This window comes from Podarcis tiliguerta (assembly GCF_965153285.1).
Source record: "Podarcis tiliguerta genome assembly, chromosome: 3".
NCBI lineage: Eukaryota > Metazoa > Chordata > Lepidosauria > Squamata > Lacertidae > Podarcis > Podarcis tiliguerta.
This window is the reverse complement of record NC_139536.1, coordinates 16,921,312-16,993,111: the sequence shown is the minus strand read 5'-3', so window position 1 is coordinate 16,993,111 and position 71,800 is coordinate 16,921,312. Positions and strand designations below refer to the sequence as shown.

The 71,800-nt window shown below is 45.9% G+C and overlaps 2 protein-coding genes across 2 annotated transcripts; one reads left to right on the top strand and one right to left on the bottom strand.

Annotated features, from left to right (window-relative positions):
* Nucleotides 1-15,583: 15,583 nt before the first annotated feature.
* Nucleotides 15,584-68,569, bottom strand: MRPS5 (mitochondrial ribosomal protein S5). Its single transcript, XM_083433122.1, has 11 exons — nt 68,413-68,569; nt 60,452-60,589; nt 51,260-51,385; nt 50,018-50,251; nt 46,622-46,656; nt 27,972-28,062; nt 26,772-26,818; nt 25,386-25,443; nt 24,078-24,140; nt 17,502-17,638; nt 15,584-16,148 (listed from the first exon to the last, which is right to left on the bottom strand). The coding sequence occupies exons 1-11, from the start codon at nt 68,480-68,482 to the stop codon at nt 15,924-15,926; spliced, it is 1,224 nt and encodes a 407-aa protein (XP_083289248.1). The 5' UTR covers nt 68,483-68,569; the 3' UTR covers nt 15,584-15,923.
* LOC310674212 (uncharacterized protein) lies at nt 36,559-37,400 on the top strand (the record flags this gene model as incomplete). The annotated part of the gene is made up of 2 exons (XM_083433259.1): nt 36,559-36,954; nt 37,323-37,400. The coding sequence occupies exons 1-2, from the start codon at nt 36,574-36,576 to the stop codon at nt 37,398-37,400; spliced, it is 459 nt and encodes a 152-aa protein (XP_083289385.1). The 5' UTR covers nt 36,559-36,573.
* Nucleotides 68,570-71,800: the final 3,231 nt, after the last annotated feature.

Sequence of the window (71,800 nt, the reverse complement as noted above, 5' to 3'; positions counted from 1 at the left end):
TTTAAGTTGTATGATAAACGGCATTTATGCCGTTGTTTATGTCGAATGATTGATCGATTCTCTGGTTTTCTGATTCTCTGTCATGAAAAGTGGTCTATTGCTTATAGGAAGAAAGAACAAGAAAATTCAGCGTTTCAGGGGTCTTTCGCTAAGTAAAAATCTAAGCCAAAAACCCTAAGTGTGAACACGCAGCCCTGGGCAAAATCGAAAGGCCTTTTGATCCTGTATCTGTGAGGTTAGAATCTATAAGCGGAAACCTGCTGAACCAGCCAAATGAGTTCTTAAGGCCTTAGCCGCCCAGCTAACTATAAAAGAATTGAATATGCCCATCAGCATATTAAAGAATGAACTCTGTTGCCATAGTGAACAAATGGATGGTCTCTCCCCCCCACAACTCATCTGACTGAATGCCACATCAACCTAGGATGGAGTAGAATTGGCCCTACTAAACATCTTCCAAGACAACAATGCCCATTTACACCACAAAGAACTCATAACCTACCTACTCTCAGCAGCCAGAAGCATCATAACCAGACACTGGAGAGACCTGTCAGGAGTAAGCATGGACCAATGGTACCAAATAGTATGGGAAACAGCCCTACTAGAAAAATTAACTAATAAACTGAAACTGACACAGGGACAAACAGAAGAAGACGCCTTCACCCCGGTATGGCTCCCCTTTATCACATACACAGCCCAACAAGACAATGACAATAATCCACCAACAGCATACAAATCAATATGGCTAACCTGATCCAAAACACCCACCCACCTCACTCACACACGAAAACAAAGATCACCACAGCCAATCACACCCTAGGCCAACCCCAACCTCTCTCACCACCAAAGGAACACAAGAGAACAACACAAGCAACGCTGACACCAAACTCTACATACATTAAACATAATAGAAACACCGCCACCCGACCCCACCCCCATCCATCTTCCCTCTCTCCACCCCCCTTTCTTTTTTCCTTTTTTTTCCCTTCTCCCCCTAATGCCTCAACAAATGAAACGGATTTGTAAAAATGTTACATGGAAAAAAACAAAACGAGGCATTACGCTTACTTCTGTAAAACAAGAAAATCCTTAATAAAATATCAAGATTAAAACAAAACAAACAAAAAAAAAAAACCTAGGATGGAGAGCAATAGGCCCAGGGGGTATTGTGTGTGAGAGTGAGAGAGAGGGCAGGGGGATTTGGAGAGAGTTTTGACTGATGCCGGAAGCTGGAGACACAGAAACTTGTCTTGTTCTGTGCTGGACCCCAAAGCTATGGATTGTGAATGCCCCTGGGAACCTAACAGGGAGGCACGATCTGCTGGAGTGTTAATTCTGTAAGCCCCTCCATCCCATGCTCTGTAAAAGGTAAAGGTAACCCTGACTGTTAGGTCCAGTCGCAGACGACTCTGGGGTTGCAGCTTTACTGGCCGAGGGAGCTGGCGTTTGTCCATAGACAGCTTCCGGGCCATGTGGCCAGCATGACTAAGCCGTTTCTGGTGAAACCAGAGCAGTGCACAGAAACGCTGTTTACCTTCCCGCCAGAGCGGTACCTATTGATCTACTTACACTTTGACGTGCTTTCGAACTGCTAGGTGGGCAGGAGCTGGGACCGAGCAATGGGAGCTCACCCTGTCGTGGGGATTCGAATCGCTGACCTTCTGATCGGCAAGTCCTAGGCTCTGTGGTTCAGACCACAGCGCCACCCGCGTCCCATGCTCTGGTTGTATATGTGTTTAAATAAAGCCACATATTGTAAAATCACCAACATCTCTATTGACTTCAATTTCAAGGAAACAGAACCCCGGGTAAACTATGGATCTTCTGGAACGAGCCCTTTGCTGCTCAGAGACTGGTGTGTGTGTATTATTATTATTATTGTTATTCCTTGCCTTTCTAATATGTTACCTGGGCAGTTTACCACAAAATATTCAAAACACCATAAAATAAATAATACATTGAAATATGCCCATTTCTCTCTTCCTCTGTGCTTTTAGATGACAATCTCAGTCCCTGAGATAACTGGCTCTGAAGCCCTGGTCCTCCTCAGTCCACTCAAGTCACGTTTTGAACATTACACCCGTGTTGATGGGAAAGGCAAAGCGCCTTCACAGCGAGTTGCCTAGGGTTTTCTGTATACCAATGCAAGCCAGCGCTTGCATTCTAGGGTACACAATAAAGGTGTGCAAACATGAATTATAGTAGTCTTATCGCTCTGTACAGCGACCATCTGTGGAAGAAGGGAACTGAGGGAAAAGATTTGGCAAGCCGCAGGGACTCTCGGCTCTCAGCTGTGTTTGAAGAATCCCCATTAAAATGTAAAACAAATATTCTTCTCTTTGTTTTGCCTCCCATATTAAGCAATGCCCTCCCCCTTTTATTACCTCAGAACAACGGTTTCTTCAGTCTGAATGAAAGAGGCACCTACGTAGCAACTACATAAACCTGATTTATCACATGAAAACAAACCGGTATCTACTGCTGGATCCTATTTACACTAAAGCGATGCTTAAAAGCCAGTGCTGTCAACTATTCTTTTTTCCAGCAGGTTCCAATACTTGCCTTAGGAGACTTGAGGGGGCTGCTGACAAAATGGACCACATCCCAGTTGGTTTACCTGGCTGTGTTAGCAGCGGCAGGTGGCAATAGCGCTGTGGTCAGAAGTGGGTGGTTTGAAGCTGCCTTTTAAATTTCCCATAATGCCCTGTGTGCTGGCTCTGGGTCTGTGCGTCTTTCATGTGTACATGACAGGGGCAAAATTTAATCGGTGAAGCTGGAAAGAGATGCTCAGATAGAAATTTCTCCCTGCTGCGCTGCAACCCTGTCAGCAGTCAAGGGGACAACCCTGTTCAAAGTGCAGTAAAATCACTGTGCGTTTAGAAAGTGTTTGAGAGTGCTCAAAGAGCTTCAGTCGTGTTGTCGCAGTGAATTCTTACAGCAGCTTTGTAAGGGAAGTCAAGATTAAAAACCCCATATTGCAGAAACAGGGCAGGCGAGGCCATGGAGGCGGAAAGTCAGTGACTTGCCTGAGGCTACCTGCCGAGTCCACCGGCAAAAGGAGAGATTTGGAAGAAGAACTTCCCGGTTGACTGCCCCTACAGCAGCGGAACTAGAAAATGTTGTAAATGGGGTTTTCCCCTGCACACTGTAAATTTGGTGGAGGAAGATGACTGGGGTTGAAGGTGGGGAGATTATGAATCTTTCTTGCAGGTATCGGCACTTTTGTGGGTTAAACCACAGAGCCTAGGGCTTGCCGATCAGAAGGTCTGTAGTTCGAATCCCCGTGACGGGATGAGCTCCCGTTGCTCAGTCCCTGCTCCTGCCAACCTACCAGTTCGAAAGCACGTCAAAGTGCAAGTAGATAAATAGGTACTGCTCCGGCGGGAAGGTAAACGGCGTTTCCGTGCGCTGCTCTGGTTCGCCAGAAGCGGCTTAGTCATGCTGGCAACATGACCCGGAAGCTGTACACTGGCTCCCTTGGCCAATAAAGCGAGATGAGCGCCGCAACCCCAGAGTCGGCCACGACTGGACCTAATGGTCAGGGGTCCCTTTACCTTTAATAAGTTGTCATTATTCAGCCAGTGTTCTGGAATAAAGTACTCAAAAACCGCTTCCTTTTCTACCACAAAAAAATCTGACTGTTGCGAAAGATCCATGGATCCTCAATATTGTTACACGCCACCTCAATTTCTGAGCGGAAAAACTGCAGGGGTTCCAGAGCTCACCCAGGGTTCGGTTTCCTTCGAATTCAGGTTGAGACTGGGGTCTTTTCAATATATGGATTTATTTGCATATATATACAACCTCTCACAGGACATCTTTGGAGGGGAGAAGCCTGGGAAGCTAGCCCATCTAGGAGAAGGAAAACTCTGATCTTAAACCTCTGCTGCCTTGCTTCAGGAAGCTTTTAATGTTTGATAAGAGTGGCGCTGTGGGTAAAAGCCTCAGCGCCTACGACTTGCCGATCGAAAGGTCGGCGGTTCGAATCCCCGCGGCGGGGTGCGCTCCCGTCGTTCGGTCCCAGCACCTGCCAACCTAGCAGTTCGAAAGCACGTCAAAGTGCAAGTAGATAAATAGGGACCGCTTACCGGCGGGAAGGTAAATGGCGTTTCCGTGTGCGGCTCTGGCTCGCCAGAGCAGCGATGTCACGCTGGCCACGTGACCCGGAAGTGTCTTAGGACAGCGCTGGCCCCCGGCCTCTTTGAGTGAGATGGGCGCACAACCCTAGAGTCTGTCAAGACTGGCCCGTACGGGCAGGGGTACCTTTACCTTTACCTTTTTATTAATTACAATTACAGTGGTACCTCATGTTAAGTATTTAAATAATTCCAGAGGTCTGTTCTTAACCCAAAACTCTTCTTAACCTGAAGCACTACTTTAGCTAATGGGGCCTCCTGCTGCCGCTGCGCTGCAGGAGCACAATTTCTGTTCTCATCCTGAAGCAAAGTTCTTAACCCGAGGTACTATTTCTGGGTTAGCAGAGTCTGTAACCTGAAGCGTCTGTAACCCGAGGTACCACTGTTATTTGTGCAAATTCAGGATGTGTTTTGCATATTGCTTGCTAAGGTGTGAATATCAAAAGACTCCATATATGTCTTGATTTCCAGGCTAACACTTTAAGCTTATGAAATTCAGGCCACATGCATTTCTTCGGATAGAAGCAAACATTTAATTCAAATATATTGGAGATGTGAGGTGCTTTTGGAATGGGATTCAGTGTTATTCAGTTTCTGAAGATGCCAGATGAATCAATCCCATCAGTGCCTTTCAAACCCTGCAGTTCAACACCCCCCTGTTTTATGTCAGTCTGGGGTCCCTCCTGCCCCATACGTCAGTGGTGTTGACTGTCCCTGGAGCGAAACTTGAATTGGCTGCTGTCTAGCAGATGCACAGAGCCAGAGAGCATGGAAGATGCTTGTCTCTGTGCGCTTCTCTGACAACATATTTGACACAGGCCCTTATTTGACTAAGAGAAACAGACTTTGTTCCTGTAGGGGGGTTTGTTCTGGCACTTAACTGACAAGCAGACGTATACCTCCCCCCAGCCCAAAAGCCTGCAGAGCACTTGAGTTATATCGGTGGAGCCCAAGGGACATAACAGAACAGCTCAGTAAACTTTTTAAGAAGACCCATTGACAAGGCTCAGGGCGGGTCTGAAATAGCAAATCCTCCTCATTCTTTAGGCCCTGCAGCAAGGAGGAAGATTTCCAGGCAGATGGCTGAAGCCAGAATATAATGCATATGTCTTCCAACAGTGAGCCATGAATTCTTGTGGAACTAATGAAGAAAACACGCTCCAAAGCTGTGTGGATGCCCTCCAAAGAGCTTCCTTGGTGGACCAGACCAAAGATTTACTAGTCAAACACCCTGCTTTCCACAGCAGCCAGCCAGGGGCCTCTGGGAAGACCCCCCAAGCAAGAAATGAGCCCCCTGCTGCTCGTGATCCCCAGGAACTGCTTCTGAATATGAAGTTCCTTATAGTCACCATGAATGATACTATGAACCAGTCATTTGCCTAATCACCTTTTAAGGGCAGATGTGGCCATCAGCACACCACGTGGCAATGAATTATACCAACTAATTATGCACACTTCCTTTCATCACCCCTGGATCTCACACAGGACAGCACCTTCCCGTTTCAGCTCAGGTGGAGAAATGGGATGGTCCAGTACCCTATGGCATTCCCAACCACATTTCTCCAGGGTCTAATCTATACTTGTGAGTTATAAATGTTATAAATCCTTTATAAAACTGTGGCACTAGGGGGCGCTGTATAGCAGTCAATGGAAGCTTACGTTAAGAGTTATATAACTTTTTTTTGTGTTAGCGTTTGTTGTTGTTTTTTAGAGGAGTATAGATCCAGTCCAGGTTGATGAGAAGCCGAATTCTCTTTGACTAAGGTCCATCCTACCCAAAGGCAGCATCCTCTCGCATTGTCTGGGATCCTTAAGGGAGTTTAATTGAACGCAAAATTTGAGTGTGGTTGTATAATAATAATAATAATAATAATAATAATAATTTATTATTTATACCCCGCCCATCTGGCTGAGTTTCCCCAGCCACTCTGGGCGGCTCCCAATCAAGTGTTAAAAACAATACAGCGTTAAATATTAAAAACTTCCCTGAACAGGGCTGCCTTCAGATGTCTTTTAAAGATAGGATAGCTGCTTATTTCTTTCACATCTGAAGGGAGGGTGTTCCACAGGGTGGGCGCCACTACTGAAAAGGCCCTCTGTCTGGTTCCCTGTAACCTCGCTTCTCGCAATGAGGGAACCGCCAGAAGGCCCTCAGTGCTGGATCTCAGTGTCCGGGCTGAATGATGGGGGTGGAGACGCTCCTTCAGGTATACAGGACCGAGGCCGTTTAGGGCTTTAAAGGTCAACACCAACATTTTGAATTGTGCTCGGAAACGTACTGGGAGCCAATGCAGATCTCTCAGAACCGGTGTTATGTGGTCCCGGCGGCCACTCCCAGTCACCAGTCTAGCTGCCACATTCTGGATTAATTGCAGTTTCCGGGTCACCTTCAGAGGTAGCCCCACGTAGAGCGTGTTGCAGTAGTCCAAGCAGGAGATACCTAGAGCATGCACCACTTTGGCGAAACAGTCCGCGGGCAGGCAGGGTCTCAGCCTGCGTTCCAGATGGAGCTGGTAAAGAGCTGCCCTCGACTCAGAATTGACCTGTGCCTCCATGGACAGCTGTGAGTCCAAAATGACTCCCAGGCTGCACACCTGGTCCTTCAGGGGCACAGTTACCCCATTCAGCACCAGGGAATCCCCCACATCCGCCCGCCCCTGTCCCCCCAAAACAGTGCTTCTGTCTTGTTTGGATTCAACCTCAATCTGTTAGCCGCCATCCATCCTCCAACCGCCTCCAACCGCCGTATCAGGCATAGTTTGACATTCTTGCAGCCAAATTAGCTCCATCTACATTGAGATTAGCCCTTCCTCTAGGTTCCACCTGAGGTTAAAAGATGGGAACTCAGCCTTCTTATCACTGCCCGAGCTTTTGCAGACAGGGAGAGAACATTTGGTACTTGCTTTCAGCCAGAGAAATGTGGCAAACCATTTGTCTTCTGGCCATGGACAGATGCCAGCATAGTTGTGGATTTGGAAATCCAAAACTGCCCGGCCACATGAGGCTTAAATCACCTCTGATCGCCTCTCGTACATTTATTCAGCCATTTGATCTGCATCTGCATGAGAAAGGAAAAGCACAAGAAAGGCATTTATCTTCTTTTGGCAAGGAGCATTCTCCCAAATGCAGGTTTTACATTTGCAAACTGCTCGGAGCAGGAGCTGCTTCCAGACTCGTGTCACGCTTGCAAAATGCAACCTGCTCCGAGCACTCTTCCTGCCAGCCAATACCACCATCAACCTGGCTCATCCTGACAGCTGATTTTATTATATTCTTTAAAACGTTCTATAGAGTGCAACTGAACATCATAATTCATAATTCAACGTCGAACTGCTGTGCTGTGGCAGACAGAAACAGTCCATCTAGGTTAGATTTCTGGCAGTTGAAGCCCACATGCCACAGAGCAGATGGAGATAGCTCAGTCGGAAGAGCGTGAGACCCATAATCTCAGAGTCATGGGTTCAAATCCCACACTGGCCAAAGATTGCAGGGGGTGGACTAGATGACCCTCGTGGTCCTTCCCATCTCTGCAATTCTATGATTCTATGTCATTTATCACCAGCAGCTGATAGTCAAAAGTGTATTGTCTTGGAACATGGGAGATCTCATTTCTGGCTGTTGGGGCTGGCAGGCAGCAGCAGTGGTAGAAGACTCCTCCTCCCGATACTCATATATTTTTAAAATCTGCTTTGGCAAGTACAGTAGTTGTCATTGCATGCTGTGGGAATGATTTCTTCAGGATAAGGACGTGCTGAGCTGTATAAAGAGGTGCTTCATTTCTGTTTGTTTTAAACTTTCATATCGGTCACCTCAAATATTTTAAAATACAGTGGTACCTCGGGTTAAGTACCGTATTTTTCGCCCTATAGGACGCACCGTCCCATAAGGCGCACCTAGTTTTTTGGGGGGGAAATAAAGGAAAAAAATTTCCCCCCCCAGGCCCGAGCTTCCCCCGACCCCAGCCCCCAAACAGGCAGCTCTCTGCAAGCCGTGGGAGCCCAGTGCTGGCTCCCGCTGCTTGCTGAGAGGTCCACGAAGCCTGGACGTGCTGAGCTCAGCGCGCGCAGGCTTCAGCATGCAGGCAACTCTCCGCCAGCAGCGGGAGCGCTCCCGCTGCTTACGGAGAGGTCCGCGAAGCCTGGACGCGCTGAGCTCAGCGCGCGCAGGCTTCAGCATGCAGGCAACTCTCCGCCAGCAGCGGGAGCGCTCCCGCTGCTTGCGGAGAGGTCCGCGAAGCCTGCATTCGCCCCATAGGACGCACACACATTTCCCCTTCATTTTTGGAGGGGAAAAAGTGCGTCCTATAGGGCGAAAAATACGGTACTTAATTCGTTCCGGAGGTCCATTCTTAACCCGAAACTCTTCTTAACCTGAAGCACCACTTTAGCTAATGGGGCCTCCCGCTGCTGCCATGCCGCCGCCGCACGATTTCTGTTCTCATCCTGAAGCAAAGTTCTTAACCTGAAGCACTATTTCTGGGTTAGTGGAGTGTGTTACCTGAAGCGTATGTAACCTGAGGTACCACTGTAGTAGACATAGAATTGTAGACACGCTCTAACCAGCTAAGCTACTGTATTTTTCGTTCTGTAAGATGCACTTTCCCCCTCCTAAAAAGTAAGGGGAAATGTGTGTGCGTCTTATGGAGCGCATGCAGGCGGGAGGCTCTTCTCAGAAGGCAGCCCTTCTCCCTCCTCCTTGGGGAAAAGCCCCGAAGAGCCGCACACACACTCCGCGCGCTCTTCAGAGGGAGCGTGGCTCTTGGGGGAGCCTTAGCCGCGCACAGCCTCTCCCAGGCAGGGGATGAAGGCTCCCCTTGCCCGGGAGAGGCTGCGCACAGCTATCCTATAAGCCAGGACAGCCAGCAGGATCACTGCACCGCTGGCCTTCCTGCTTAGCTGCGCGCAGCCTCCCCTTGGAAGAAGAAGAAGAAGAGTTTGGATTTGATATCCCGCTTTATCACTACCCTAAGGAGTCTCAAAGCGGCTAACAATCTCCTTTCCCTTCCTCCCCCACAACAAACACTCTGTGAGGTGAGCGGGGCTGAGAGACTTCAAAGAAGTGTGACTGGCCCAAGGTCACCCAGCAGCTGCATGTGGAGGAGTGGAGACGCGAACCCGGTTCCCCAGATTACGTGACTACCGCTCTTAACCACTACATCACACTGGCTCTCACTTGGCTTCTGGGATTCAGAATTTTTCTTCTTCTTGTTTTCCTCTTCCAAAAACTAGGTGCGCCTTATAGTCTGGTGCGTCTTATAGAGCGAAAAATATGTTGTCTCGTTTTATATGTGTTGATGGCTAGAACTCAACCTGCTTTACAGAGCTCTGCATGCCTGAATAATCAGCTACCTGCTCAGCAATGGAGAAACTCCAACGGCAAAAGGGAGCACCGTCTGCACCAATTGTTTCTTATTATTTCTTGAGATCTAATTATTTCTTCCTGTAGTGTGGGAGGACGCTGCTTGAAACCCTCAGCAACAGCAATTAAAACAAATGCAAAACTCGGTTTCCTCACTAATTTGTTTAAAGTAATTAGCTGAACATAATACGGAGTGGGTTTAAAAATTAAAAATAAAAATCTTAGGTACAATGACTCAGCATGACCTTTTGAACATCACTGATTCCGAACTGCGCCTTTCCTCCTATTCAGAGTCATTTCCACAAATTCCATGCAATGCTGCTAGAGCCATGATCTCAGTGGCAAAATCTGATAAGAGCCTCGGCAGCAGGAACAGGCTCAACGAAACATTTTATGTGAGAATGTGGCAGTGGCACACCCATTAAAAACAATTGGAATTAATTCGTCTTCTCGGTTATTTTTAAGGAATTCCCAAGGAAGGAACCAATTACTTGACGGACAATGCAACCCCAAGGTTGCGCAGGGATGCAAGGGATAGCGAAGAAAGTTTTATCCAGCGCACGCCAGGCTCAATGGCCTCTGAACTGCATCCCTTTTAATTGCAAGTTGGAGCAAATTTCAACTGTGAATGGTCTTCACACCGCTGCAGCTAGCAGACTCCACCATCTCAACCCATGGCATACTGGAGGGGGGCACAGGGACAGTTGCCCTGGGTGCAAAATTGTTAGGGGATACAAAATTTCAACACCCGGCGCTGCCTAAATACAGTGGCACGCTTCCATCGCTGGGCTCCATTAAAAATGGCTTCTTCCCGTGAACCAGGAAGTAATCTCTCTGGACAACAGAACTCTTGGTGTAGTGGTTAAGAGCGGTAGACTCGTAATCTGGGGAACCGGGTTCGCGTCTCTCTCTTTTTTTTTAATAATATTTTTATTAAGATTTTTACATAGAAAAAAAAGGAAAGAAAAATACAAAAATAAAAGAAAAAACAGATAAAACAGTTCCATTTTAATGATATTTCTTGCATTTACTTATTTCCTAGACTTCCCCACACCTCCCCTCACTGTATTCCAGTTCAGATGTTTAATCAGCAAATCCCTTCCCTCTATCTTATCTTAATCTTTATCTTAATGTATTAATGTATTAAACCTTTAATTTTGCATCTTTTAACCTTCGAATTTTCCATACTCCTTCACCGCATTATTACCAATAACCTTTTAACCTCCATCCGATGTCATTCTAACATTCATTAATTTTATAATATTTCTGTAAATAGTCTTTAAATTTCTTCCAATCTTCTTCCACCGTCTCTTCTCCCTGGTCTCTGATTCTGCCAGTCATTTTTGCCAATTCCATGTAGTCGATCACTTTCATCTGCCATTCTTCTTTTTTCTCTTGCAATATCTTGGGTGACGCAGACACCAATAGACAGCTGAATGCTCATGTGTACTCAGTCTGTTTCCCACCCTCCTCTGTGCAGCCTCGGGTGCTTGCAACCCGCGCTATGCCACTGTCTCAACCCACTGCCTTAGAGAGTTTAAAGGTTTCAGAGAAGCCAAGGATGATGGATTTTTGGCTCTGCAGATGTTGCTCAACTTTAGCTCCGCCATCCCTGATCATTGCCCACGCTGCCCTACTGTGGTGATAGGAGATGGGGTCCAACAACATCTGGGGCCCAAGGTTGAAGCATGTTGGCTTCCCATCCCTGAAGAAGCCATGTTCCTCAGTTCAGTAGCTTTTTATCTATGACCTTTGGAACAAGATCTTTTCCCTGCCTTTTGTCAAGGGGACAATGGAGTACAGAGAAGAGCGCCACCTGGTGGCTGTTGTGTGTCCTAAAGGAAACTGCAGCTCTTCTGGTCATCCGTTTACAGTATTCCTTAAACCAGTCTAATCAATGGTTTGGGCAGGGTGGTAATCCAGGAATATGTGGAGGGGCACAGGCTCCCTGTGCCTGATGAAAAAGACTTCTAAGCTGCCTTTCAAAATATATTTCCAAAATGTTGCATAAAACACACCACAAAAACGAAAACCACAATTCACAACTGAAATAGTAACATTGGCTTATCCCTTCAAACCGCCCATTCCACTGAAAGCACTAAAACCCGACTCTGCAAGCCTTTGAAAGCAAGATCCAGAAACAGAAATCTGTTGGGAGGACACAGAGGAGTGTCTCTTTCTCGCTGTTGTTCATTAGGCTGCCGGTGGAGCGGCTTCTCCATGGAAATATTACCAAAATGGGTCAATATGACACACGGTTTGTGGGCGGAAGTCTGTGGACTCTTGCAATAACACGCCCCCAAATCTCTTCAAGGCTGGGCAGTAAATTGATGCTGGTTCATGATGCCACAGAAGAATGAAGGACTAGATAGACCACAAAGAACACGTGTATTATTTTTTTTAAAAAAGTTCTGAACAGGAAAAATAAAGTACCTGTGGTTAGTGGATGGCTCAGACCTTTTAATATAAATTTTATATGGTTTTTTAAAATTTAAGTCACACATCCAACATACAACCAAGAATCCAAAGAATATCCAGGACTTCCCTCCTCCCTGTTGTGGGTCCTATTGTTAATCATTTCCTCCCGCATCTTTTATAATAATCCAAATCTTTTACCTCTCAACTGTGTCCAAAATTTACCATTAAATTACAAGTGTTATTCCAATCCTACTAATGATTTTAACTGTTCGCAATGGTTTTTAAGATAAATTATAAAAATTTTCCCCATTCCTCATTAAAATTATGGTTTTCCTGATTTCTGATTCTTCCGGTCATTTTAGACATTTCGGCATAATCCATCAACTTGATCTCTGGTAGACCTAAATACCTACCAGGCTCAGAACTTCTTTAGCCTTTCCCTCTCTGCCAGTGTGGTGTAGTGGTTAAGAGTCTCGTAATCTGGTGAACTGGGTTCGCTTCCCTGCTCCTCCACATGCAGCTGCTGGGTGACCTTGGGCCAGTCACACTTCTTTGAAGTCTCTCAGCCCCACTCACCTCACAGAGTGTTTGTTGTGGGGGAGGAAGGGAAAGGAGAATGTTAGCCGCTTTGAGACTCCTTTGGGTAGTGATAAAGCGGGATATTAAATCCAAACTCTTCTTCTTCTTCCCGGATGATGTGCCAGTCATTCAGGGTGGCTCCTGAAAGGCTGCTTTGTGCTGAAGCACAGCTGAAGTTCAAAGCGCACACATAGGCACACACTCTGCAATGGCCACACACAGACCCTAAACTGTGAAACTCCCTCCCCAAAGGGGTACATGCAGCACCTTTGTTGTTTGGTGCATTTTGAAGGTGTACCTTTTTATCCTGCCTTTGACAGTTAAAAGGTTTTTGCTTTGCGGGACCTGCCTCTTTTGCCAAATCTGTACAGTGGTACCTCGGGTTACATAAGCTTCAGGTTACAGACTCTGCTAACCCAGAAATATTACCTTGGGTTAAGAACTTTGCTTCAGGATGAGAACAGAAATCGTGCTCCGGCAGCCCACAGCAGCAGGAGGCCCCATTAGCTAAAGTGGTGCTTCAGGTTAAGAACAGTTTCAGGTTAAGAATGGACCTCCGGAACGAATTAAGTACTTAACCCGAGGTACCACTGTATTTGTCCTAAGTCCTGTGGAGGTATCATGGAGGGGCGAGTGGTGGTCTGATCCCAAGGAGAGGAGCTCAGGGAGTTGGGAGCTGGATGACCCTGGAAGAGTCAAGAAACTGTTGGTAGTGTGGTGGATGGCAAGCCAGATCTCAAGAGGGGGACCAAGTGAGTTTGCAGAGAACAAGTTGTGCTCCGGTGACAGCAGACACCCCTAGTGTCTCTTAGTTAAGGACACCCTTTCATCAGAGGGCATGGGGGGCTGGGAAGTGGCCACCCCAGCTGCACAGCCAATGAAAAGATTCCAAACCACGAAAGCATTGCCAGACTGTGTTCCTGTTCTCATACTAAGCATGTGGGTTTCTCCACCAATGCTGTCGTCTAGGCTTCTTGAGACCAATTGTCTAGTTCGTGCACCTATCCCAGGGGTCAGCAAACTTTTCCAGCAGGGGGCTGGTCCACTGTCCCTCAGACCTTGTGGGGGGCTGGATTTTCTATCATCTATCTATCTATCTATCTATCTATCTATCTATCTATCTATTTTGGGGGAAATGAATGAATTCCTATGCCCCACAAATAAAATAAAAGCACACATTCTGCTCATGTAAAAACACCAGGCAGGCCCCACAAATAACCCAGAGATGCATTTTAAATAAAAGCACACATTCTGCTCATGTAAAAACATGCTGATTCCCGGACCGTCCGTGGGCTGGATTTAGAAGGCGATTGGGCTGGATCCGGCCCCTGGGCCTTTGTTTGCCTACCCATGACCTATCCCCTCAAAAACCCACTGTTGGCTCCTCCTGCTCAGTTCTCGTTTGCTTCTCAGCATCTCCGATATCGAAAATGCCCCACTCCCTATTGGATGCCTGGTTTTGACTCCCAGCTTTCCTGCCATTCTGAACAGAGAAGAGGTGCAAGGAGCTTGTTTGGGAGCAAGGGTAGCCTCAGCTGATGGAGGTGACTTTCCCCCCTGTTAAGGGGGCATCCCATTTTGTGGTCCTCTCTCTCTCTCCCCTGCCCTAGTATCTGTTGGATGCAGCACAGCACACATTTTTGTTGTTGTTGCGGGCGCTTTATCATCGAAATTCCACCGGCCCCGAAAACGTTGGCAACCCTTGATCCCCTGCCGCTGTTGCTTTAATGGGGGAAGCCGTAAAAACAGCTATTATTCTCATTCATCTTAATCCAGAAGCACAGAGCAGCGCAGGCTGCATGCCTACAGGAACATCTGTGAAGACCTTCTGCCTCTATTGAAATTAATGAGGCTTCCACCGCGGATGGGAAAGCTCTCAATATACATGGTTCAAATCACCTGCATTTATAAGAGTTTGCTGGATCGTGGTGGATGCATTTTGGAACGACTATTACAACTGTAGCCCAATCTCTCTCTTAACAATAGGTCTTGTTTTTCGTTTGTTCGTTTGAAATGAATTCCTTCAAGAGCAGACTTTCAGGTGTTTTCTATCTCCCCCTTTCTTACACCGCTAACAGGACTGGGTAGTGCTTTTCTTGAGTACAAGGCATGAAATTTATTACGGTCAGAGACCAGCTTGAGAAACACAAATGGAACTACAATCCCAATAGCAAAACAAACATTTAAAACAATTGAGTACAAGGCATGTTTCTGGCAAGCTTGTGGATTTTATTTCTTTAAAATAGTGGTGGCTTGAAGCAAAATCTGGGTTGCCTCCAACACTGTGCAAGGAGACAATTAGTTTTTTTAGTGTGGCAGTGCCTAAACTATGGAACTCCCTGCTGATTGAAAGAGACTTTGCTTTAGTGAAGGAAGACTGGAGGAAGTTTAAAGACTATCTACAGAAACACTATAAGATAATGAATGTTTGATGACATCAGATTGAACTTAAAAGACTATTAGTATCAAAAGTTAAAGATTAAGAAAGATTAATAAGTTTTAAGATACATGGAAACGTTACTACATTAAGACACTAAGTTAATGATGAAATCAAAACATGACAGAGGGAAGGAATTTGTTGACAGAATATACGATCTGGAATACAGAGAGGGAAGGTTTGGGGAAGTCGCAGAAACAAGTTAATGTAAAGAATATAAGGAGAGAACAATTGTTTTTAATATTTTTATTATTTTTATTTTTTTTAGATTTTTTTTGCTGTGTGGTGTTTGCATGTTGTTGTATTTTCCTTTTTGTTCTGTTTACTTAGTTGTGTTGTGTTCTTTTTTCTGTTCATTTATGGTAAAACCTAATAAAATATTATATGGAAAAAAAAAAAGAGACGGGGGGCTTTGCTGTGTTTTCTTTGGTGCTGGCTTAAAACATTTTTGTTCAGTCAATTAATGTAGAATGCCGACTTGTGTTTTAACCTTTTAATGCTAACTTTTGACTTTAATTATCTTGCAAATGTCTTCAATGCCTGTCTTTAAGCATCTTTTTAGTGACAGTTTTAAATTTTGTGCGTGGCCCGCTTAGAGGTTTTATTAACAATCAGACAGTATATAAATGCTGTGAAACAAATAAGTAGGCAGGACTGGATTTTGTCACAAGTTTATTTTTGCCACGTTGTTTGACAGTTCACCCCCGCCCCAAGTTACGCATGAAAGCGACCTGTTGGTTGCAGGCTCTCTCACCCCTCCACGGCCCGGGTCAGCCGCAATAAAGCAGATGCAGTTATGAAATTGCAATCTTAGTGGATCCGTCGCTTGCACTCAACAGACAGAGAGTGCCCACTGGAGAGAGGCAGCCAAGCTGTTTTGAGCCCCTAAGTTAGAATGAAACCTTCACACAGCATTTATCTTGGAAATGAATTCTAGGACTCTGTGTTGATGGTACATCTTCCTCGGCTTTTGGGCATCTAAATACGGACCCGGTCTAAGCAGCTGTTCTTCTCACATTTGCCCAGACGTTCTTCTTCATTCCTTGCGCTGCCTTCACTTCACTGAACTCCAATTTGACATTGAGAGCTTCATCCTCAGGCTCCGGATCTTCTCTGATCGCCCCCTGGGGCTTTGCGACGACGACAGGAAGCGGGCCACGTTCTTCACAGAATTCTACGACGTAGAGGCCTTTCTTATTGGCTAGGTTTTGATGAGTTTCCTAGTTGGGGAGGGGAGAGGAAAGACAAACATTTAAGTCACAAGTAGAAGGAGAAGAAGAGTTTGGATTTGATATCCCACTTTATTACTACCCGAAGGAGTCTCAAAGCGGCTAACATTCTCCTTTCCCTTCCTCCCCCACAACAAACACTCTGTGAGGTGAGTGGGGCTGAGAGACTTCAGAGAAGTGTGACTAGCCCAAGGTCACCCAGCAGCTGCAGGTGGAGGAGCGGAGATATTACGATTACGAGTCCACCAGATTATGAGTCCACCAGATTACGAGTCCACCGCTCTTAACCACTACACCACACTGGCTGATCCATCCAATTTCAAACTGTAACCATGTAGATATTCTGCATAGTTGGATCTAAGGCTTTGGTGGCGAGATTGGCAAGTCACCTTTTTCCTCTAAACAAGAGAAGGGACGCTTTAGGATCCAGCAACTCAGAAACCGTTTTGGAAAGAAAACAGGCACCTGCTAGACACAGATAACCTCACATTTTATTATTATTTAATATATATATATATGTTGCTAGCCCTCATGGATGCAACAAATATCCAGGTGATATGAAACCAAAAACAAAGCCAAGAAACTCAAAATCATTCGGTTTTGTTTTTCAAGTCTTGTGATCAGCTCAATTAGCATGAATAAAGATTAAGGCTGATGCCCTAATACTGAAGAAATTCCAACTAAAGAATCATGGCAAGAAAAACTGATGGACTATGCAGAACTGGCAAAACTGACACGTGAGCTATGGGACAAGGATAACTGTGACTTTAAAGATGAATGGGAACCCTTTTAGAGAAACCAAAGACTGGACCTGAGGGAAGTCGGGGGTGGGGTGGGGGTGGGTGGGTTTTATGTGGGAGGGTGGGGGGAGGGAGGAAAAATGGGGGAAAATTAAGGATGATATGTTTTTGGATAATACGTTTTGTTTAAATTTTCAATAAAATTATTTTTTAAAAAGAAAAAAGGAAAAAAAAGGCTGAGGTCCTAATAAGCTTTAACTGTGAGAGTCTGTGTTCTCAGGAAGGAATGAGTGCACAATCCCTCAGACCCTGGACTGGTTTGCACACAAGACTAAGCTAAACCATGGCTTAGTGCAAACCCAGAGATACGACCTCAGCTGCTTTGCTCCCCTCTTGCCAGGCTGTTGTACTAACAGTTTATTATAGAATGACGCAATGCATGAGCCCAACCCCCAGTGCATCATCTCTTAACCACGGATAGCAAACTTTTGGGCAGAGGGCAAGTTAGAATGCAAAGTGGCAATCTTGCCTCTCCAACTGACATGCATAGGACTGTACTGTAACAAAACATGAGCCACCCTGGATAAGACCGGGCATGCCTTACCTGTTTTGCTAATCCCCTGAAGAGCGCTCGGGTGACATTGAGCAAATTCCTGGATCCATAAAGCTTGGCGTACATGTCTTGAATCCCAATAAGTTTGCACATGGTAATGATAGCTCGGTGGCAGTGAAGACCGTATCCTGGGGGAAGCAGTTAGTGAGCATTAAAGCAGCCCAGTAAAATAATTACTAAACAATTGCTTTCGGCATGGAATTACACTACAAATCACACCAGTTTGAACCATCACAATCTGCACCTGAGTCTGAGATGGGTACAGATTGGTCAGGGGCTCCAAAAACCGCCCAGTCAATCACAATTTACCTTCTCTCCACCCCTGCTGTCACTAAACACTTTCGCACAAGTGTTTAAACTGCGGGCCGGAACATCAGTTAAGTGAATCATACTTTATTTATACCTGAGTCCACACTGAACCACCGCCTGCCCAAATATAGTTTGCAGAGCTTCGGAGACTAGACCATCTTACACATCAGAGAATCAGACCCTAATCAGAGATGCACACAGCCCTGGGCTGCGATGTTGAGCAGACCCGAGACAGGGAAAGAACAAGAACCACAGGAACTGAGAAACTACGTATTCTTCCTTAAGGCCTGTTAGAGGTTTTAATTCAAGCCAGAAGGCCATGGCACGGTGCATTGTATCACCTGTGTTTTTCTGGAGGTGTAGGAAGAGAGAAAGAGAGAGCAAAGTCCTATCCAAATATTGCACAGCATGGAGATTAAGTAAGTGCACGTCTTCCCCTCATCCAAAGACATTTATACCAACTGCACAACATGAGATTTACAGCGAGGTTTTTATAGGCCTCCGATTAAGGGCACTACTTAAAGGCATCAGCCACAAGTTATGCAAAAGGAGGGCTGCCCTTCTGAAATAACTGTGCTTTGGCGGAGGAAACACTCCCATTGAGCTGATCTCGGTTACAGTCTGGGTAGCTAGAAATGAGAAGCAGAACAGCGCAAGCTGTGAGAATAGGTCTGAGGAGAAGTGAGAACTTTCAAGAAGCTTAAAATGGGAAGCTTTCTACCAAAGCGACAGGATTTTGAATGGCATTCATTTCATTCATTCATTTGGGTGGGAGGCAACGTGCTTGTTAACGGGAGCAAGGCGATTTATTATTGAAGGCGCTGGTCACTGCTCTGTTGCCAAGCAAACTCCCTGCGCTGCTTTCATTCGTCATCTGAATCTGCCACTTGCTCAAAGCTTTTTATTCTGCAAGACTGGTCCTACAGGAGGCTGAGGGAATTGCCATCAGACCCGGATCCTTTGGCAATTCATTTTCACCTTTGGGAGGGAAGGGAGCTCTAAGCCTCTCTCCCCATCACTTTGAAGCCAACTGAACTAGGTAACACAGGCCCTGTTTTGTACACTGCTGCCACTATTTCACGCTGAAGCGCTGCGGGATGTGCGTTAGGTACCATAATGCCGCTGATATGAAGACTGCTTTTCAAGGCATGATTTGGTTATGAGACAGAAGAATGCAGCACAGCTGCTGGAGGGAAGCAGGCAGATACGAGCTGGATATATTCAGCCTAAAGAAAATAAGAAATTAAAAGGGAGGGGAGAACATGACAGTGCCCTTCAAATATCTGAAGGGCTGTCATGCAGATGATGGGCTGGACTTGGTCTCTCTTGCTCCAGAAAGAAGGACTAGAACCAGTTTGGAAATTGCAGAGAAGCAGACCCCATTTCAATGCAGAAACAGAGGGAAACAGAGATCAATGGCAGAGCACACACAGGAAGTCCCAAGTCCAGGACTTAGAATCTCCTTTTGGAAGGGTCTTGGGTAGCAGAAAAACCTTTTCTGGAGACTCTCAAGAGCTGCTGCCAGCCAGGGTGGACAATACTGGGGAGGTGGACCAAGCAGCCTGGCCTGGCAGAAGAACCTATCTATTCTTCCTTGAGGATCGTAATTCTTCTTCAATTCTTCTTAGGATCCTAACTCATTTCAAAAGTAACTCTTTGCCAGGCTGTGAAAACAGCCCGGTCCTTTAAAGGACACCTGAAGGTCTCATTAAAATGATGCATCCTGGGCACAAATCCCAGCTAGGCTCTCTCCTGTGCACAACTGATCCCTACACGAGTGAAGGCTGCACTGCTCTCTTCATTTGAATAATGTTATGAATGGAAAATAGGAAATCCCTAGTGGCACACACAGAGCACGCTCAATGTAAACGGGACACCGAAGCTCCCATTCCAAGAGGGGGGAATCTGTGGCCTGGCAGATGTTCTTGAACTCTGCCATCTCCTACCAATTGACCATACTGGCTGGGGCTGGTAATGTGAGAACATCTGGAGGGCCACCCCCCATTCCTGCCACATCTGTACAAAGCGGCAAATGCACAAATTTGGGTGCGTGTCTCCGGTGCTGAATGGGACGCGGGTGGCGCTGTGGGTTAAACCACAGAGCCTAGGACTTGCCGATCAGAAGGTCGACGGTTCGAATCCCCGCCACGGGGTGAGGTCCCATTGCTCAGTCCCTGCTCCTGCCAACCTAGCAGTTCAAAAGCACGTCAAAGTGCAAGTAGATAAATAGGTACCACTCCGGCCGGAAGGTAAACGGCGTTTCCATGCACTGCTCTGGTTCGCCAGAAGCGGCTTAGTCATGCTGGCCACATGACCCAGAAGCTGTACGCTGGCTCCCTCGGCCAATGAAGCAAGATGAGCGTCGCAACCCCAGAGTCGGTCACGACTGGACCGAATGGTCATGGGTCCTTTACCTTTACCTTTAATAATAATAATAATAATAATAATAATAATTTATTTATACCCTGCCCATCTGGCTGGGTTTCCCCAGCCACTCTGGGCGGCTTCCAACAGAATATTAAAATACAATAGTCTATTAAACATTAAAAGCCTCCCTAAACAGGCCTGCCTTCAGATGTCTTCCTTCAAATCTGGTCTTCCTTTACTTGGTATTTATGCATAAAATGCACACAGCGGCTTAGTCATGCTGGCCACATGACCCGGAAGCTGTACGCTGGCTCCCTCCGCCAGTAAAGCGAGATGAGTGCCACAACCCCAGAGTCAGTCACGACTGGACCTAATGGTCAGGGGTCCCTTTACCTTTTTACCTCCGGTGCTGAGGAAAGAAAAGAATTTTTCGTAACCTCTAGCTCCACCTCTGCCTCCAGTCAGGTGCAAATATTTAGCTCCTATCGCAAAGTAACCTGGGGCAGCAGCTGACCGTTTACCGTGCAAGCCGGCCAATTCACACCCGCTAAGAAGTAACCCGCAGAAATGCAGTTTTTGAGTCCAAGGATGGAAAACGCGGCGCTTCCGAAATGGCAAATGTGGGACCGCTACCAAATGAAACTCTTGATAAATAGCCTTTCAGATATCGCTCAGACGTAATTATGTCGAAAACCTGATTCCATCTCCAAGCATGAAATTGATACTTTCTCAAAACAGCAGAGCAAATGGCTTTAGATGGCTATCGCTTGTTTTTCAATTATAGGGGTGGGGTGGGGGGTGTGGAAAGAAGGGAAAAAGAGGGAAATATTAGCACAGCAAAGCCTGTGGCCTGCTAATAGACTTCCTTTCCTCCATTTACTGAGCACCGAGCTTGCCCTGCAGACTGGAATAATCTCGAAGAGCTGTCTTAATGGCTTTTTAATAAAATGCATTAGATCACACTTGGGTTTTTTAAAAGATTTATTGGCCTGAGTCACATGAACTAGCACAACTTAAAGAGGGCTGGGTCATTCTAAGCGAAAACCCCAGCACAGAACCATGGAATTGTTGAGTTGGAAGGGACTCAAGCGATCATCTAGTCCAGCCCCCTGAATTCTCATTTAAAATGGTAACAGATTGTAAATCTGAAGGAAAATTCAATGTAATTCTTCAGAAAGGAAGGAGACTTGAGGTTTCCTCTTGCACCCAAACCCATCTAAAAACACTGATAAAAGAAAGTACTTCTTCACTTGATCCCCTCCCCCTCTTTCCTTTCTCCTCCTGTGATGAAACTCCTACTTGGGGACTTCCCTGGCTTTTTTCTGGCCCACGTAGGACCAGTCTGGATAGTTGGCCTTGGCAAAGATTTTACGTTTTCATCCCCCAAAAGTTTTTGATTTGAGTTTCTACTGCAATGGGGCTGCATTTTAATGTTGTATTTTAATCTTGTTTTTAAGTTGTATTTTAATCAATTGTTTTTATATCTGGTGTTAGCCGCCCTGAGCCTGGTCCTGGCTGGGGAGGGTGGGGTATAAATAAAACTTCTTCTTATTATTATTACGAACAGCTGAAATACGGAATTGCAGGGGGGAGTGACAGCCACCAACTTGTACGGCTTTAAGAGACGATTAGACACATTCATGTTCTCAATGGCTTCTAATCTTGGGGGTGTGCTGTAATAGTTCCACTGTTAGAGGTCATATGCCTCTGAAAACCAGGTGCTGAGAAACATGAGCGAGCCGAGTGCTGTTATGCTCAGGTCCTGCTTGCATCTGACTGGCAACCGTGTGAAAAAGGGGCTGGATCAGATGGGCCACTGCCATGATGCAGCCGGCTCGCCTTGTGTTCTTAAAGGTAAAGGTAAAGGGACCCCTGACCATTAGGTCCAGTCGTGACCGACTCTGGGGTTGCGGCGCTCATCTCGCTTTATTGGCCGAGGGAGCCGGCCTACAGCTTCCGGGTCATGTGGCCAGTATGACTGAGCCGCTTCTGGCAAACCAGAGCAGCGCACGGAAATGCCGTTTACCTTCCCGCCGGAGCGGTACCTATTTATCTACTTGCACTTTGATGTGCTTTCAAACTGCTAGGTTGGCAGGAGCAGGGACCGAGCAACGGGAGCTCACCCCATCGCGGGGATTCGAACTGCCGACCTTCTGATCAGCAAGTCCTAGGCTCTGTGGTTTAACCCACAGCGCCACCCGTGTATTCTTACACAGTGCAAATTTCCTACCCAGGCAATCCAACACCTGTGCCATGAAAACCTGAATTCTGCGGGTTAACAACAGAAAGAATTAGAGGAACCATTGGAAATGACTATGAAAAGCAGTAGAGATATGAGATGATCAGAGCCCTCCGAACTTGAAGCATGGGAAGTCCTATTAAAAAAAATTATAATTTGGAAGATTATTTGGATTATTTGATATGTATAATTTGGAATATTTAATGTGATTTGATTGGATTGTTAAAGTGGAAAATTTAATAAAAATGAATTTTAAAGAGAAAAAGAAAACCTGAATTCTGCAACTGGTGGCAATGACACAAACTGAACGTTTTACGCAATTGGTTCTTTCGCTAGTCTTGGGGGAGGCCGTAAGAACTGCCCCTCCACCCATGGCCAACTACTAGAAATCTTATTTAGCAACCTCTCTTGTATCTGAGGTTTCAGCAGGCAGTGCTCACATGCTTACGAGTCTGTTTTTTTGCAACCGTAAGGATTAGAATTTGGCTTTTTACTCCCCTGCAAAAAAAGAGAGATTCTTGGGGAAGTTGAATCCCACATCCAATTGTCACATGCTGCATTTTCCTGTGCTCCCTTACAAAATGACAACAGACACACAACCCTGAAAAGGAAAGAGGGCTGTGTTTTGCTCTGGAGTATTTTTTCGTGAGGTTAAGAGGAGGGGGGGCACTCGCTTTACAATCAGAGCTGCACTGGTGTGGTTTGTGTGACTTTCCGTTTGTATGACCCTTCACATTTTGGGAAGGCGTGAGATATATTTTTCGGTCATTTCTGAAATACCTAAATCAGTTGTGCCAGAAGAAAGACCCCAAAAGGTGAAAAATGTATTGGATCAATAAACCCTGCTTTACTGCTTTGTTCTCCATATTCTTGCATTTGGTGCCTTCCCCTCTTTCCTTCTTCCACGAGCAGAATTAACGTTCAAGAGACAGCAAGAGAAAAATCGTTTCATTGCACAGGTGAAGGAGTTCACAGTCAACAGAATGATGCCCGAGGCATCGGCAAGGATGAGCAATAAAACTTCCACTGCCACCCCGACCTTCCACATATGGGAATTCTTAATGCTTCCATTTGTCAGATGGCGACAGCACTCCTGACCTAAGTTCTGCGCATTCAGCACTGCTGCCTGCCCACTGAACTTATGGGGGGGGGGGAATTAGAAATGCTGAAAAACAGAGTGCTTGGCTTCAATCTGGACAGGGCAACTGTTTCACTTTACAGCAAAGGTTATGTTAAGAAAAGAAGACTGACCACACCGATTTGGACGAGAACACTTCTAAATTCCGCATCTACCTGAAGGAGCGACTCCACCCCCATCGTTCTGCCCGGACGCTGAGGTCCAGCACCGAGGGCCTTCTGGCGGTTCCCTCATTGCGAGAAGCAAAGCTACAGGGAACCAGGCAGAGGGCCTTCTCGGTAGTGGCGCCCGCCCTGTGGAACGTCCTCCCACCAGATGTCAAAGAGATAAACAACTACCTAATATTTAGAAGACATCTGAAGGCAGCCCTGTTCAGGGAAGTTTTTAATGTGTGACATTTTAATGTATTTTTAATCTTTGTTGGAAGCTGCCCAGAGTGGCTGGGGAAACCCAGCCAGATGGGCAGGGTACAAATAATAAATTATCATCATCATTAGTTGCAGCTTTTACTTACCCTTGTTCTGCTTCTTCATCCGGATGGTTGTTTTCTTAACAGTGCTTGCGATATCGTGATAAACTAGAAGAAAAGGTAAATGTTACAGTAAGGAGAGTGCTGTTGGGTTGGACCAAAGGCTCATCTAGCTCAGCATGGACAGAGGATCTAAGGGCAACAGCCCACTCCCCAGCAACTGGCATTCAGAGGTAAACTACCACTGATACTGGAAGCAGTTCTGCAATTCACTTTCAAGTGCCAAATGTTCAGAGTATGGTACATGAGACAGCGGCATCTGAACTGGACCAGTATTCCCACAAGGCAGGGGGTTGGACTTGATGACCCTTGGGGAGCCTCTTCCAAATCTACGCTTCTGTGATTCGCATGTTCATTCAAACTTTTGGACTTGAGCCTTAGAGACAAGCAGACTAAAGGAATGGCAAGCTACGTAGCCTGCGTCAACAGAAGTCTAGTGTCCAGATCAAGGGGAAGTCACAGTCCCGTTCTATTCTGCCTTGGTCAGACCACACCTGGAATACTGTGTCCAGTTCTGGGCGCCACGATTTAATAAGGGAGATATTGACAAACTGGAACGTGGGCAGAGGAGGGCAATCAAGAGGGTCAAGGGTCTGGAGACCAAGCCTTATGAGGAATGGTTGAGGGAGGTGGGTATGTTTAGCTGGGGAAAGAGGAGATATGATAGCCAATTTCAAATATCAAAAGGGCTTCAAATACCGTATTTTTAGCTCTATAAGACTCACTTTTTCCCTCCTAAAAAGTAAGGGGAAATGTGTGTGCGTCTTATGGAGCGACTGCAGGCTGCACAGCTATCCCAGAAGCCAGAACAGCAAGAGCGATTTCTGCTTTCACTGAGCAGTGATCCCTCTTGTTGTTCTGGCTTCTTAGATTCAGAATATTTTTTTTCTTGTTTTCCTCCTCCAAAAACTAGATGCGTCTTATGGTCTGGTGCGTCTTATAGAGCGAAAAATACGGTATCTTCTGCTCTGAACAGTAGGACATGAGACAATGGATCCAAGTTACTAGAAAGGAGATTCCAACCAAACATGGGGGGAAACTTTCTGGTGGTAAGAGCTTTTTGACAGTGCAACGGACTCCCTTGGAGGGTGATGGACTCTTTTTCATCGGAGGTTTTTAATCCGAGCTTTGATAGCTGCCTGTTAGGGATGCTTTAGCTGTGATTCCTGCATTGCAGGGGGTTGGTCTAGATGACCCGTGGGGTCCCTTCCAACTCTACAATTCTACAAGAAGAAGTAATGCAACTAGCTGGCTTTTAAAACCTTAGGTAGAGTCTAAAATCTCGCAACTTACTTGTGTGATCTTCGTATCTTTCAATATAGTGCAAATAGTGGATAGCTCTGTTCTTCGCCTAGGAGGGGGGAAAAATCCAAGAAGACACTTTTCATTAAGAAATGATTATGTCAGATGACTGTTTCCGTTTTACGGCGAGATCGAATTTAAGATAAAAATAAGAGCTATTTCTGCCAATTACGTACCGACCTGAAATGTAATTAGTTTGATAAATTAAAAGGGATCAAAATGCTTTTATAAAGTACCACAAACTATGCCCAACCAAACTTGCCAGCCTACCTGCCCACACTGGCAATGCCAGCTATTTGGGGGTCTAAAAGGAAAAATTCTGCAGTTCCAACAGGGATTCCGCTTCTTTTCCTCTCCTCAATGGCTGCCAGCACGCCCCTGAAAAGCTGCTCCCAAAGGATAGCAGATCCTCAAGCTCATTTATTATTTTTTTGTATGCATGGAGGGAGGGCAGGAACTGGAGGAGGGAGGGAATCTACAACACAGCTATGCCCTCCTCTTGCAAAAGAGAGCAACAGATCCCCAGCTAGTTTGATGCTGGCCTAAGTTTCCAGTGTTCTTCACATGGAACATAGGAATCTGCCTTCTACCGAGTCAGATCATTAGTCTATCTAGCTACAGCACCATCTACGCTGACTGGCAGGGGGCCTCTGGCAGGGAACCTTTCTCAGTGCTACCTAAAAATGATAGGGATTGAAACCTGCAAGCATTGCAGGCGCTCCCATCACTGAGCTACATTCCGTCCCCCCAGTATGTTCTCATGCCAGGACAGAACCACGGCACTGTGTGCATTTTATGCATAAATACCAAGTAAAGGAAGACCAGATTTGAAAGAAGACATCTGAAGGCAGCCCTGTTTAGGGAACCTTTTAATGTTTAATAGACTATTGTATTTTAATATTCTGTTGGAAGCCGCCCAGAGTGGCTGGGGAAACCCAGCCAGATGGGCAGGGTATAAATAATAAATTATTATTATTATTATTATTATTAGGTAAAGGACCCCGACCATTAGGTCCAGTCGTGACCGACTCTGGGGTTGCGACGCTCATCTTGCTTCATTGGCCGAGGGAGCCGGCGTACAGCTTCCGGGTCATGTGGCCAGCAGGACTAAGCCGCTTCTGGCGAACCAGAGCAGTGCATGGAAACGCCGTTTACCTTCCCACTGGAGTGGTACCTATTGATCTACTTGCACTTTGACGTGCTTTTGAACTGCTAGGTTGGCAGGAGCAGGGACCGAGCAATGGGAGCTCACCCCGTCGTGGGGATTCGAACCGCTGACCTTCTGATCGGCAAGTCCTAGGCTCTGTGGTTTAACACACAGCACCACCTGACCCCCACATCATCATCATCATTATTATTACTTTTAAAAGGACATACTTTCCTCAATGCAACCATCCTGTCCGTTGCTTTTCCCAGTGCAAAACCTGAGGGGTGCAAACAGATTGGTAGATTGGTTAGTAGACAAATGCCGCATGTGGAAATCTGCAAAGCACTTGCAAACAAGGAGGCCTCCTCATAGCTACGCACTTTGCCCCACCGAGGCAAGTGGTGGTCCTGAAGTGTTTTTGCATTTTCAGCTTGGCTTCCCCCCCAAAGGACACTAAAACTGTCCAGAAATGTGCTCAAGGAATCAGATGGCAGTTACGAAAGTCTTCACCTCTCCCTTCCGTCTGTGGAACGGCTTGCCAGCTTTCAGCAAAAGGGAGGAAAAAACCTTACTAAATGTGCCCTTGGCTCCTTGATCAATCTACTTTCCGTGCAATTAAACGGCACAAGTCTTGGCTTTCATGGAACAGAGTGCCACCGGGAACCACAGAGCGTAATTATAGAATCGTGGTGTTGGAAGGGACCTCCTGCGACGAAGGAATCCCAACTAAAGCATCCATGACACATGGCCATCCAACCTCTGCAAATTAAAAGCAAAGGACCCTGTATTAATCTACATCCCAAGAACACAGCCAGGGAGGGTGGCTTTGCTGCTGGCCTGTAATCTTGGCAACAGCATTGGATTCTTACTCTCCGGGGAAAAATAAATTGGTGTCTGATGGTGTATTTTAGAAGCTGCTGCAAGAGAAGTGTTATTTCCTTGCTAAGTTCGTATTTAACAATGTTCCAAAGAAAATTGCTGACAGTCAGGAAAAAGCCCCCTTACCAGCAGCCTTTTTAAACAGGGGCAGCCAAACGTTGTGCATTGCAAAGGCCGAAGTGTCCTTTCGAGTCAGAGGACAGGAAACAGCCTTCCACTCGGGGGCAAAACCCTCCTCTCCTGACCAGTTCCTTGGCCTTTCCACGCTTCAGGCAATACTGTGTTCTATCTCCTTCCACCCTTGCAGAAATTCTCCCCCTTCCACCCCTTGGGTGATGAAGATCGAAAATAACTTGGGCATGAGATACGGAAGATGATAGACAAAAGCACACATTCAAGGGCTGCGGCCAACACAGAGCACAAACCCTGGATGGAGATGCACACACCAAAGAAACAGAAACGCAACTGAAAAGAAGTTATAGAAAAATAGTGGGTTGCTACAGTTATGAAATGAACAAAAGCTGCCCCCTGAGAATGAAGTGCTCACTTACCAGCAATTCCATTTCCATTTCCAACCACCACCAGGGCACTGACAGATTTTCTCCTTCCTTCCTTGGCTGTCATATTAAATACATTTTTCAACTGAAAAAGAGAGAGAAAGAGAAAATGCAGGCAAAGTTTAAGATTGTTGATAAGTTAAAATAAAAAGAGGACATTTGTGGTAAGACTGTTTTGATGGATGCTGCCTCTTTGCAAATCCAGATTCATCATTTTGACAGTTCTCTTGATATGGGTGGGTTGTTGGGAGCACTGTCATTTTCTGAGGGGGTCTGGGGAGGGGGAGGACAGGCAGATGGGAGACTCCTATGCTGCCTTCCTAAAATGGTATGGAGATCTATTTGGCCTTGTGTGCATTGCATTTTATTTCCATGTTAGGCCTTGTTTCTCTCTCCTTATTGGTGTTAAATGATTGTTGTTTAGTCGTTTATTCATGTCCGACTCTTCGTGACCCCATGGACCAGAGCACGCCAGGCACTCCGGAGAGTCTTCTCTTCTCATGAGGTGGCCAAAGTATTGGAGCCTCAGCTTCAGGATCTGTCCTTCCAGTGAGCACTCAGGGCTGATTTCCTTCAGAATGGATAGGTTTGATCTTCTTGCAGTCCATGGGACTCTCAAGAGTCTCCTCCAGCACCATAATTCAAAAGGATCAATTCTTCAGCGAACAGCCTTCTTTATGGTCCAGCTCTCACTTCCATACATCACTACTGGGAAAACCATAGCTTTAACTATATGGACCTTTGTTGGCAAGGTGATGTCTCTGCTTTTTAAGAATAAATGATTAGGTTAGTTTAAACCAGGGATGCAGGAATCTGGGGCCCTCCAGTCCCCATCCGCCCCAGCCAAGGGATGATGGGACTTGAAGTCCAATGACACCAGAAAGGCCACAAGTTCCCCATCCCTGGTTTAAAACTTTTATTTGCATAGTGCTACCTGCTTACAGTGTTACCTGGGAACAGTTGTCCACTTGATGCTGTAAACGCCTTCGGATACCATTTGTGGAATGGAGGCATAAGAATAAATTATATGAATGGACATGTCTGGCTCTTTTACCATCCATGGAGAGTTTCTATGCACATCCACACACACCCTTTAACGTATCTCTGCTTCAACACACCTCTTTTCATGGTCGCCAACATATCAGTTCAGAACGAAACAAAAGCAAGGGAAAACAATCAGATCTGTTCAGCTGCACAACGTATAAGGGCTGCAGGATTCCACCTGCAGAACTGAGAGTAAATGCAACACAGAATTCTTCTTATTCTTTTTTAAAGTCATCCAGGACCCAGCATGGATGTACGGTCAGGAGAGCAGGCTGGTGGGTGCCTTTCGTTTGATTTCTGTGAGGCTGGTTCAATAGTTAGCCATAACTTCTCTTTGCTAAGGCGTCTGCTTGGTAAAGAAACCAGATGCGAGACATTTGAAGTTCTCTTCCCTGCAGTACTTCACTCAAGCTTCACACTTCATTTCTAAACAGTGTGCTAAAGAAATATCACTGCACAGGATAAAAGCAATAATGCGGCGAGACATCAAACCCTGCTCTATTTTGCTTTCTAAGTTGACATGTTCCTAGAGTGCTCTCCCAGCGACAGGTTAATGTGCTGTGTCATTTGAGGGAGGAGATCTCAATTTATTTATTTTTCAGTTGGCAGAACAGATTCTGCTTGAATCGGCAGCGGCTAAGACTTGTGTGCTAAAATGCAACTGATGGGAGTTAGAGAACTGCCACCAGATTTCCAGAACAACAAAGACAACGTATTTATTTAGATTTTATATGCCACCCTTCATCACAGATCCCAGAGCGCATGTCTGTCTGTCTGTCGTTTTGCTTAGCTCCAAGCTTTTCTGATCAAGGTTGGCTTGTTCTGAGGCCTTTTTACTAGATGAAACGATGTCTTACTTTGAACCTGTCCCTTCAAGTTCTGAAGCTGTTTGTAGCCATTCTCCTACAAGCCAGTCCTTTGGGGCTTTGACCTGTAAACAACTTGGAAGAGATTTTGGCTTCTGGCTTTTGCTTGTTGCCAGGTGAGGTTTACACTCACAATTTCAGTTTTCCAACCTTTCCCCCTTAATAAGGATTGGGCACAGGATTCCACCTGGATTACTTGTAGCATCTTGCATTCATCTCTTAGCTCTTCTCCGAACTCACAGAAATGGGTTCCTTTGAATCTTTGCTTGGGCAAGTAGCGATCATGTTGTTTGTTTTCTCTTTCCTTAATATTTAGGATAAGTTATAATATAGTTGGAACACAGCAAAGCCTTTAACTATGTTGGACTATAAAAGCAGACTTGCATAATAGTTAAAAGTTTTGCACGCCATAATTACTGTTTGTAAAAATTAAGTTGTATATTGGTTTTCTGAGCAGTGTTAATACTTTAGCTGCATATTTTGCTTCCCCATATAATGCTTCCCCATATACTGGGTGGCATTCAGCGAAGTCTTACTCAGAGTAGATCCGCTGAAATTAATGGACCTGTTATTAATGTTTATTAATGTCAATGGGCCAACCTTTGTCAAACCTAGCTGAATACCACCCACTCATTTCCCCCCTTCCCCAAGATTCATTCATGTATGAGCATAAAAATAACGAAGAGGAATCGGCAGCACAGCACATCTGCTATATATTTTGGAAAGTTGGCTGCTTGATGGCTAAGTCTTTGGACGCTTCTTGAGAATTTTGGTTCCTGAGATAAAGCAGCAGGTTTCCCCTCTATATTTAGATACAAGTGGGCCCCACTGTAAACCAAGATGGCAGGCCAAACCTTTCAAAACTGCACCGATTTTAACCACCAATTTCAGAACTGTGCTGATTTTTGTGTTTCTTTGAATTCCCAAGCAACGGTAGATATGAGGCTGCTAGTATCTTTCATGAAGCAAAATGGTCACTACCCTCTCACCAACTGAAGGAAATTAAGAACCTCACTGTTACTACCTGTCAGGGAACTGCCATCGGCTCAGGGGTGGGGAGGGGGAAAGGTGGATGGATTACAGAGAGCCCCCCAAAATCGTGGGAAACAGCACTTCCTCAGCGGAGGAAGGTAGCCATGCCTCTAGTGGGGAGGAGATGCAGGGCTCGGAGGATGCAAGGCGGTGCCAGGACACCTTGCCTGAGCAAAGCGGGAGGAGGGAGGTCCCCCTTTACCCAAGCCTTCATTGCGCAGTAGGGGAGGCGTAGGCTGGGGGTCAAGAGACTACTCTGCTGGGGAAGATTTAAGGACTGCCCACTCTCAGATTCTGCTAGCGAGTGAGCAAGACATGGAATAGAGGCGTTCTGCATTGGAAAAGTTTTTAGCACCAATAATAAAGCTTTAGAACAGACCAGTGAGGCATCTTGCCTGATTGCTCTCGAGCAACCACCCGATAGCTATAACACTATCCATCTATTTTCAAGTGTAAGACATGCTTTGCTTCCTGCAGATCTGGATGCTAGGACCTTCTCTGCTTCAGAAATGAATACTCACCAGCAATGCACAATTTCCAATACCAGCCTTTGCGCAATGGAACTGGAAGGAGCACTCGCTGAATCATTCAGATTAAATAGACACGTTTCCTAGCTGAATTAAACTAACCAAACCCCGAGCTTCATCCAGCACCCAGCAACCGTATCCATAAAGTTAACACCTTCCCCCTCAAAACACGGCACATCGGAAGCGTTCTTGATGACGATGTGTTTCTAGGATTCTGCACTGCCTAGAGATGCCGTAACAGGGCACCACGCCTAAATGTATGCACTGATATGAAGCAGGCTGCATGTGCATTTCTTTTAGCTGCTGGAGAGAGGAAAAAGGAGAGGAAAAGATCAACCCGAGGGAGGATTTCAGCAGATATTATCTGCTGAACTTTGCCAATGGGATCCATGCATCACCAGTGCCGTTTCAACAGGAGCACAGCTGAATCAACAAGTACTCCGCTACTGGAGAGTCTGCATTTGGCTCTCCCGATAAGCTATCTGGACAAACCCAGATCCATGGGAAGTCTGGGTTTTATTACTATGAAAGCTTTTCTCCTTTATTTCTTAAGTGTTTGCTGGTGGATATCTGAAGTTCACAGGCTGATTTATGGGAGGAAAACAACCCCCAAGGCAAGAAAAAGGAGCTTTTTGAAAATCCGCTCTCTGCAAACCTGGGTCGCTGCAAAAGAGTACTGCTCCCGATTTCCTAAAGCTGGCTAAGAGATTGGGAACAGCAAAAGGAGACTGGGGGCAGGACAGAGGATCACAGGCTCTCCAGCATGAAACCCGCCCCCCAACTCAAGGCACAGTCAAGGGTTACATCAATAACTCCACAATAGCAACTGCAACAAGATAAAAACTACCTAGTTCCTACAATAACACAAGCAGCCTGGTTTCTCTTTACTCCTCATCCCACCAAAAAACCTCTACCGTATTTTTCGCTCTATAAGACGCACCTAGTTTTTGGAGGTAGAATACAAGAAAAAAAATATTCTGAATCTCAGAAACCAGAACAGCAAAAGGGATTGCTGTGCAGCAAAAGAATTGCTCCATAAGATGCACACACATTTCCCCTTACTTTTTAGGAGGGAAAAAGTGAGTCTTATAGAGCAAAAAATACGGTATGTGTACAACCTAAGAATTGAAGCAGACCTGGCCAACAGCTAGATTTTTATATTTTCAAATACAGGAGTGGGGGAATCAACCTTTGACTGATCCTTGGAAACAACAGCTGTTTGTTCCTCCTGCTCAGCTTCTGCAGGTCCATTCAGAAGCCTGCACAGCACCTAACAGAACCTCATACGAACAGCGTCTATCTCTTTCCAACATTGCATTTAGTCAATCACAGCCCTTGGGATGCAAACTCCACAATTTCAACATCGGCCACTTCCCCCTTGCTTTGCTTACCATCTAGCCAAAAGAAGAACTCTGTAGAACTCAAAACCTTGCACGTTGTTCTGCAACGTTCTGGTTACGCTAATAAAAGGATTTGCCCTAATACAGATTTTGGAAGCGACACTGTCAATCACGGTTAACGCTAAGCAAGTTTTTCATGTCAACCAGCTTGAAGGTTAGGAAACCCTAGTTAAGAGGTCCAGCTGCCTGCTGTTAGCCACAGTTATGGCAGATGAGGAAGACTTTATGTCAGCTGTGAGGATCAGATTCCAAGGCTCGCTCTTGATCTCTTAACCACTGGCCAGATTTCCTCTTAAGTAGGGTTTCCTTACTTCCAAATCCAGGAAAACGAGGCTTCCTCCTTTTTTCCAGAAGGTGGCAACAGCAGCACATGGAAGTGAGTCAGGCTACTGGAGGGGAAAAACCACATACACACAAAATTACTCCTGTCAGCTGTTTCTGTGCAGCTCTGAAGGGAAATGTGCCCAGTCACCCATCACAATCAGACCCATCACATCTCTCTTAAAACTCTGTAAAGGCCTTTCAAGCTTGATAATGTGCACAGGCAGCCATGGACTGTTACTACATCAACTGTCCTGACATCAAACAATGCAATTTTTTTTTACCTACTGAGCTCCGGCAGAATTTCCTCCCCCCCTCTCGTTCTGGAGTAGAGAAAAGCAGCTAAAATGCCCCACTGCAAAGCAATATCGATTTTGCAACTTGTACAGATATATATTCTCATTCACATATATTGTCATATGAAGAATGCAAAGTTGGTGTACAGGAAAATATCAGCTGTGGGAGGCAGTCTGCATCTGAATGCCAGTTGCTGGTTGTGAAAAGTGGGGAGTGTTCTCTCGCACTCGGCTCCTGCGTGAGCTTCCCACGGGCACTGTGAGAACAGGAAGCTGGCTTATGTTCTTATGACAGCTGCCTATGTAAGTATAAGCTATGGTTTTTCTTTTTTTAAAAAAGGGGGTGAGGATAACATGCGCATTGCTTTGGTCTGTCAGCTAAAGGAAAATCAAACTGTCTCCTTTCTATATGGGTTTCATTTGGTACCTAGCTCAGCTGTTATTACAAGATTCTTAATCTCAGGGTTGTGGGTTCGAGACCCATGTTGGGCCACAGATTCCTGCATTGCAGGGAGTTGGACTAGAGGACCCTTGAGATCCCTTCCAACTCTACAAGTCAATGAATTCTAAGTATGGTGCTGTGTAACAACCTTAGTCGAGCTGTGAAAAGGGGGGTGGGCGAGGAGAAGAAACACACACACAAAAAAAATATTAAAACACATTTAATCATGCCACAACTGCTCAGCCTGCTGACCAAAAAAAGCCAGGGAGTCATTTTGGACTCACAGCTGTCCATGGAGGCACAGGTCAATTCTGTGTCCAGGGCAGCTGTTTACTAGCTCCATCTGGTACGCAGGCTGAGACCCCATCTGCCCGCAGACTGCCTCGCCAGAGTGGTGCATGCTCTAGTTTTCTCCCGCTTGGACTACTGCAATGCGCTCTACGTGGGGCTACCTTTAAAGGTGACCCGGAAACTACAACTAATCCAGAATGCAGCAGCTAGACTGGTGACTGGGAGGAGCTGCTGAGATCACATAACACCGATCTTGAAAGACCTACATTGGCTCCCAGTACGTTTCCGAGCACAATTCAAAGTGCTGGTGCTGACCTTTAAAGCCCTAAACGGCCTCGGTCCAGTATATCTGAAGGAGCGTCTCCACCCTCATCGTTCTACCTGGACACTGAGGTCCAGCGCCGAGGGCCTTCTGGCAGTTCCCTCACTGAAGAAGCCAAGTTACAGGGAACCAGGCAGAGGGCCTTCTCGGTAGTGGCGCCCGCCCTGTGGAACGCCCTCCCACCAGATGTCAAAGAGAACAACAACTACCAGACTTTTAGAAGACATCTGAAGGCAGCCCTGTTTAGGGAAGCTTTTAATGTTTGATGCATTATGGTATTTTAATATTTTGTTGGAAGCCGCCCAGAGTGGCTGGGGAAGCCCAGCCAGATGGGCGGCATATAAATTATTTATTTATTAATTAATTAATTATTATTATTATTATTATTATTATTATTATTATTATCATCCTCCTCCTCCTCCTCCTCCTTTGACAGGAGAGCCACACACCAGGAAGGCGATGCAGGCCATATGCTATTTGGCACTGTGGTTCACAGATCCTGACAGAAGGGCTCCCAGAGTCAACAGTAAATGGTGTTGGTTGGCGACTCTCTTCTTCTTCTTCTAAAGGCACCATGCTTTAAACTCAGCAAATATAGCCTAAGGGTTCTTTAATGTCTCACGGTGTGAAGATCAGAGGCAGAAGGATGGATAGCTCAGTCAGTAAAGCATGAGACTCTTAATCCCAGGGTTATGGGTCTGAGCCCCATGTTGGTTGAAAGATTCCTGCATTGCAGGAGGTTGGAATAAATGACCCTTGTGGCTCCTTCCAAGTCTACGATTGGCATGGCTGTCCTCTTATGACAAAAAACAGCTGGAGACCCAAGTTGAGAAACACTGGCAAACGGTTTAATTTACCAGCACTGCAGAAATGTGAAGGGAGAAACAAGGTTTATAAAAGGGACATCTCTGGACGGCAAAAGGTTACTTTAAGGTTACTGCTCAAACTATTTTATTCCACCTTCTGGAGAACATGGGGAGAAATCTATATTTAATTAGGGGAAGCAGGCAGGAATGATTATGAAAATGCAGGTTATAGCTTTCGCTGACACTAATAAGCAGGTTAAGTGCCGCTTCGTGTTATCACCTTCAATAAACTTTGGCATGTTCAGTCTCCCATTTCAAACAATGGAAAAGAGAAATGGAGGGATCTGAACAGAAGGTTTTATTATCATCTAATCAGAGTCTCTGGAGTTTAAGCCAGGAATGTTTAGGTCTTTTAGGAGCCACAGAGGAACCAAACAGGGTAGCAACATCAGCACCTGTGATTGGTCAGCACCTGTGACTGGTCGGCAGAATGCTTTCTTTGGATTGGGCATGTCTGGTACAACTACTGAGCATTCAGCCGACAAATCAGCACCTTCTGCACTTGAGGCTCAGCCCAAATTCTTGATTTAGCTGTGGCTCACGTATGTAGCTCTAGCAAAAGTACCAGACTCCCCCCCTCTCTCTCTCTCTCACACACACACAGAGAGAGAGAGAGAGAGAGAGAGAGAGAGAGAGAGAGCTGTTTGGAGCTGACAGTGCACCCCTTTGAAGTTGTCCATCTGCAGGCACAGTTTGGAATCAAAGCATACCCCAAAATTGATTCCCACCTCCCACCCCCATGCAGACAGCCTGCAGAGGAAAAACCTCCATTTGCGGGTTCAGCTTGGATTCATTTTTAGCATTATTCCCATTTCTCCCGTAACATGCTGTTCTGCCCTTCAGATGTTCCCACCAGCAGTAAGCCTTCAAGATTTGGCAAAATCAAAGAACACGAACACACAGACACACACCAGACCCTCAGCACAAGTTTCGTTAGAGAGAAGACCCAAAATCTCAAAATATGGCCAAGGGAGTGAACGCTTAGCTCCTCAGATAGGGGTTTTCCGGACCCATCCTATTCCCATGACTGTAATTCGTTTGAAGTGTTGTGACCTGCCCTGGGACCTGGAGGCGAAAGTGGGCTATAAACGTAATAGTAGCAGCAACTACAGCATACGAATATAAAAAGAGCCCTGCTGGATTAGGCCAAAGCCCTATCTAGTCCAGTATCCTGTTCTCACAGTGACCTATGCAAAGCCCTAAAACAAGACCTGAGTGCAACAGCATTCTCTCCATTTCTGATTCCGAGCGAGTGGTGTTCAGGGACATACAGGCATCCACCCAATTACATGTCTTCAATTCACCCGCAACTGCGCACATGCGCAGGACTTGCTCTCGGGATGGTGCAGGCCGCGCAGAAGCTGGTGACGGCCATCATCACCCAAGGGCCCAAGCTTGTCTCTGCTGCTATCACTTATTCAAAGCCTGGCCTGGCCACTTTTTGGTACTGGCTCCCTCAACTCCTGCTGAAACTCCCAAGGCTACTGATGGCATCAAAGGATTGCTGAAGAGCATGCAGTCTGGCCGCATCAAACAGCTCGCTGTCAAGGAAGCTCTAAGGAACGGCTTGGTGGCTAGGTAAAGGTTAAGGGACCCCTGACCATTAGGTCCATCGTGACCGACTCTGGGGTTGCGTCGCTTATCTTGCTTTATTGGCCAAGGCCAAGGGAGCCGGCGTACAGCTTCCAGGTCATGTGGCCAGCATGACTAAGCCGCTTCTGGCGAACCAGAGCATTGCATGGAAACACCATTTACCTTCCCGCCGGAACGGTTCCTATTTATCTACTTGCACTTTGACGTGCTTTTGAACTGCTAGTTTAGCAGGAGCAGGGATCAAGCAACGGGAGCTCACCCGTCGCGGGGATTTGAACCACCAACCTTCTGATCGGCAAGTCCTAGGCTCTGTGGTTTAACCCACAGCACCACCCGCATCCCTTGGTGGCTACTGAAGTGCTAATGTGGTTTTACATTGGTGAAATCATAGGCAAATGTGGCCTGGTTGACTATGATGTTTGAAAGTTTTTGTTTTTTTAGTCCTAACAGTGTCTTAGTATTAAATTACAGCACTGAGATGAAATTGTGGTGGTATCTACAAATATCATTCTGATTGGGGCAGAATCAGATGATGGTGATGTGAATGCTGACAAGGATCCCTAAAATACTTCTTCTCTTCCTCCTCCTGTTGGGGAGTAGGACAGGCACTATACATCACTTGGGAAGACAGGCAAACTAATGCCAGTGTACTGGAAGAAGCAAAGATCACCAGTGTTGAAGCAATGATTCTTCAACATCAACTTTGTTGGACTGGTCATGTTGTGCGGATGCCTGATGATCGTCTTCCAGAGCAACTACTCTATTCCGAACCTAAAAATGGAAAGCGTAATGCTGGTGGTCATCAAAAGAGGTTTAAAGACTGTCTCAAGGCAAATCTAAAAAAATGTAGTATAAACACTGACAACTGGGAAACACTGGCTTCTGAGCACTCCATTTGGAGAACAGCCTTTACCAAAGGTGTCATGGGCTTTGAAGACGCTCGAACTCAGGATGAAAGGGAGAAATGTGCTAAGAGGAAGGCACGCTTGGCAAATCCACACCGTGATCAACTCCCGCCAGGAAACCGATGTCCCCACTGTGGAAGGATGTGTGGGTCCAGAATTGGCCTCCACAGTCACTTACGGACTCATTGTTAAAACCGTGTTTATGGAAGACAATCTTACTCAGCTACAAGTGATCGCCAAAGAAGAAGAAGAAGAAGAAGAAGTGGTTGACTATACAAATAAATGCTATACAATGAAAAAAGTAAAAAACGAACAAAATTGTGCATATGCGTAGGAAATTGGCAGTGGGGGGAGAGACCTAAAGAGTCTCAACAAAGCTCTGTGGCACCTCTGGCGGGTGAGGAGACCCTCCCCAGAGCCCAAATGGGGAGCCACCTGTACTGCCTTCAACAGGGGAGGTAAAACATAACCATCATGGCTAGCGGTCACCAAATGCTGTTGCAGAACAGCAGATAAGCCCAGCTGCCAAGGAAATGCCAGCTTCAAAATTTGCCATTGCTAAGAGGACAGTTGCTTAATTGCTCAACACACCTCTGGATCCTTAGGATACTCTCCTTTCATTTGCCTTTGAGCAAAATCCCAAGGGACTTCTTTGTGCTTTCCTTCCACACACTGGCTCACTTACTATTCATTAAAGTTTGCTACTCTCACTCAGCTGCTGTTTAAAATCGCTAGCTCTGCAATTTTGCAAGCCACCATCAAACGCTACTTTTATGTCACGGGCACAAGGGTGGGCGAGGACGTTTCTGGCCGAGTCGTATTTTAGGGGCTCAAGGGCGAAGCCACACGCACTGGGCCGCAAATGAGAAAAGCCTGACGGTACGAATTAGAGAAGAGTTCGTGCCGCTGTTTAAAACGTAACAAGACGCCAGCGACGACAACCAACCCTGCATGCAAATATTAATATCTTCTTGCACGAGCTAGACGTGCTAATCAGTGTTTACAGAAGGATAGCATTAGGATTCTTTGTTCATAAAGCACTAGTAATGCTGCTTTGGCATCTTTGTTCACAAAGGGGTTTCTTCTACGGTATAATTAATTTTCAGGGAAACACTGATTAGCGTAGGCCAAAATTCAAGCACTCTGGTGCGCTCCCCTTCCCTTGCTAACAGAAATGGAGGCAAGCAAGTTGAGAGGGAAACCTCCTCCCTACCCCAGATAATTGTGTGCAAACTCCTACCACCTTATCATATGCATTATCCAAAACCTAGAGCACAGAGCACACATTTACTGCAGAAGTTTGGGTTACTGTAGAGGATTCTTAATTACCCGCTGCAGCCTATGGCGAATGTCTCGTTCCCAAGGCATTTTAAACATAATGCTTTGCCTGCCAATAGTGTAGGAACCCGAGGAAAATCACATGCCCCCTGCCGTTCTTAAAAGCCCTGCCGCACCTATTTAAATCTAATGAAATTGCCACTGGGGCAGGGTGGCAAGAAAGTGCAGTGCATTACAGCTCTTTATTAACTTAATATAATCTAACAGTCGTCTGCTTGGTGTGAAATTTTGAACTTAAATCTCGAAGCCGAGCTGCCCGTGAGGGTGGAGGAAGGGGTCTCGTAGGTGCACTGGAACTGCCACTTCACGACTGGGAAGGAGTCTAAACAGAACAAGAGGCTTGCATAATTTGCCACAAGGTTTCCTGGTCACATCCATCTTCCAAGGACAGGGTGCTTGCTGGAAAGAAATGTGTGCATGTTGCTCCATATCATCCTCCAAACTTCTGCTGAGAACATGTCCACATGTGTCATTTAGATACCAAGCTAGGCTAATGGCGCTGCTACAGCTTCGGACAAAAATACTGAAAGAAATGTCTCATTTATTATATTCCCAACCAACAGCTGTGCTCTGCAGGAGAGGACCTCCTGCAGATACCGCCTCATCCTTCCTTTATGATGTAGGAATTGGGTCTGTAGCGTGACAGCACCTATTCTTAAGCCCTCCTTCCCGTTTACACATCAGAGAGGCCCCCTGAAGTCCTTCTTTTTCCAACAAGCCTCTTAAGTGGAGATTTTAAAAATCTCACTCTCTACCTGCATTGGATTTGAAACTGTTTTCATATATGCAATGGCTTTAACTGTGGCAATGTTTTTTTTATATAAGAAATGGCTTTCTATCGGATTTTATTGCACCGTGAAATCGTTTTGAGGTGCTTCACGGGAAGCAATTCATAAACGAAATAAACAATCATGATGAACATAATATATGCGCCGACTAGTTTCAGAGCTGTTTAACTGCCATGGCTCCTCACCAATGGGCCCTGTAGCTCCACAAAGGGGCCGTCCTCCTCTTCATCCTACGATTCATAGGAAACTGCCTTATACAGTGGTCAACCTAGGTCAGTAGTGCCTAAACTGATTGGCAGCAACTCTGCAGAATTTCAGACCAGGGTCTCTCCTATCCCTGCTGCCAGGGAATGGCTGGACGCTGAGGAGTGGTGCCTGGGAAGGAGTGGGCACTGGGAGAAACAGGGTATGAGACTGACATGGGAGAAGTCAGAGGCAGGAGAAGCTGCAGGCCTGGAGAGCAGGTGCAGGGGGAGGGGGAGGTTGGGCTGGTGTGGAATCAAGGGCTTCCACGCCTCCTCCTCCTCCTGCTGCTGCCACCCCTCCTGTTCCACTGCCCCACAGGACCTTCTTCTTCTTCTCCTTTGGCGATCACTCGTAGCCGAGTAAGATTGTCTTTCATAAACACGGTTTTAACAGCGAGTCCGTAAGCGACTATGGAGGCAAATTCTGGATCCACATGTCCTTCCACAGTGGGGACATAGGTTTTCAGGAAGAAGTAGATCACGGTGAGAGTTTGCCAAACGTGTCTTTCTCTTAGCTCGTTTCTCCTTTTCGCCCCAAGTTCCTGCCTCTTCTTCAAAGTCCATGACACCTTTGGTAAAGGCTGTTCTCCAATTGGAACGCTCGCAGGCCAGTGTTTCCCAGTTGTCTGTGTTGATACGACATTTTTTAAAAATTAGATTAGTATTTAAATGTCTTCTGTTGACCACCAGTATTTTGCTTTCCATTTTTAAGTTCGGAATACCTCTGCTTACGTACTTAATTTGTTCTGGAGGTCCGTTCTTAACCTGAAACTGTTCTTAACCTGAAGCACCACTTTAGCTAATGGGGCCTCCCGCTGCTGCTGTGCTGCTGCCGTGCGATTTCTGTTCTCATCCTGAAGCAAAGTTCTTAACCCGAGGTATTATTTCTGGGTTAGCGGAGTCTGTAACCTGAAGCATATGTAACCTGAGGTACCATTGTAGTTGCTTTAGAAGACGATAATCGGCACCTGCACAATGTGACCCGTTCAACGAAGTTGATGTTGAAGAATCATTGCTTTGACACTTTTGAACTTTGCTTTGACAATGACGAGTTCAGTGACCGAACCTCTCTGTTGCTGCAACTGCCTCATCAGGTACACACCTAGGAGTAGCTGAGAGATGTCATAGGACTGATGGACATGCCGTTTCCTAACATGTAAGTGCGCTTTTGACAATGTTTAGTCGTTTAGTCGTGTCCGACTCTTCGTGACCCCATGGACCAGAGCACTGCCTCCCGCAGTTTGGTCAAACTCAAGGTGGTAGCTTCGAGAACACTATCCAACCATCTCGTCCTCTGTCGGCTCCTTCTCCTTGTGCCCTCCATCTTTCCCAACATCAGGGTCTTTTCCAGAGAGTCTTCTCTTCTCATGAGGTGGCCAAAGTATTGGAGCCTTAGCTTCAGGATCTGTCCTTCTAGTGAGCACTCAGGGCTGAATTCCTTCAGAATGGATAGGTTTGTTCTTCTTGCAGTCCATGGGACTCTCAAGAGTCTCCTCCAGCACCATAATTCAAAAGCATCAATTCTTTGGCGATCAGCCTTCTTTATGGTCCAGCTCTCACTTCCATACATCACTCCTGGGAAAACCATAGCTTTAACTATACGGACCTTTGTTGGCAAGGTGATGTCTCTACTTTTTAAGATGCTGTCTAGGTTTGTCATTGCTTTTCTCCCAAGAAGCAGGCATCTTTTAATTTTGTGGCTGCTGTCACCATCTGCAGTGATCATGGAGCCCAAGAAAGTAAAATCTCTCACTGCCTCCATTTCTTCCCCTTCTATTTGCCAGGAGGTGATGGGACCTGGCTTTTGACAATAAAGAGTTAATTCCTCACCCTGGACATTCCTGGGATCTTCTGCATGCAAAGCAGATGCTCTATCCCTGCCAGGCAGTGTAGACAATACTGATTTAGATGGACCGATTGCCTAAACTCGCTTCCTGTGCTGCTCCTCTCTAATCAGAAATGGATGCTCAGATACTTATTTATCATCTGCTGGCAGCAATAGATCTGACACCTCTCTAGATACAGCACTGGATTTCTTTGTGCGATTAAAACATAAAAAGAATGGCACATACAGTTGACTAGATCCCTGTATTACCGTACGCCTGCTGCTCACTCCCTTTGTATTTGGGAACCTGTCACTTTCCATTACTCACCCTTCTTTATTACTTGGAGAGAAGCACGCAGTAATCTTAAAACCGAAGTATCTCAGCCCGAGATGTCTTGTATTATTTTTTTTAGGGTGGAAAATAAAATCCAGCTTTACAGTTGCAGTAAAAATATGATTCTCTACAGGTATATAAAACAAAAAAAGGGAGGGGGAGGTTTCACTGCCCATCAGAGGCAATTAGGTCTCAAACGACTAAGCTCTCATAACGACTAAGTTAGAGCAGATCTGCAATAAAAGATCTGTGGCCCTGAGCATCTTGCACAACACAGCCCCTCTCTTTTGGAAGCGACTTGCTATTCTAAAACCTCTGGGGAGGAAAATGTAGCAGCTTGCTTAGTTGCCTGAGGGATTAAGGACTGAACATGAACTCTCCCCCCCCCCCCCGGCTTCCTCTCATCTTTCCGCTAAAGCTCCCTCCACGTCAAAATAAGTTTCTTTATAAGCTGCTCCCACCCTTAGGCTGAAGGAGGCATGACAATTTCAGCGGTTGTGGCGATCACACAGGGTCCCCGGACATCTCGCCGTCTATTGATCCCTGTGCCACCACTTTATTTCTCGCTGCCACCACCCAGGCCCTACCTGGTACAATACTGAGTCCAGTCAGGGTTAAATTGGAACATAAACTTCTGTTTATTTATTGCAGTTTAACAAGCGTGTGGTTTCATAAACAGTATCAGACAATTACAATCATGGAGTGCCTATCCAGACCTATAACTTCCGCTACCTGCTCTCACTCACTAAACCACCTCTCAGATATTTACTTGTCTTCCTAGCCCCTAACTGTTCCTGACTCAGCTTATTTCGCTACACTAACTCAACCTACCCACAGACTCTATCCCAATTCACTCCCACTCCAACCAACCTCCCAACGAACTCCCCCCTTCACCCCTCCCAGAGATGGTTTTATAGTCCCTCTGACTCCACCCCCCTGGGTTCTGATTGGGTAACCTGTTTAACTATTTCACCTCCAGCACTCTCACATGTTAACGTCACAGCGGTTTCATAGAATTGCAGAGTTGGAAGGGCCCCCCCAGGTCATCCAGCTCAACCCCCTGCAATGCAGGAATCTCAGTTAAAGCATCCATGAGAGATGCCCATCCAACCTCTGCTTAAAAAACCTGTGAGGAAGGGGAGTCCACAACTTCCAGTCTGTTTCACCTATTTGCCTGGTCAGGAAGGGATAAGTGGGCAGATAAATGAATTCAGATTTCACCAGAAATTAATAACAGGATTAATTTTTGTGAATGGATTTGTTCTTCTGAGATACACCCTCAACTAACCCCCCAAAGATGGGAATTTAATGATTATTCCTCAATTCCTTTTTGATTGACGCCTGAATTCGTTGTTTGCGATACTGTATATATATATCCCTGCATTTTTCTGTGGGTCGTTTCACCCACAGTCTTTTCAGAACTGATGTTTTGAGTTGTCCCTAAGGAAACATGCAAGTTAAAATGTTTTTACACAGAAAAAAAGAAAGGACAATTGCTTAGTGTGACTGACAAAACACTTTTGTGAGAAAGACAGTACTGAGGGTTTTAGAAATGTTACTTTTTGAGACTGTACTTGCCAACAGGTCTACGCTGAGTAAAACTTAGTTGCAATACCACCCCACAAATTGGGCCTCAGTAATGTTACACCTGCGTAACATTAAAGTCAACGCATTGCAAGAAAGAAGGTTAAGGATGTGTTGAATTGTACCCCGGACAGGAAGTTCACACACAGGGCAAGGCAACATTAACTGTTGTCTCTTTATACATTCCTGATAGCCACATGATAATGGGATGATTGATTGATTGATGGTGGTGGGGAAGAATGAGTTGATTTTCTTTTGCTTCATTGTGAATCAGGTTTTTTTTTTTTTTTAAAAAAAGGGTGAAATTTATACTTTTTATCTCATTTTCATTTTTAATTATTTTGCTTCCTGATCTTTCATGGATGCTTGGATTTAGTCCTTTACTATGGATTTTCCTTGTATTTTTTAGTAGCTGATTTTTATGTGGCAATGTTTCTTTAGTTAAGTTTCATTTAGTTAAGTAGATAAATAGGTACCGCTCTGGCGGGAAGGTAAACGGCATTTCCGTGCGCCGTTCTGGTTCTCCAGAAGCGGCTTAGTCATGCTGGCCACATGACCTGGAAGCTGTACGCCGGCTCCCTCGGCCCATAAAGTGAGATGAGCGCTGCAACCCCAGAGTTGGCCACAACTGGACCTAATGGTCAGAGGTCCCTTTACCTTTACCAGCTGCTGAAAACTGCAGGAGGGGTAAGTTCTGTTGCACTCTGGTCCTGCCTTCATGCTTCCTACAGGTTGGCCACTAAGAGAACAGGATGCTGAGCTAGACAGGCCCCTGGCCTGATCCAGTAAGCTCGTCTTATGTGAGTCTCCACCCCATGCCAGCCTACTGGTGGCAATCAGTTCTACTCACTCCACCAGCTCTAACAGGAAGCAAGTGCAGCACATTACGCTGTAGTTACAGAACTGAAAGTGCAATTAAGGTGCCAGGCCTCCTTTAGCACCCTGCATTTCACTTATTGCAATTCCTCCATCTGCCCACCCCAGAAATAATTGAAACGCTGCCGGAGGATACTCATACTGCTTTGAAATTCAAATTTCAGCCCACGTGGAATTGTGATCTGAGTTGTTGCTAGGTGCCTTCGGCGAGCACCTCGGCTTTCCTCCCAGTAACGATAAGCGAAAACTGGCACGCTATTGAAAACGCTCTAACCCTGGGTTCAACAATCTGCTGACCTCAATACAAAAGTTAATTGCGTATGGGATGCAATTTCGAGCTGCTCTCGAAAGAGAAATCGCAACACACATTCTGAAGAGGCGACAGAAAAGAAAGCAGGTTCAGAAAGGCTGCAAAATGTTTTACGAAATCTGAAATGCAGCCTATGAGTATCTTCACTAATACTAAGCTATGAGCTAGTGGCAATAGGAACACCCTCACACAGTGTACTTTTTCAGGAGTACACCTATGATGTACACGTTTGCTAACAAGTACCTCATACAGGGGGACACAGGTGGCGCTGTGGGTTAAACCACAGAACCTAGGACTTCCCAATCCGAAGGTCCGCGGTTCAAATCCCCGCGACGGGGTGAGCTCCCGTTGCTCAGTCCCTGCTCCTGCCAACCTAGCAGTTCGAAAGCACGTCAAAGTGCAAGTAGATAAATAGGTACCGCTCCGGCGGGAAGGTAAACGACGTTTCCGTGCACTGCTCTGGTTTGCCAGAAGCGGCTTAGTCATGCTGGCCACATGACCCGGAAGCTGTACGCCGGCTCCCTCGGCCAATACAGCGAGATGAGCGCCGCAACCCCAGAGTCGTCTGCGACTGGACCTAATGGTCAGGGGTCCCTTTACCCTTACATCATATAGGAGCATTAGATGCCACACTAAAAGCAATGTTTCGGCATTCGAACAGGGGCAAGTGGTCACTCACTGAAAGTTTTAAAAAAGCATTTCTGAAAGTGAAAGGAGGGTCCGTCAGGGACATATGACATACCAGGCATGGGAAATGAAAATAAAATAAAAATGTTTGTAAAAAGTCTATATATATAAACAATCACATAATTTTTCAAAGGAGGGTGTGAAGGCGTAAGAGAGGGGCATGGCTGGCAAAGAGATGTGGTTTGAAGAGAGTCCACAGAGCCAGGCAAATAGGCTTGCATGGCTGTATTTGGTTATTGGGTCTGAATTCCTCGTCCCTGGATGACATGAATGCACCAGGTAGAAGAAATCCCTAGCTAATACACCTATGCAAACAAGGCAAAGGAAAGGAAAGGTGGGATGGATTCCAAGCTACTTATTGCTTTTCCAAGAGCAGAGAGTCAAAAGTTGTTTTGTTCATGGCTTCGTTACCGGGGTAAAAGAACGTAAATTAGAAAAAACATTTGCAGAAAACCCTCAAGCTTGGACCAGATGATTATTGGGTCCCTTCCAACCCCACAATTCTATAATTCTAGTGGCTAACCTAATGGTTGACTTTGCAGCTTTGCAGCCTTTGAACTCTATCCAAGAGTCCTTTGAACTGGGCGCTGTGGCAGTGCCAAAGGAATGGCACACTTTTCTCCACAGCTGTAATAACGCTACTTCAGAATTCCCCAGCTCCCATTATTAGTGAGTTATAGTCAAAGGACGGTAAGACCAGGAGCATTTTGTGTTTAAGGTGTGAATCCCTGCAGATGTTTTGCAGCGCTTACCTCAATCACTCTGGAGTCGAAATCTTCGTATGTTTCTGTCGGTAAAGAAAATGCGAGTCAGAGATGTACAGCTCACATACACATAAATGCATCATCTCCATATAATGTAGCTGTATAAAGATGTTACCTCGCCTAGGTCTGAGTTAAGCATGATCAGGCCATGCAGAGTTCCCAGGGAAGAGGGATTGATTATTAAACCACTACGGGAAGTATAGCTCTGTGAAGGAACCAAGGGTCTCCTATCAACTCTCAGCACCTATAACAATCTACAGTTCCCAGGAATCTTTGGGGGGAAGCCATGACTGTTGAAGTGGCATAGGTAAAGGGACCCCTGACCATTAGGTCCAGTCGTGACCAACTCTGGGGTTGCGGTGCTCATCTCACTTTATTGGCCGAGGGAGTCGGCGTACAGCTTCCGGGTCATGTGGCCAGCATGACTAAACCGCTTCTGGCGAAACCACAGCAGCGCACGGAAACGCTGTTTACCTTCCCGCCGGAGCGGTACCTATTTATCTACTTGCACTTGACGTGCTTTCGAACTGCTAGGTTGGCAGGAGCTGGGACAGAGCAACGGGAGCTCACCCCTTTGCGGTGATTCGAAACACCGACATTTTGATCGGTAAGTCCTAGGCTCTGTGGTTTAACCCACAGCGCCACCCGTGTCCCTCTGAAGTGGCATAATGGTGCTTAAAAAGGTATAGAGCAGATGGGGCCCAAATTTCAACTCCGCTTGTGCGTTTGCATTTGTGGCAAAGGGAAGGAGAACGGGAGAGACAAGGAAGGCAGTTTTATGAACGTGGCGAGTCCCAATGTTACTGTGCTTCTCCTGCTGATTTTCCACTGCTAAAAGCTCTGCAAAGTGTTAAAACTAGCATGCCATGTTAGGAAGCGAACAGATTGCATACAGACAATGACATTTTCGGCTAAATTTAGAGCTGCCTCCTTGCACACGCTATCGGCCAAAGGGATACCGTAAGCTGGCTGAGCAGTCAGGCGTAGATCGCGGAGTGTTTTAAGGTCTAACAGGAGCAGCCAGGCTATAAACGGCTCACATGTACCGTGCCGACACCACAGCAGGGTATTGTTTTAGAAACGAGCACACTGAGTGACCAACTATGAAACGGTTTGCAAGGATTCAAATCAAACAAATAAACGGGCTCAGGTCTTATCCAACACATGTTGCTCGCACAGCGACAGAGGGAAGTTGTGGGGTTTTTTTTTGGGGGGGGGGGGGAGATGCACGACCACCCCAGGCACTTCAAATCAAGTCATGTCTCAGAGTTAACAGCCATCTTGCTCTGCATTTCAATTGAAAAGGCTGCCAGGGGAGCCTGTAATCAGTCGGATGCAATCACTGCAACATCTCTGAAGAGTAAAGGGAACAGCGCCGAGCCAAAGTACTTTGCACAGACCAGGCTTCTAAGTGCTGGCCGCACAGCACCCATTCCCACCCAGTTCTGCCCACTGCAGGTGTTAGGGACTTGCTCCAGGAAAGTGATGGGGCTGCAGTGGATGTGCTGGAAATGAGGACAGCATTCTGCAAGGCTGCCAACTCCCACTGGCAGGCAGGCAGAGCATGGCAAGCGGCATGTCACATCAGACACATCGCTCTAAAGCGCCAGAAACCTCTCTGAACCCAAAGCACCATAGCTCAGCAGAAGAGCGCATGATTTGCATGTAGTCGCCCCTGAGTTCCATCCCCAGCACCTCCAGCTCAAGAAGATAAATTGTCTGCCGGAGACCCTAGAAAATCACTGCCAGCCAGATAAGTAAAGGTAAAGGTACCCCTGCCCGTACGGGCCAGTCTTGCCAGACTCTAGGGTTGTGTGCCCATCTCACTCAAGAGGCCGGGGGCCAGCGCTGTCCGAAGACACTTCCGGGTCACGTGGCCAGCGTGACGAAGCTGCTCTGGCGAGCCAGAGCCGCACACGGAAACGCCGTTTACCTTCCCGCTAGTAAGCGGTCCCTATTTATCTACTTGCACCCAGGGGTGCTTTCGAACTGCTAGGTTGGCAGGCGCTGGGACCAAACAGCGGGAGCGCACCCCGCCGCGGGGATTCGAACTGCCGACCTTTCGATCGGCAAGCCCTAGACACTGAGGCTTTAACCCACAGCGCCACCCGCGCCCCTTGCCAGAGAAGTACTTCTGCGTTAAACAGATCGACTGCCCAAGTCACTGTACAGCCTTCTATGGCTCTTTAGGCTGACGAAGGAAGGACCACGGCTCTGTGGAAGAGCTTGCATGCACAAGGTCTCAGGTTCAAACCTTGGCATCTCCAGGCAGGAGTGGGGATAGCTCCTGCCTGAAAACCTGGAAAGCTGCCGGTTAGTGTATTCAGTATGGAGCTAGATGGGCCAAGTATAAGGCAGCTTCCTAGGTTCCTGTTATTATAGTTTCTTGGTGTTGTTTCATCTGTATATTTCTCAATTGTTCATTGCAAACTGCGTTAAGCAGTCAGGCAGGTTGCCCACATATTTTTTTTAAGATACAGTGGTACCTCAGGTTAAATACTTAATTCGTTCCAGAGGTCCGTTCTTAACCTGAAACTGTTCTTAACCTGAAGCACCACTTTAGCTAATGGAGCCTCCTGCTGCCGCCGCACTGCCAGAGCACGATTTCTGTTCTCATCCTGAAGCAAAGTTCTGGAGTCTGTAGCCTGAAGCGTATGTAACCTGAAGCGTATGTAACCCGAGGTACCACTGTACTCATAAGTTCAGATGACAATTGATAGTCATGCGAAAAAGAAAGTACCCCCTCTTTGAATTCTGTGATTTTACATATTGGGACATAATAACAACCACCTGTTCCTTAGAAGGCCTTAAAATTAGGTAAATGCAACCTCGGACGAACAACAACACATGACACATTACACTGTATTGTGATTTACCGTATTTTTCGCTCTATAGGACGCACCAGACCACAAGACACACCTAGTTTTTGGAGGAGGAAAACAAGAAAAAAAAATTCTGAATCTCAGAAGCCAGAACAACAAGAGGGATCGCTGCGCAGTGAAAGCAGCAATCCCTCTTGCTGTTCTGGCTTCTGGGATAGCTGCGCAGCCTGCATTCGCTCCATAAGACGCACAAACATTTCCCCTTACATTTTAGGAGGGAAAAAGTGAGTTTTATAGAGCAAAAAATATGGTATTTAACAGAAGAGAGTCTTGAGGGCTGGACAGAGATGCCTGGAGGGCCATACATAACCTCCTGAACCCGAGGTTCCCCATCCCTGATCAAACTGTAGCTTATAGAAACCTTTTCTTAAGGGAGTTATTAGCAACCCCAATAGTGCCTTAAGAAAAGCAGATGTTCTACCACTGAGCTACACAGACATGCACGGAATACGTATTATGAAATGCACAAATAAAACAACTAGAATGCACCTAGTTATCTTACCTCCAGTAGGACTTGGATCCGGGGGTCCTAGGCTGATACCTCCCCAAGATCTTCCAGTCCATCCTCTCTCCCTCTTCACCTTTATCTTTCTCTTCCTGTCAAACTCTTCCCGCAGACGGAGCTTTTCTGCTTGCACCTTCTCCTGCTCCTCTTTATCCCGCTGATCAATGGTCTGGACCGCTCCTTGTTTCAGTACCGGAGCGTTGAGGCCAGGCCAGAGGAAACCTGAGCGTCCTAAGGCAGATGGAGAGCAGAAGAACGACTTAGGGTACTTCCCAGATCACAGCCGTAACCGTGAAATGAGCTGAAGCTGTACAACAAGCATCGTCCGGTGTTGAGATTCAACTGCTTTTTAGGATGAATGGGGTGGGGAGCTAAACTCCAATTAAGGAAAACAGCGTGCACTAAGTATATTGATAATAAATACATTTTATTTCTCTGTTTGTGGATATATAACCTGCTTCAGCTGACAAAGCAGTGTGCATTGAGATAGAACACAGAAGCGGATGAACTCAGTAAACCAAAAGCAATAAGCAACATTTATTTAGCCAACTTGGGGGGGGTGTGTGTCCCATTTTGGGACTGGGGGACCGGATGCATTTCAAAACAAATAAAAATACAGCACGCACAGGTCTCGCTTTACAAACATTCGCTATGTGGAAAAAAATCACTTATACAAACATGCGGAATTACAGTGGTACCTCTGGTTACAAACTTAATTCATTCCAGAGGTCCGCTCTTAACCTGAAACCGTTCTTAACCTGAGTTACCACGTTAGCTAATGGGGCCTCCCACCGCCGCTGTGCGATTTCTGTTCTCATTCTGAGGTTCTTAACCCAAGGTACTACTTCCGGGTTAGTGGAGTCTGTAACCCAATGTGTTTGTAAACCGAGGTACCACTGTAGTACCCAAACCTCGCTGTGCACACCGCAGAATCAGATATTTGCACAGAGAGTATTTTTTACTTTCTTGTTTACACACCTCCTAGACTTAGCATTCTGTGGCTAACTATGTCCTCCCAGAGCTGGTTGGTTGTGTGTGTGTGCCCTCAATAGGGTTTCAAATTATTTATATGTATTACTTCTGCAAACTCTGGGGTCCCCCCAAGCATGAAGATACCTCCCTTTCACATCTAAGCAGCCTGGTGTTGAGTGCTGATGGGAGTGGAACTAGAGTTCACTCTTAGAGGGACCCAATATGAATGAAGAGGTTTCTGGCCTCTTGCTTATGTTGTGGATTTACCTTCGCCAATGATCTGGCCTCTATTGAGATCCTTCTTCAGCTTCTTCTTGGTCCTCTTCCCTCTTCCTTTCCTTCCACTGGCACCGCTCTCTGCCAAAACGCCTTTCCAGAGCTGATCAGCCGTCACTGAAACACATATTGCACACAACTCATCCAAATTCTTAACAGCAGCAATTCAAGGGGGTGGGGTGGGGAAAACATGCTCAGGTGTCATTTAATCTAAGGTATGCCAAGCCGGCTGTGCCTTGAGAAAGTGTTGAAGTGTCGCCGAGAGACCGTTTGCCACCTGGGACCCGGGTGGTGCTGTGGGTAAAAGCCTCAGCGCCTAGGGCTTGCCGATCGAAAGGTTGGCGGTTCGAATCCCCGCGGCGGGGTGAGCTCCCGTCTTTCGGTCCCAGCTCCTGCCCACCTAGCAGTTTGAAAGCACCCCTAAGTGCAAGTAGATAAATAGGTACCGCTTTATAGCGGGAAGGTAAACGGCTTTTCCGTGTGCTGCACTGGTGCTGGCTCACCAGAGCAGCTTCGTCACGCTGGCCACGTGACCCGGAAGTGTCTCCGGACAGCGCTGGCCCCCGGCCTCTTGAGTGAGATGGGCGCACAACCCTAGAGTCTGTCAAGACTGGCCCGTACGGGCAGGGGTACCTTTACCTTTACCTATGCCAAGCCGACTGTGCCTTGAGAAAGTGTTGAAGTGTCGCCGAGAGACCGTTTGCAGGGATCAAAAACGAGGTCACGGGCATCTTGGGTCTGTAGCCTGACCTATTAATGCTCTGGATGGATAAAGCTCACATCTTCTTCATAACCATCTTGAATCATCATCATCATGGCTTGCTGAATATGAATGCCTACCAAATCATGAGTGTGTGTCTGGAAACACGGCTATGAAGATGGGCTGCAGTTGAGCAGACGAGTGGCTACCAACTTCAATACCCGCTCATGGGAACATAGGAACCTGCCTCATACGGAGACCATTGGTCCATATAGCTCAATGCTGTCTACCCTGACCGGAAGTGTCTCTCCAGATATCAGATATCATTCACAGCCCCACCTGGAGATGCAGAGGAGCTTCTGAATGCAGAGCAGATGTTCTGCTGAATTTCCCTCCTAACTGGCTTTGCCCTCTGTCCCCCCTCCTCAAGGTTAAGATAATAATAATAATAATAATAATAATAATAATAATAATAATAATAATAATAATTTTTTATTTATACCCCGCCCTCCCCAGCCAAGGCCGGGCTCAGAGCGACTTACAAGCAATAATAAAAACAAGATGAATGATTACAACTTAAAAACAAAAGTAAAATACAACATTAAAATAATGGAATATTAAAATGTAGCCTCATCGCAGGAGGAGAAGGAAAAGAAAAAAGAAAGAGAGGGAGGGAGGGAATCAAATTGGCTCCAAGCCAAAGGCCAGGCGGAACAACTCTGTCTTACAGGCCCTGCGGAAAGAAATCAGATCCTGCAGGGCCCTGGTCTCATGAGGCAGAGCGTTCCACCAGGCCGGAGCCAGAGTTGAAAAGGCCCTGGCTCTGGTTGAAGCTAATCTAACTTCCTTAGGGCCTGGGACCACTAGGGTGTTGTTATTTATTACTATAATGAGGGAGCAGGTCCAGAAAGCTCAGGCCAGGTCCAGACAGGTCTTTCTCCATGTGGTTGCAGAGACGTATGCAGACCGAGAATGACTGCACTGAGGGTAGCCTGTGTCAAAAATTACTTGCAAATTGGTCCACAGCTTTCCTCCATCTATTCTTTGCTCAGCTTCCTTTTCAGTAACAGTTTCTTCTCAGACCCGAACCCAGACAGGGACTCTTGTTTTCTTCTCACCTCCCCTGGCATCCTGTATCTAACTTATTTTCCTCCCCTCCCATCAGCCACATGAACCATCACTTCTTAAAAGGGAGCAGCCTTGCTCCCTCCCCAACCCTGCTGCCTCTCCATCTTCCACAGTCAAGGCAGAAAGGAATGGAAACAGAAAGGAATCAATTCACAGCTTGTGGTGACAATGCCGCTAAGTGCTCCTTCCAGTCTCCTGCAACACCTCATACCGTGACAGTGCCCAGCCGGCGTCAAAGGACATTGATCACTTCGTGTGATTTCCCCCAAATTCCCAGCTCTTGAGCTCTTAACTAGCCACAGGGACACAGAAGAGGGCCTTCAAATGTGCGTCATGGAAAGCAAAGCATGCACGAGGCATTCGGCTCCTTACGGTTAAATATCACAAAGCAAAAGGGCACAGGTTGTGACAAGAGACTGATAACACGTTGTGATGGCTGGATAGCACCTCCAGGCTGGATGCTACCTCCCAAGATCTGAGGCAGCATACCTCTGAATGACAGCATGGGGCATTATAGGGGGAGAGAGCTGTGGCACTCAAGCCCTGCCTGAGGGCTTCCCATAGACATCTGGTTGCCAGGATGCTGCTTCCAGATAAGGCTTTGGTCAGATCCAGGAGGGCTTATCCAATCGATCCAAAGCATGGCCTTGGTTAGGCTGGCCTCAACCAGAGCCAGGGCTTTTTCGGACGTGGCCCCGATCTGTCACAAGAGACTAGGACCCTGCGGGGCTTGACATCTTTCCGCAGGGCCTGCAAGACAGAGCTGTTCCACCAGGCCTTTGGCCAAGGCACAGTCTGACTCCCTCCTTTGGTAATTCTCATAGAATTCTAGCCCAATGGTTGCCATTAATTTGATTCTGAATTAATTTTAGAATGAATTGATTTTAGAATGCTGTGTTACAGTGGTACCTCAGGTTACATACGCTTCAGGTTACAGACTCCGCTAACCCAGAAATAGTGCTTCAGCTTAAGAACTTTGCATCAGGATGAGAACAGAAATCGCGCTGCGGTGGCGCGGCAGCAGCGGGAGGCCCCATTAGCTAAAGTGGTGCTTCAGGTTAAGAACAGACCTCCGGAACGAATTAAGTACTTAACCCGAGGTACCACTGTACTTTTATTGTTGTTAGCCGCTCTGAGCCCAGCTTCGGCTGGGGAGGGCGGAATATAAATAAAATTTTCTTCTTCTTCTTCTCTGCCAGCTCAGCTGGGACCATCTGTTATTTTGCTCCTCCCCTCCAAGTTCAATCACATGCAAAGGTGCCTCCATGCACTTCTTTTCCTCTTCCCTTCACACTTGTGTACTGGGTGCAATAAATGTTATCTTAAACCAGATATGGGAAAATTTTGCCCCAATATAGGTTGCTTCAGGAGAACCCCTATCACCCCTGGCTATTGGCTATGCTTGCTGGGGATGATGGGAGCTGAAGTTCCAGTGGTGTAGCGTGGGCTGCTGATGCCCGGAGCGGGGAAAGTGTTGTGCCCCCTTAGTGGACTGGGCAGCTGGGGTGGAGGCGCCAGCCAGAGGATGGGGTGTGCAGAACCTGCAAGGCACATGGCTGCTGGTGACAGTGGCTGCATGCCTTTCTCATCCTTCTGGCTTGGGAAGCCCAGGAGACAGGGGGCATGGGCATTGCGCCCATCCAGAATTTTGCTCCTGGGGACACTGCCCCTCTGCCCCCCCAATGCTACACCACTGTGTAGTTCAGCAACATCTGGAGGGCCAATGATTCCCAACCCTTGTCTTGAAGTGCGAACCACGCTGAATATAAAGAATAAGCAAATAAATAAAGAGTTGGGATCATCTTACTGCATTTATATATCTTAATGACTATGTTCTCTCACCACTGTTGGAGGAAGCATTCTCTGAATACCAGTTGCTGGGAATAAAAAAAAAAAAAGGGTGTTGCGGCACAGGTCCTGCTTCTGGACTTCCCATAATCCTCTGGGTTGGCCACTGTGAGAACAGGATGCTGGACTAGCTGGGCTTTTGGCCTGATCCAACAGTACTTTTCTTGATGGTATCAAAAGCTGACTAAAGGTCGAAGAAAACCACTTCTCCGTCCGTCTCCTAATGGCTTTAACAAGCGCAACTGAGGCAGCTTTGGTACCCTATCCAGGCATGAAGCAAGACTGAAAAGGGCCCAGGTAAATGATCTAAACGTGCCTGCAGTTGGATCACCACTATCCACTTCAACACCTTGCCTAAAAGGGGGATATTGGTGACTGGATGATAGTTGCTCAGCCCTTGTGGGCCCACACAAATCTTCTTAGGGGCTTATAGCACCTCCACATTCTCTCTTTTTAATTCTTTATGTTGAACTGTTTCTTTAAATCTAAAGGTTCATCATTGTTTCACCCATTGTGTATACCTTTAAGGGGCCAGAGCAAGGGCCAGAGTAAACTAATGAGATCCAGCCGTGCAGCTGTGAGGCATAGCAGGTGCTGCTGAGTTGCATTGATTAAGCTGTGTTGGGAATTGGCCACAGTATATAAGGAGCAGCACCTAGCTCTGCCATTTACCCTGGGGGATGGGTTGGTGGTTGGGTCTGGTTTGGTTGTTGATGTAAATGGAGTTTTTGTTTTTCTTATTAAAACCTTGTGTAAGTTATTTTTGAGTCCCTTCTTTTTAATGCAAGCTCTCCCCAGCAAGCTCTCTGCGCTACTATACTGCGAAAAAGCCAACATCTTTGGTTATGGGCCCAGCTGCTGAGTGGATGACTGCATATTTTTGGACTCTGAGAAAGGTTTGAAAACTCCTTCTCCTGTTAGCGTAGTTTTTGTGGGTCTGGAAGAGTTCCAGAATGGTTGACCGGGTTCTAGAAGCTGAGAAGGCTCTGGTCTTCCCACAGCTGACAGATGAGAACTATAGTTTATGGTCTTTTCGGGTGGAGGCGCTTTTGACCTCTAGAGATGTATGGACCTATGTAACTGATGACCCTCCTGACCCTGTAACTGTTGCTTGGTCGAAAGGAGATGCGAAAGCCAGGGCGATAATTAATTTGGCAGTCAGCGACCAGCAAGTAGTTTATATAAGGAATAAGAAAACTGCCAAAGAAATGTGGGACAGTCTTGCAGGAGTGCATGTTAGAAAAGAGTCAGCGTCTGCATTGACGTACTTCAAGCAGTTGTACCAGACGAAGTTGCAGCCTGATGGTGATTTGGCAGCACACTTGAGACGTCTGGAGGCAATACGCTGCGAATTAATTCGAAGGGACATGGAGATACCTGATATTCAGTATGTTTTTATCATCCTTTGTTCCCTTAATGAGGACTTTGATGGTATAGCTAGCCAGATATCTGCCGTTCCACCAGCACAATTAACTGTGGAAGGGGTAACGGCAAGATTAATGGGTGAGCTGGACAGAAGGGAGGCTTGTGCCATAAGCACTCCTATTTCCAGAAGTAATGAGGGACGCCACATGCAAGCTGGTGGTGATACGACTGCGTTTAAAGCTGCAAAGCGTTGTTGGTTCTGCAATAAGCAGGGACATTTTGCAAAGGACTGCAGATCCAAAAGAAAGCAAGGTACTCCCAAGTCTGTTTCTGTTCGTCAGTCACGGTCGTCAGCCCAGCAGCCGACATCGTACCGTAAAGACAGAAACGACCCGCAAGCTTTTCATGCTTGGACAACAGATCGTAAAAGAATTAAAGGTGCCAAGTGGAATTCTTTTATTGTCGACTCAGGAGCTTCTCAGCATTTCTGCAACGATCGAAGCTTGTTTATTTCTTTCGAAGAGGAAATTGGTAATGTACATTTAGCCAATTCACAAGTCTTGCAGTCGCTTGGCAGGGGTACTGTTAAACTTGACTCTTTAAACATTACTATAGCAAACTGCATTTACTGCCCATCAGTGGACAATTTATTATCAGTAAGGTGTTTTGCTCATCAAGGCATAACTGTGCGTTTCTTAAATTCAATGTGTGAGTTTTTTGAGGGGAACAAACGTCTATTGTATGCCCGGGAATCTGATGGTTTATATAGACTGTATTTTCGCACCTACTCCCAATCACCTATAAATTGCAGAGCAGCACAGTCAAGCCAGGGGTTGAGGAATGTAAGGCCACATTCCGGGTGTGTCCATGAGGTGCACAGACTTCTGGGACACCTGAATTTTGCTGATGTAATTAAGACAAAGAATATTGTTAATGGCCTCAACTTAAAACCATGTAAATTCTTTATGCAATGTCTATCCTGTTGCAAAAATAAGATCAAGGTTGCACGCAAGGGTAGGTGCTCAGATAGGAAAGTAACTGAGCCATTTGAGCGTGTACATTGTGATTTAGTTGGGCCACTCCCACCATCATTAGGAGGTTCTAAGTACTGGCTTACCCTCATAGACCAGTATAGTAGATATTGTTGGACTTATGCAATAGCTGAAAAGTCCCAAGCATTTGAGAAGTACAAAGTTTTTTGCAACTGGGTAAAAACGCACTTTAACAAACCAATTAAGAACCTGTTTTCTGACCGGGGTGGGGAATTTGTTTCTGAGGATTTTAAGAAATTCCTGGAAGCGCAGGGGACTACTCATGAGTTATCTTGCCCCCAAAGTCCCTGGCAAAATGGGCTTGTTGAAGTTGTGCAGCGTGACCTGCAGGCAGGGGTTAAAACTTATCTGCATGATGCTAATCTGCCCAAAGATTTTTGGGCTGAAGCGCTCAATGCGTTTTGTTTTGTTAAAAATCGAAGTTATCATTCTGGTTTAGATGTCACCCCCTATGAGAAGTTGTTTAAAAAACGCCCTAATCTGAAATACCTACGCATTTGGGGTTCAGATGTAATTATGCATTATCCCGCTAAGCAGAAATTGGGTGAGCGTAGTGTTCAGGGAAAATTAATGGGCTAGCAGCAGGGGGCGTACAGAATTTACATACCAGCAACTGGCAAATTTCATATTACCAGAAGCATGATACAAACTGTAAATTGGGATGGAGTTGCTGTTTTCCAAGATACTGATGGTATAAATGATACTGAGGAAGAAGAGGAAGCAGGAGCAGCAGCAGCAGGAAATGGTGCTTCTGAATTAATGGGAGAAGACAAAAAGCCTGTTGAATCTGATAATTTGTTTGATGATTTAAAGTTACAGGCACCTGAGGGGAGGTTAGATTCTCTTGAGTTTTCTGACCGTGAGCTTAGCCTACAGGCATCTCTTCAGTCTGACAATGATGGTTTACAACCTGAAACTAGTAGTTCACTTAGTCCTATTAAGTCTGAGGAGTCTGACTCTCCTTCTGGACTGAGACGTTCAGATAGAAAGAGGCAGAAGCCACAACGATTTGCAGATGAACATTTTAACACTGTGTATGCCAATAAGGCGGTTTTTGAGCCAAAAAGCTACAATGATGTTCAGAATTTACCTAAGCACCAAGCTGTAAACTGGTATAAAGCTATGGACTCTGAGATAGCTTCTTTAAAAGAGCATAACACTTGGTCTCTTGTACCTCTAACCCCAGATATGAGACTTACAGATTCAAAATGGGTTTATAGAGCTAAAATGAATGACAAAAATGAAGTTGTAAGGTACAAGGCAAGATTAGTCACTAGAGGTTTTCAACAAATTCCAGGTGAAGATTATGATTTGTGTTATTCACCAAGTGTAAAATATGAAACATTATAGGTTGCAGTTTACATCAAGTATTGACAAAGGTTTTGAAATTTTCTGCGATGCATCTCATGCAGTGGAACGAAATAATTGCAGGGGTGTGTCTGGCATGGTGTTTTGTTATAACAGTTGTCCTTTCAAATGGAAGTCCCAGACCCAAACCATTATTTGTCTCTCCACAACAGAGAGTGAATTATGTGCATGCGTTCAGGCCACTCGTGATATAGAATGGTATATGCAGGTATTTGCAGACCTACAGATGCAAGTAACACTACCAGTAAAAGTTTACCTTGATTCCCAGAGTGGACTCGCTATCCTATGTTACGAAACCAATACGCAGCGCACTAGAGTCTTAAGATTATGTTTGCAGTTTGTAAAGAAACTAATTGCTGATAAAATGATTGTATTTAAATATATTCCAGGTAACAATCAAATTGCAGACATTTTTACTAAAGCACTTCCAAAGGTTACACATGAAAAACATGTACAAAGTATGCTTTATGTTTTTGTTCCACAATGATGAACCGCAGGGGAAATGTTGAACTGTTTCTTTAAATCTAAAGGTTCATCATTGTTTCACCCATTGTGTATACCTTTAAGGGGCCAGAGCAAGGGCCAGAGTAAACTAATGAGATCCAGCCGTGCAGCTGTGAGGCATAGCAGGTGCTGCTGAGTTGCATTGATTAAGCTGTGTTGGGAATTGGCCACAGTATATAAGGAGCAGCACCTAGCTCTGCCATTTACCCTGGGGGATGGGTTGGTGGTTGGGTCTGGTTTGGTTGTTGATGTAAATGGAGTTTTTGTTTTTCTTATTAAAACCTTGTGTAAGTTATTTTTGAGTCCCTTCTTTTTAATGCAAGCTCTCCCCAGCAAGCTCTCTGCGCTACTATACTGCGAAAAAGCCAACACTTTATACATTTTTATTGTTTTTTTTAACATATCATTTCCAACAATCATATAACATAACTTCGTATCTTATCCAATATTTTAGACTTCCGTCAACACCTCTGATGATTTTTTGTTCTTTATCACTTATTCTGCATTTCTTAATTTCTCTATTACTCTTATTTGTCATTAACTAATAATTCTCCTCATAGTCTTTCTTGCAATATTTCAGATAGTCCTCCTTACAAAACGTCTTGCAGTCCTACTAGCATAATCTGTTCATTACAGTTACTTTTCAAATCGTTCATATATTTACTCCAGTCTTCTAAGAATCTCTGGTCTCATAGGTTTCAAATCCTTCCTGTTAATTTATCTAAATCTGCATAGTCCATCAATTTCATCTGCCATTCTTCTTTCGTCGGTAATTATTCTTGCTTCTATTTTTGTGCCAATAATATTCTTGCTGCTAGCACCTCCACATTCTCAGACTGCCACAAATCAAACTGATCCACAATAACCTGACCAGATGGTGCTTTGGACGCTTCCTCAAGACTTTGGCATCCAATTCTGCGTGAATCTGAGCAATTTCATCTCTGGCCACACGTTAGGCCGCTGATGCACTAAGACAGTCTCATGGTTTCCGTGGAGGACATGAAGTCCCGAGCGAGCACATCAGGACATGTGCAGCCTAAGTATGTGTTCAACTCCCTCCTACTGAAATCAAGTTGGTACCCAGTTAGGTAGGCTCAGTTTCAAGGGCTTCAATGGACAGGTTAAATGGATACAGGACGGTGGCCTGAGAGGGGAGAAAAGCTACGCAAATGTTGTTTCTGGTTATAAGCCGCAACACCTGTTGTTTACAAGACTTACATTTATTGAAGAAGCTGCTGCGCCTGCACGGCTGCACGGTCACGTCGCGGGGGCCGGAAATGTAGCAATGCGTCTGGAAAGCACATGCCAAGGTAGCATACTGACAATTGACTCCAGGCCCTGGAATCAAGGCGCAGCCTGGGGAGAGAAGCAAAGAGAGGTTAGCCTAACCAACAGGGCTGTCACCCAGTTAAAGAAATGTTAGATGATAAATTAAATTAAGGTAAATAAGATAATACTTCTGAAAAAGAAAAGGAAGCACATTATGCTTGGCTTTTTGGACAAATGCATGCACATGCCTTCTTAGGAAAGGGGGAATGTCTCTTCTAAGACAATCCTGCCACTTTATTAACAGAAATCTTAATAGGCTTTAGATCTATTAATCTAACTGATTGATTTCTGCTGCATCCCCAGTGTCAAATCATCCCCATAAGGTACCCAGGGTGCCTTGAATGATGGTCAGGGGTGCCTTGAGCAACACTGGCCTCTGTCCTTCTTTCCTTCCATCCCTCCTCCGATGCCCTCTCACACCTCTGCCTCCCAAAGGGTTGCACAACTGTTTATGGCAGCAGCCCTGGCTATAAGCTCTGCAGGCGAACGGTGCCTCTGGGACTCTTGGGGCTGGCCGGAGGTTGCGGGCAGGCAGCTCAGAGACTAGGGGTGGCAGCAGTGGCTGCCTGGAGGAACCCCAAGCAGTAGGGAGAGGAGGCTGAGAGAACACTCCACAAGGGAGGGTGTTTGAAAAAGGGTGAGGGGCTGCCAGCTCTGCAGGCAAGGGGTGACATAGCTGGGCTCCTGAGCCCCACAGGGGTGCCGCAGAAAGAATGTAGTTGGTCAAGGGAGCCATGGACTCAAAAAGGTTGAAAACCTCTGCCGTAAGGCATTTAGCAGAGCCTGACGTATTAAACCAATGTTTCTGCAGCCTATGTCAATCCAAACACTTTCCTTGGGTCCCCAGCTGTTATTGGACTACAACTCCCATCATCCCTAGCTAGCAGGACCAGTGGTCAGGGACAATGGGAGTTGTAGTCCAGCTGGGGACCCCATGTTTGAGAAACACTGGGTTAGAGTGTTGGCTTAGGACCTGGAAGACGAGGGTTTGAATCCGCACTCAACCACGGTGCTCAATGGGTGAGCTTGCACCAGTCACTGTCTCTCAGCCTATGCTACCTCACACAGGGTTGTTGTAAGAATAAAATGGGGAGGGAGAGGGGAGAACCATGTATCTTGAGCTCCTTGGAGGAAAATGTGGCATACAAACATAATAAATGAATGAATGCCCGCTGCTAGCCCTTGATGGTGCACCTTCCCATGATCCTTGTTTCTGGTTTACGCCTGAGTTTCTGGCTCGCCTGGCCTAACAGCCAGCTCTCAATGGGCACTGAAACCCAATGGCCTGGTGCTTAACCCTTATTAAGACATGACGGAAGGCGAACAGCGTTCGGTGAAAACAATTTCAACAGAATTATCATGATGGAGGGAGAGGGAGCCAATTCCAATGAGAAGTCTGATAGCAGAATCGGAGAAATGAGGCAAAGACAACAGTTTACAACAGATGCCCAATAAAGAAATTGATTTTAGCTGGATGAGGATGGGAAAATGCACAGAAAGCCGATTAGAAGGAAAAGGAGCTACTGGATAATAAACACAAGAATTATAAGCACCGGCAGGTCACTGATTTCAGTGCTACATCACCAGGCACCACAGTAAACATCATCATTAGTCTTAACTAGGGTTGTCAACCAATTAAAGACTTTTTGTTAATCAAGCACTTGCCTCTTAACCAACAGTGTTTTCGGATCCCCATAGCCTCTGCTTTGTATAGGTTTCCACTAAGAAGTCCATGCTATTAATAGTTAGGCAACCTTAAGACCAGGAGTGGGGAACTTCTTCGGCTTCATGGGCCAGATCCTTATCAGGATCAGGCGATTAGCAGAAGGACAGCAAAAGCAGATTTTGCAAGCTGTTATGGCCACCATGAGGTGGCGGAAGGGGGCGTTATTAGCTTTTGTTTGTTTCACCTTGTTTTTATCATGTCTTTCACCTTGTTTTTATCATGTCTTTTGTTTTCTTATTGTATTTTTTTGTTGTGAACCACCCTGAGATCTACAGATGAAGGGCAGTATACAATTTATTAATAATAATAATAATAATAATAGGATAAACACTTACTGCCTGTTACACAATGTTCTGAGGGCCTCACAGTCCTTGCTACACTTGAGGCCATTTTTTTATCAACATCGATTTTATGTGGATACCTATCTAGATAATTGGATGATTTTTATTAATGTATATGTTTAAATTAAGATGGATGTATGAATGGTTATTGTATCTTAATATCAGCTTATTGTTTCAGGTTTTTTCCATTCTCCTCCTCCCTCTTAGTCCCCCCCCCCGCTTTCCCACCATTATACTTTCTTTGTTAAATCATTAATTAAAAAACAAATAGCAAGCAAAAATAAATTAACCCATGAGGCTTGTGTGTAATACAAGAACCCTATGAACTCTATTCTTAGAACAATTTGAAGGTGGCAACACAAGAAAGGGCCTTCTCGATAGTGGCTCCCCACTTGTTGAGTGCTCTCCCTAGGGTGTTAAACCTAGTGCCATCACTATCCATGTTTAGGTGCCAGGCAAAAAAACAACAACACATTCTTATTCATTCAGGTCATTGCTCCACAATTTTTTGACTTAGTGGAATAGGGTTGAGCTGGATCTGCTCAGATATATATATATATCTATATATATATATATATATCTCATTGGTGAGCATTTCAGATTGTTTTTACTCTTGGTTTCATGTTTTTATTTACTGTTTGTTTCTGTAAGTCACTTTGAGTTTCACCTTTCTGAAAAGAGCAACTAATAAATGAAAGTAGCAACACTAATCAAAACACTTCACAGAACAAGTTCAAATGTCAAGATCCATGTTAACAAAACCCTTCAATAAGTTACAAGAATCACAGAATCGTAGAGTTGGAAGGGACCCTCAGTCAGGGTCATGTGCTCCAACTTCCTGCAATACAGAAATGCTGATATTTAAAAATAGACTTGCATTAAACTTAGTTAGCTACAACACCAGGACAAGGCATGACTGGGTTTCAGGTGGGGGAAATGAGGGCAAGATTCACCGCAAGTTTCAAAGACCCATTTTTGGATTAAATTTCAAAGAAGAGGACTGCTCTTTGTGGCTTCACATTAAGCAGGAAGACTGAATGGATTGGCAAAGCTGGCATTGAAGAAAGTGATATTCTCACTGGAAGAATCCTGGAATCCCAATGAGCTTTGGGATTCTCTGAAACACAACTGGGAACTACTGGCTTATAGTGAGTCGCCCAACATGCAGAACTAATATGGGAGCAACAGAAATAGTTATGGCTGATGAATAACCACACAGGACGGTGGAGGAACTCCCGCAGCTCCTGCCTGTCTATAAATTGCTCCCTTTCACCAGGACTGTGAGCAGGAAACACCTGGGCTGAAACAGCTGCAGTGTTCTGGGAAAGTTAATGTACAAAGAAACCTGATTAAGCTGCAAGACTGCAGCTCTAGAAACATCCAGTCCTATTAATTTTAATCTTCTAGCGGGCAACAAACTCCTTCACCTCAAGTTTTCTGTATCTTTTATCTGAACAGAATCCCAAAAGGCAAAATGACTAAATTGCATTACAAACAGAATTACACTGAACAAGAAGCCCCAAGGGAATGTACAACCCGGTTAATCACAACCCTGCATAGTGCATGTTTCACCTCCTTTCAGGGACACAATTGCTCAAATGCCTTTTACTTCAAAATAGGGCAACGCCTCAAATTAATGGGTGCCCTTTATTTCAGAGAATCCTAGCTCAGGGGTGCCTCAGGCTCTCAATAACAGATCTCCCCAAGTGGCATATGGACAACCCATGGGACTCATAGGGCCCTCGTATCTATGGGACTGCCTCTCCTGGTATGCCCTGCAGAGGACCTTAAGGTCCATGAATAACCATAGTTTAGAGCTCCCGAGCCCTAAGGAAGTCAGACTATCCTCCACCAGCGCCAGGGCCTTTTCAGTGATGGCTCCAATCTGGTGGAATGCTCTGTCGCATGAGACTAGGGCCCTTCAGGATTTAACCTTCTTCCATCGGGCATGTAAGAGAGAACCATTCCGCCTGGCCTTTAATTTGAATTCAGCCTGATCTTTTATTTCCCTTCTCTTCCTTCCCCCTCCCCTTTTATGAAGATCACCTGCTCTGAGACCCCACAGCTAATTCTCCCCTGGCCTCCTCGCTGGCTCATTTCAGCCAGCTAGCCCTGGGGATTATCTAACTGATTTTTGATTTTTGAATTTTACTGTTTTCACGAATTCATGTTTTTATACTGCATTTTGTGCTGCTTTTATAATTAAGTGTTTTAAAGTGTTTAAAATTTGTTGTTAGCCGCCCTGAGCCTGGTTTTTGAACCAGGAAGAGCGGGGTATAAATAAAAATTTATTATTATTATTTATTATTATAAAGGACTCTGTCCCAGCCAATTGGCACTGGAAATAGCTGATCTGTACATTCTTCAGCTGTCCCCTGTGCGTACTGACCAGTCCAGAGGTTCCCAAACTGTAAGCTTCATTCTGGTGATCTGTGGATTTGTGGTCGAAGTCAGGAGATGGCATACCCATCACATTAAACATTCAGATTGGTTTTTAATTGTATCTTTATTGCATCATATCTTATGCCATAGAATTATAGAACTGTATGAGTTGGAATGGACCCCAAGGGTCATCTAGTCCAACCTCCTGCAATGCTAAAGCATCCGTGACAGATAGCCATCCAGCCTCTGCTTAAAACCTCCAAGGAAAGAGAGTCTATCACTTCCTGAGGGAGACTGTACCACTGTCAAACAGTTTTTACTGCCAGAAAGTACCGTATATTTCACTCTATAAGACGCACCAGACCAGAAGACGCACCTAGTTTTTGTAGGAGGAAAACAAGGAAAAAAAAATTCTGAATCTCAGAAGCCAGAACAGCAAGAGGGATCATGGCGCAGTGAAAGCAGCAATCCCTCTTGCTGTTCTGGCTTCTGGGATGGCTGCACAGCCTGCATTCGCTCCATAAGACGCACACACATTTCCCCTTACATTTTAGGAGGGAAAAAGTGAGTCTTATAGAGCAAAAAATACGGTACTTCCTGGTGTTTAGTCAGAACCTCCTTTCTTGTAAGCCATTGATCTGACTCCTACCCTCCGGAGCAGGAGGAAACAAGCTTGTTCCATCTTCCATGTGACAGCCCTTGAGGCATTTGAAGATGGCTATCATATTTCCTCTCCGTCTCCTCTTTTCCAGGCTAAACATACCCAACTCCCTCAACCATTCCTCATAAGGCTTGGTTTCCAGACCCTTGTATTACAGCTTGAATTCCACAGAATATATACAAAAGAAGCAATAAAAAGACAGTTGCTGCAACAGGCAGAAAGACAATTAAGGGGTCTGACAAGATCCTCAGCAGTTTTCAAGTGGTCTGTGGAAAATAAGTCTGGGAACCACTAAGGGAGGCGACAGGGAAGGAGAGCTGTGGTGGCATCTCAATGTGGTGGAAGCTTCCACACACTGAGGTGGAGCAGGAAGGAGTAGGCGAGGAAGGCTGTGCATTGGAGTGAATTCAGGGTAATGCAGTGCTGGAGTGGAGATTAGTCCCAGGTCCTTCCCACTGCCAGGCCTGCTCTCCACCTGAGGCCTTTAATGTTGCATGCAGCGCTTTAGGGCTCCACGGTTGCCCACTCTTACCCTAAGTAAAGAAAAGGTCCAAGCCTCTCCAACTGTAATTTCTGCTAACTCTTAAGAAGGGTATGTGAAGGAGCAGGGTCACTGTTGCAAACCGCATCAATATTTTAAGGGAGTGGGCAGTGTAGTAATATTTTTATATATAAATATAAGCCTACAATTTTAAGCAAATGTTGCTCATAAAAGCAACGGAGGTTCTCCTACTGAAGGAATAGGCAAGCAGGTGCCTTAGGGCAAACCCATATGCCAGCATCACCTTCAGACTTAAGAATAGTCCTTCACTTCTACCATTTACTCAAGTGGCTTTCTAGCACAGATTTCATTGGTTACTTTAAGTGCTTCTGAGCTCCTCTCCCACTTTTGCAGCAGCTGTTGAATGGCAAAAATGCAGTATTAAATGTACTTGCATCAAGTTTTTCTTTAATTAATCAATGACTATGTGGAAAGGGTTCTAAATCCTACATTATTTATGTCTCCTGTGAACAGATGCATTCAAATAGTTTTTATTCCAGTTCATGTTACAGTGGCAGCTAGGCAATATCAGCTCGCACACTAGGTCTGATTCAAATGCAACAAGGTTCTTTTTCTGTCACTTGTTTGCAACAGTTCAATCTTCATAATGTGAACTCAGAAGTAAATCCCACTGAGTTCAGCAGAGGTTACTCTGAGTGGGGTTAGGATTGCAACCTTAAAAGAGAGAGACACGACTATAGAACAGAACTTTTTCATGTAGCGTATGGACTAGGAAAACCTTGCCAGTTTCAAAGTTCATTTCTTGAAAAGTGGCAATTTTATAGATCTGGAAGCAGGCAGGTGGGGGTGTATCATTCTCCAAAAATAGCTAGAATGGGTGTGACGACATTTAAAGCAGAGATAACATAGCTTGTGAATGTTGGTAGTGTGCATTAACGGAACTGGAGAAAGACTCTCAAATGATTTAACGGTGTAAACATCTACCCAGAAGACAGTCACGTAAGAGCCGTTTACTCCCAAGTCAGCATATATAAGATTGCTGGGGCTATTGGGAGTTTCAGCTCAACAGGAGCTGTGGGTCACAGCTTTAAGTTCACAGCTGGGGGAGATCTGAACAGGAGACAGGAAGGGAACACATGCTTTGCATGCAAAACATTCCAGTTTAAATGTCCCTGGCATCTCCAAGGAAGGCTGGAAAAGACCTAGGTTTAAAACTATGAAAATCCACTGCCAGCCAGCATAGCCAATTGGTTACCTATGTGATGACCTCCAGGGGTTGTTTGGCTGCAAGTCAGTGTGGTTGTTGCTTGGGAATGGTGGAAGTTATAGGTCTTAAACACCTGGAGGGCCCCACATCTACTGAACTAGATTGGTATAATGTGTCAGCCTCCTGCAGAGAAAAACTACGTACGTTTACGGGTGGGCGGGGGGGGGTTATGTTCAACAGAGCAGAGTGTTAGAAACTCAGATACAGTGGTACCTCAGGTTAAGTACTTAATTTGTTCTGGAGGTCCGTTCTTAACCTGAAACTGTTCTTAACCTGAAGCACCACTTTAGCTAATGGGGCCTCCTGCTGCCGCCGTGCCGCCGGAGCACGATTTCTGTTCTCCTCCTGGAGCAAAGTTCTTAACCCGAGGTAATATTTCTGGGTTAGCGGAGTCTGTAATCTGAAGCATATGTAACCTGAAGCTCATGTAACCCGAGGTACCACTGTGTATAATCTAGGCGCCAAATGGCTCCTTCATTTATGCCCTTCATTCCTGGTGTCCTCTGGTCCATGGGGTCACGAAGAGTCGGACACGACTAAGCAACACCACATCCCCCCACCCCAGCAGGGGCTGGAGGCGGTTTACAGATAAAAATAAGAACCGCTACTAAAACAGGGGGAGGGGGAACCCACCATTAAAAACAACTGATAAATATATTGCATATTCTCTCAACGGTCAGCCCCGTTGTACTCAATGGGGTTTTACTCCCAGGTACACGTGCGATCCTATCTGCACGGTCGCTTGCGAGTGAGGAACCCTCGTGACGGGGCCCAGTCTGGGGTTTCGCTGCCTGGCAGCTGCGCTACACCGAGGACCAGAAAGCCTAAGGCGGCGGCATTGTCTGGGCAGAGTCAGGCGAGGGGAACGTACGAGGGACAGAAGCCGCCGCCTCGAAGGGCGAGAGCAGCCGGAGGCCAATAGCATCCCGACCCCGCCGAAGAAGCAAGAATAAGTAAAAAGGGGGCTTCACCTCTCCACGCGGCTCTGAGGGCTCCGGCGCTGCAGGCTCTTTGAGCTACCACAGCTATGGCGGCCGCCATCTTGGCGGAGATCCTCCTCGGCCACCGTACTTGGTGCCCGCGCGTTTGCCCGAGATCTTAAAATCTCCAGGACGCGGCGCCCATCACAGGCTCCGTTTCGCGGCGCTCAGCACGGCGGTCAGGGAGGTATGAGGGAGGGGGCGAACCTCGACTCGCCTGCCCATATTTTCAGAGTGCGCTGCAGGCAGTACTGTTGATAGCCCCTCCTTCCCGGTGGAGGGGGCCTTCCCGTTAGGACCCGAAGATTCCTCTCCGCGCGTTAGGTAAAGACAGCCCAAAGGGGGTCAACAAGCCGCTTGTGATTTTCAATACACTTCCGGGGGTGGTTCGGAAAGCCGCTCCTGGAATCTCCCATGTGCGAGGCTGCGAGGGGCAGCTGCCCGCGCAAGGTAACATGGAAAATGCCAAAGAGGTAGATGGAGCAGTGTCGTTAAGAGGCTCTTTTTCAATTGGAGTGTTTTGAAAGCAGGATCAAAAGGGTGCAAGGGAGCCTGGACTGTTTCTCTGGCTTTTTATTGAATTAAAACATTCATAAACCCATACTTATTTTTAAAACTCTTTGTGTTTTGAACAAAAAAAACAGTGAACAGCATAATTAAAACAAAAATACAACATAAACCCAGTAACACAGCTCATAAAATCATATAAAAACAAATCAAGGACTGCAAAAAACTATCCTGTGTGTCAGTTACAACCTGTCTTCCGCAGCTCACCTGGAGTTCTGCTCATCCTACTCCCTGCTAACTGACTCCAAGGATTCCCCCCAGCCTGTCATTCAAAGTTGAAACCTTAAACCAGGGGTAGGCAACCTAAGGCCCGGGGGCCAGGTCCGGAGCAATCGCCTTCTCAATCCGGCCTGCGGACGGTCCGGGAATCAGCATGTTTTTACATGAGTAGAATGTGTCCTTTTATTTAAAATGCCTCTCTGGGTTATTTATGGGGCATAGGAATTCGTTCTCCCCCCCCCCCCCCAAATACCTGTATAGTCCAGCCCACCACATGGTCTGAGGGACGGTGGACAGCTGAAAAAGGTTGTGACCCCTGCCCTAAATCCTGGCCTTTGCCTCTGCCCACTAGCACCCAGCAAGGAAGGGCCCCACTCACTCATACCTTTGTTGCCTGCTAATGGCCGATCCAGTGGGTTTCTGTGTTTGGCAAAGTTTAATCAAACCTTGATCAATTCCAACTTTTACTAAATCCAGGCATTACAGTGGTACCTCAGGTTAAGTACTTAATTCGTTCCGGAGGTCTGTTCTTAACCTGAAACTGTTCTTAACCTGAAGCACCACTTTAGTTAATGGGACCTCCTGCTGCTGCCACGCCGCAGGAGCACTATTTCTGTTCTCACCTTGAAGCAAATTTCTTAACCCAAGGTACTATTTCTGGGTTAGCGGAGTCTGTGACCTGAAGCATATGTAACCTGAAGCGTATGTAACCCAAGGTACCACTGTATGAGGATCTGGCACCCCCACAAACCCATAACAATACATTTTGTTGGAAAACAGATGGATAATGTGAGGTTATCTTCCTCACTCTGTGCTTGTGCTAAAAATATGTGCTTGTGCTAAAAATATGTTTAATGCTTGCAGTGCTAGGTTTTATATATATATATATATATATATATATATATATATATATATATACACACACACACACACACATACATACATATAACAGATAATTTCCTTCCACTCCTCCCCAACCCCCTGGTTATTTAGTTTTTATAACTAGTCTTAGATTATGTGTATCTAATTAAGTTTCTGCTCTAATGGACACAACTGGCAAAAGCTGTGGGGAGAACAAAGTCCAGTAACTGGACAACGAAAAGTGTCGGTTGCAAACTGGTTGTTTCACACAATCCCTTCCCCAGCCTGAAATGGATGTCTGATTAACTTTTTTATCTTGTTATGGCAGATGCTTGAGGTGACTGGCTGGCAGAGCAATCTTTTCTATATCAAGATGAATAGCTGTGTAATGCTTTGCTTTTCTTCAGGTAGAGAAGTCAGCTTCAAAACTGTTGAACTTTTTGGGGGGGAACACATGCTTCCTGGTTCTGTTGGCAAAAACCCAGACATTTTACTGATTTTTTGAATCACCCTCCCCCAATAGTTCGCCATTTGACTCCTGTACATGTCCAGGACATATGGCAAGCTTGCTTACGGTTGCATTTTAAAGAGAGTCAGTGTAGCACCAGTGGCTGGCAGAGCAATCCAAAAACCAGAAGAAGCCAGAATCATTTACGCCACTGTAATTTACCCCATTTGCAGATAGCAGTGCCTTTAAGAACACAAAGACAGCCATTAAGAACAACTGACCCGGCAGATCTTGTCCTTCCCCCAGCTGAGAAGTGGACAGAAACAGAAGAACTGAAAGAGGGAGGTTGCCAGTATAATAGGGGGTTTGATGTCAGCACATTAAAAGAGGTGTCCTTTTAAAACAGATGGTTTTGGAGCAAGGGTTTCTGGGAATAAGACGGCAGGGGCAAGACTCCATGTGGCTGGAGGAGGCTGCACGCAGAGACCTGAGAGTCTGGCTGGCTGGCTGGCTGGCTGGCTGATTGATTGATTGATGCTTGGGACCCAAGCTTGCTGAACCTATAAGAGAAGTGAAGAAGTAGAAGAGTTTGGATTTGCTATCCCGCTTTATCACTACCCAAAGGAGTCTCAAAGCGGCTAACATTCTCCTTTCCCTTCCTCCCCCACAACAAACACTCTGTGAGGTGAGTGGGGCTGAGAGACTTCAGAGAAGTGTGACTATCCCAAGGTCACCCAGCAGCTGCATGTGGAGGAGCAGAGACGCGAACCCGGTTCACCAGATTACGAGTCTACCACTCTTAACCACTACAAAAAACAGGTGATAGATACTTTTGCGGTGCAATGTTCTGCTGCACTCCTTCCACTGAAACTCAAGTTTTAAATATGTGTAAAATAAGCCATATTGCATAAAGACACGGCAGTCTCTGCTATGCCTCATTCCCAAGGAACACAAGCCCTCCTGGTTAAGTGCCAAGGCCTTTGGAATTTTGCTGCCAATAGGCAGAGGTTGGGGTGGCCTGTAACAGTATAATTTTGCCTAAAATGCACCTTTTGCAAAGCAATTTCCCCTTATATGATGCATTTTGGTACATCTTATTTTCACTAAAATATTCCTTTGTACACACAATTTGCCACAGTATATGCATTTCACATTGCTTGGCAGGAGAACCACGTTGCAAAATTTGGAAAAGTGCAAATTTTGAAGGATACCTGTGTTGTGTTTCACATACTGTTTTGAGAAATTTGAATTTGGTAACTTTACGTTTAAATACGAATGGAGCTG

Excerpts from the sequence above, each read along its gene's own strand:
- MRPS5 (XM_083433122.1), bottom strand. The coding sequence starts at position 68,482 with ATGGCGGCCGCCATAGCTGTGGTAGCTCAAAGAGCCTGCAGCGCCGGA. Across the intron at positions 25,444-26,771 it reads GGATGGTTGCATTGAGGAAA|GCGAAGAACAGAGCTATCCA; the intron begins GTATGTCCTTTT and ends CCCCCCTCCTAG. Across the intron at positions 16,149-17,501 it reads TCAGGGGATTAGCAAAACAG|GAAACTCATCAAAACCTAGC; the intron begins GTAAGGCATGCC and ends CTCCCCAACTAG.